We start from the raw sequence: 72,089 nt of genomic DNA on the forward strand, positions 1-72,089 counted from the left end.
AATCACGTGGGAATGACATGTCAATCCCATGGGAATCACGTGGGAATAAGGTGGGAATCACGTGGGAATCACATGGGAATCACGTGGGATTCTCGTGGGAATCACTTGTAAATCACGTGTCAATCATGTGAGAATCAAGTGGGAATCACATGGGAATCACGTGGGAGTCACTTGGGAATCACATGGGAATCACGTGGTAATCACGTGGGAATCAGGTTGGAATCACGTGTAAATAACGTTGGAATCATGTGGGAATCTCGTGTCAATCACGATGGAATTACGTGTGAATCACGTGACAATCATTTGGGAATCACCTGAGAATCACGTGTTAATCACGTAGGAATCACATGGGAATCACGTGGGAATGACCTGTCAATAACGTGGGAATCACGTGGGAATCACGTGGGAATCACGTGTCAATCATGTGGGAATCACGTTTCAATCACGTGGGAATCACGTGTCAATCATGTGGGAATCACTTGCGAATCACGTTGGAATCATGTGTCAATCACTTGGGAATCACGTGGGAATCACGTGGGAAGCACGTGGGAATCACGTGTCAATCATGTGGGAATCACGTTTCAATCACGTGGGAATCACGTGTCAATCATGTGGGAATCACTTGCGAATCACGTTGGAATCATGTGTCAATCACTTGGGAATCACGTGTCAATCACGTGGGAATCATGTGGGAATCACGTGTCAATCACGTGAGCATCAGGTGGGCATCACATGGGAATCATTTGGGAATCACGTGGGAATCACGGGGGAATCAGGTGGCAATCACATGTCAATCACGTGGGAATCACGTGGCAATCACGTGGCAATGACATGTCAATCCCATGGGAATCACGTGGAAATAAGGTGGGAATCACGTGGGATTCACATGGGAATCACGTGGGATTCTCGTGGGAATCACGTGTAAATCACGTGTCAATCATGTGAGAATCAAGTGGGAATCACGTGGAAATCACGTGTCAATTACGTGGGAATCAGGTGTCAATCACGTTGGAATCACGTGGGAATCATATGAGAATCACGAGTCAATCACGTGGGAATCACGTGGGAATCACGTGTCAATCACATGGGAATCACTTGGGAATCACGTTGGAATCATGTGTCAGTCACTTGGGAATCACGTGGGAATCACGTGATAATCACGTGGGAATCACGTGTCAATCAAGTGGGAATTACGTGAGAATCACGTGGGAATAACGTGTCAATCATGTGGGAATCACGTGGGAATCATGCGTCAATCACGTGGGAATCACGTGGGAATCAAGTGGGAATCACGTGGGTATCACGTGTCAATCATGTGGGAGTCATGCCGGAGTCACGTGTCAATCACGATGGAATCACGTGGTAATCAAGTGGTGATCATGCGTCTATCATGTGGGAATCACGTGTCAATCACGAGGGAATCACGTGGGAATCACGTGTTAATCACCTGGGAATCACTTGGGAATCACGTATCAATCACGTGGGAATATCGTTCAAATCACATTTAATCACGTGGAAATTACATGGGAATCTCGTGTCAATCAAGTTGGAATCACGTGGGAATGACGTGTTAATCACGTTGGCATCACGTGGGAATCATTTGGGAATCACGTGTCATTCACGTTGGAATCATATGGGAATCACGTGGGAGTCACGTGGGAATCACGTGTCAATCACGTGGGAATCACGTGGGAATAACGTGGGAATCACGTGTCAATCCCATAGGAATCACGTGGGAATCATGTGGGAATCACGTGTCAATCACGTGGGAATTACGTGGGAATCACGAGGGAATCACGTGTCAATCACGTGGGAATCACGTGGGAATAATGTGGGAATCACGTGTCAATCCCATAGGAATCACGTGGGAATCATGTGGGAATCACGTGTCAATCACGTAGGAATCACGTGTAAATCACGTGGGAATCACGTGGGAATCACGTGGGAATCACGTGTCAATCACGTGGGAATCACGTGGGAATCACGTGACAATCATTTGGGAATCACCTGGGAATCACGTGTTAATCACGTGGGAATCACGTGGGAATCACGTATGAATCACGTGGGAATCACGTGGGAATGACGTGTCAATCACGTGGGAATCACGTGGGAATAACGTGTCAATCCCATAGGAATCACGTGGGAATCACGTGGGAATCACGTGTCAATCACGTAGGAATCACGTGTAAATCACGTGGGAATCACGAGTGAATCACGTGTCAATCACGTGGGAATCACATGGGAATCATGCGCCAATCACGTGGGAATCACGTGGGAGTCACGTGGGAATCACGTGGGGATCACGTGACAATCACGTGGGAGTCATGTGGGAATCACGTGTCAATCATGATAGAATCACCTGGGAATCAAGTGGAAATCATGCGTCAACCATGTGGGAATCACATGGGAATCACGTGCTAATCACGTGGGAATCACGCTTGAATCACGTGTCAATATCGTGGGAATCATTTGGGAATCGAGTGTCAATCACGATGGAATTACGTGTGAATCACGTGGGAATCACGTGTCAATCACGTGATAATCACGTGGGAATCACGTGGGATTCACGTGGGAATCACGTGCCAATCACGTGTCAATCACGTGAGATTCAAGTGGGAATCACGTGGAAATCTCGTGTCAATCACGTGGGAATCACAAGGGCATCATATGTCAATCACGTTGGAATCACGTGGTAATCATATGGGAATCACGTGTCAATCACGTGGGAATCACATGTCAATTACGTGGGAATCACGTTAGAGTCACGTGGGAATCACGTGGGAGTCACGTGTCAATCACGTGGGAATCACGTGGGAATCATGTGTCAATCCCGTATGAATCACGTGGGAATCACGTGGGAATCACGTGGGAATCACGTGGGAATCATGCGTCAATCACGTGGGAATCACATGGGAGTCACATGGGAATAACGTGGGAATCACGTGGTAATCACGTAGGAATCATGTGGGAATAACGTGTCAATCACGTGGGAATCATGTGGGAATCACATGTCAATCACGAGGGAATCACGTAGTAATCACGTGTCAATCACGTGGGCATCACATGGGTATCACACGGGAATCATTTGGGAATCACGTGTCAATCACGTTGGAATCACGTGGGAATCACTTTTGAATCACGTGGGAATCATGTGTCAATCACGTGGGAAACACGTTTCATTCCCGTGGGAATCAGGTGGGAATCAGGTGGGAATCAGGTGGGAATCAGGTGGGAATCAGGTGGGAATCACGTGGGAATCACGTGGGAATCACGTGTCAATCATGTGGGAATCACTTGGGTATCACGTGGGTATCGCGTGTCAATCACGTTGGAATCATGTGGGAATCTCGTGGGAATCACGTGTCAATCACGATGGAATCACGTGGGAATCAAGTGGTAATCATGCGTCAATCACGTGGGAATCACGTGGGAGTCCCGTGGGAATCACATGGGAATCACGTGGTAATCACGTGGGAATCAGGTTGGAATCACGTGTAAATAACGTGGGAATCATGTGGGAATCACGTGTCAATCACGATGGAATTACGAGTGAATCACGTGGGAATCACGTGACAATCATTTGGGAATCACCTGGGAATCACGTGTTAATCACGTGGGAATCACATGGGAATCAAGTGGGAATGATGTGTCAATCACGTGGGAATCACGTGGGAATCACGTGGGAATCACGTGTCAATCACGTGGGAATCACGTTTCAATCACGTGGGAATCACGTGTCAATCATGAGGGAATCACTTGGGAATCACGTTGGAATCATGTGTCAATCACGTGGGAATCACGTGGGAAGCACGTTGGAATCACGTGTCAATCACTTGGGAATCACATGGGAATCACGTGATAATCACGTGGGAATCACGTGTCAATCACGTGGGAATCACGTGAGAATCACGTGGGAATCACATGGGAATCACGTGTCAATCACTTGGGAATCACGTATGAATCACGTGGGAATCACGTGTCAATCCCGTATGAATCACGTGGGAATCACGTGGGAATCACGTGTGAATCAAGTGGTAATCATGCGTCAATCACGTGGGAATTACGTGGGAGTCCCGTGGGAATCACATGGGAATCACGTGGTAATCATGTGGGAATCAGTTTGGAATCACGTGTAAATAACGTGGGAATCATGTGGGAATCACGTGTCAATCACGATGGAATTACGTGTGAATCACGTGGGAATCACGTGACAATCATTTGGGAATCACCTGGGAATCACGTGATAATCACGTGGGAATCACATGGGAATCACGTGGGAATGACGTGTCAATCACGTGGGAATCACGTGGGAATCACATGGGAATCACGTGTCAATCACGTGGGAATCACGTTTCAATCACGTGGGAATCACATGTCAATCATGAGGGAATCACTTGGGAATCACGTTGGAATCATGTGTCAATCTCGTGGGAATCACCTGAGAATCACGTGGGAATCACATGGGAATCACGTGTCAATCACTTGGGAATCACGTGGGAATCACGTGGAAATCATGCGTCAATCACGTGGGAAACACGTGGGAGTCACGTGGGAATCAAGTGGGAATCAAGTGGGTATCACGTGACAATCACGTGTGAGTCATGTGGGAATCACGTGTCAATCATGATGGAATCACGTGGGAATCAAGTGGTGATCATGCGTCAATCACGTGGGAATCACGTGGGAGTCAGGAGGGAATCACATGGAAATCACGTGGTAATCATGTGGGAATCACGTTGGAATCACGTGTCAATATCGTGTGAATCATGTGGGAATCACGTGTCAATCACGATGGAATTACGTTTGAATCACGTTGGAATCACGTGTCAATCACGTGGGAATCATGTGGGAATCACGTGTCAATCACGTGAGCATCATGTGGGCATCACGTGGGAATCATTTGGGAATCACGTGGGAATCACGGGGGAATCACGTGGGAATCACATGTCAATCACGTGGGAATCACGTGGCAATCACGTGGGAATGACATGTCAATCCCGTGGGAATCATGTGGGAATAAGTTGGGAATCACGTGTCAATCACGTGGGAATCACATGGGAATCACGTGGGATTCTCGTGGGAATCACGTGTAAATCACGTGTCAATCATGTGAGAATCAAGTGGGAATCACGTGGAAATCACGTGTCAATTACGTGGGAATCAGGTGTCAATCACGTTGGAATCACGTGGGAATCATATGAGAATCACGAGTCAATCACGTGGGAATCACGTGGGAATCACGTGTCAATCATTTGGGAATCACCTTGGAATCACGTGTTATTCACGTGGGAATCACGTGGGAATCATGTAGGAATCACGTGGGAATCACGCGGGAATGACATGTCAATCACGTGGGAATCACGTGGGAATAACGTGGGAATCACTTGTCAATCACGTGGGAATCACGTGGGAATCAAGTGGGAATATCGTGTCAATCACATGGGAATCACGTGTCATTCACGTGGGAGTCATGTGGGAATCACGTGTCAATCATGATGGAATCACGTGGGAATCAAGGGGTAATCATGCGTCAATCACGTGGGAATCACGTGGGAGTCACGTGGGAATCACATGGGAATCACGTGCTAATCACGTGGGAATCACGCTGGACTCAGGTGTCAATATCATGGGAATCATGTGGGAATCGAGTGTCAATTACGATGGAATTACTTGTGAATCACGTGGGAATCACGTGTCAATCACGTGTGAATCATGTGGGAATCACGTGTCAATCACTTGGGCATTACGTGGGCATCACATGGAATCATTTGGGAATCACGTGGGAATGACGTGTCAATCACGTGGGAATCACGTGGGAATCACATGGGAATCACGTGTCAATCACGTGGGAATCACGTTTCAATCACGTGGGAATCACATGTCAATCATGAGGGAATCACTTGGGAATCACGTTGGAATCATGTGTCAATCTCGTGGGAATCACGTGAGAATCACGTGGGAATCACATGGGAATCACGTGTCAATCACTTGGGAATCACGTGGGAATCACGTGGAAATCATGCGTCAATCACGTGGGAAACACGTGGGAGTCACGTGGGAATCAAGTGGGAATCAAGTGGGTATCACGTGACAATCACGTGTGAGTCATGTGGGAATTACGTGTCAATCATGATGGAATCACGTGGGAATCAAGTGGTGATCATGCGTCAATCACGTGGGAATCACGTGGGAGTCACGAGGGAATCACATGGAAATCACGTGGTAATCATGTGGAAATCACGTTGGAATCACGTGTCAATCATGTGGGAATCACTTGCGTATCACGTGGGAATCGCGTGTCAATCACGTGGGAATCACGTGGGAATCTCGTGGGAATCACGTTTCAATTACGATGGAATCACGTGGGAATCAAGTGGTAATCATGCGTCAATCACGTGGGAATCACGTGGGAGTCACGTGGGAATCACATGGGAATCACGTGGTAATCACGTGGGAATCAGGTTGGAATCACGTGTCAATAACGTGGGAATCATGTGGGAATCTCGTGTCAATCACGATGGAATTACGTGTGAATCACGTGGGAATCACGTGACAATCATTTGGGAATCACCTGAGAATCACGTGTTAATCACGTAGGAATCACATGGCAATCATGTGGGAATGACCTGTCAATAACGTGGGAATCACGTGGGAATCACGTGGGAATGACGTGTCAATCACGTGGGAATCACGTTTCAATCACGTGGGAATCACGTGTCAATCATGTGGGAATCACTTGCGAATCACGTTGGAATCATGTGTCAATCACTTGGGAATCACGTGGGAATCACGTGGGAAGCACGTGGGAATCACGTGTCAATCATTTCGGAATCACATGGGAATCACGTGATAATCACGTGGGAATCACGTGTCAATCACGTGGGAATCACGTGAGAATCACGTGGGAATCACGTGGGAATCATTTGGGAATCACGTGGGAATCACGTGGGAATCACGTGGCAATCATGCGTCAATCACGTGGGAAACACGTGGGAGTCACGTGGGAATCACGTGGGAATCATGTGGGAATCACGTGGGTATCACTTGTCAATCACGTGGGAGTCATGTGGGAGTCACGTGTCAATCATGATGGAATCACGTGGGAATCAAGTGGTGATCATGCGTCAATCACGTGGGAATCACTTGGGAGTCACGTGGGAATCACATGGAAATCACGTGGTAATCATGTGGGAATCACGTTGGAATCACGTGTCAATATCGTGTGAATCATGTGGGAATCACGTGTCAATCACGATGGAATTACGTTTGAATCACATGGCAATCACGTGTCAATCACGTGGGAATCATGTGGGAATCACATGTCAATCACGTGAGCATCATGTGGGCATCACGTGGGAATCATTTGGGAATCACGTGGGAATCACGGGGGAATCACGTGGCAATGACATGTCAATCACGTGGGAATCACGTGGCAATCACGTGGGAATGACATGTCAATCCCATGGGAATCACGTGGGAATAAGGTGGGAATCACGTGGGAATCACTTGGGAATCACGTGGGATTCTCGTGGGAATCACGTGTAAATCACGTGTCAATCATGTGAGAATCAAGTGGGAATCACGTGGAAATCACGTGTCAATTACGTGGGAATCAGGTGTCAATCACGTTGGAATCACGTGGGAATCATATGAGAATCACGAGTCAATCACGTGGGAATCACGTGGGAATCACGTGTCAATCACGTGGGAATCACTTGGGAATCACGTTGGAATCATGTGTCAATCACTTGGGAATAACGTGGGAATCACGTGATAATCACGTGGGAATCACGTGTCAATCAAGTGGGAATTACGTGAGAATCACGTGGGAATAACGTGTCAATCATGTGGGAATCACGTGGGAATCATGCGTCAATCAGGTGGGAATCATGTGGGAGTCACGTGGGAATCACGTGGTAATCAAGAGGGAATCACGTGGGTATCACGTGTCAATCATGTGGGAGTCATGTGGGAGTCACGTGGGAATCACGTGGGAATCAAGTGGGAATCACGTGGGAATCACGTGTCAATCACGTAGGAATCACGTGTTAATCACGTGGGAATCACGTGGGAATCACGTGTCAATCACGTGAGAATCATGTGGGAATCACGTGCGAATCACGTGACAATCATTTGGGAATCACCTGGGAATCACGTGTTATTCATGTGGGAATCACGTGGGAATCATGTAGGAATCACGTGGGAATCACGTGGGAATGACATGTCAATCACGTGGGAATCACGTGGGAATAACGTGGGAATCACTTGTCAATCACGTGGGAATCACGTGGGAATCAAGTGGGAATATCGTGTCAATCACATGGGAATCACGTGTCATTCACGTGGGAGTCATGTGGGAATCACGTGTCAATCATGATGGAATCACGTGGGAATCAAGGGGTAATCATGCGTCAATCACGTGGGAATCACGTGGGAGTCACGTGGGAATCACATGGGAATCACGTGCTAATCACGTGGGAATCACGCTGGAATCACGTGTCAATATCATGGGAATCATGTGGGAATCGAGTGTCAATTACGATGGAATTACTTGTGAATCACGTGGGAATCACGTGTCAATCACGTGTGAATCATGTGGGAATCACGTGTCAATCACGTGGGCATTACGTGGGCATCACATGGAATCATTTGGGAATCACGTGGGAATCACGTGGGAATCACGCTGGAATCACGTGTCAATATCGCGGGAATCATGTGGGAATCGAGTGTCAATTACGATGGAATTACTTGTGAATCACGTGGGAATGACATATCAATCACGTTGGAATCACGTGGGAATCACGTGTCAATCACGTGTCAGTGATGTGAGAATCAAGTGGGAATCACGTGGAAATCACGTGTCAATCACGTGGGAATGACGTTTCAATCCCGTGGGAATCAGGTGTGAATCACGTGGGAATTACGTGAGAATCACGTGTCAATCACGTGGGAATCACGTGTCAATCATGTGGGAATCACTTGCGTATCACGTGGCAATCACGTGTCAATCACGTGGGAATCACGTGGGAATCTCGTGGGAAACACGTGTCAATCACGATGGAATCACGTGGGAATCACGTGGGAATCACGTGTCAATCACGTGGGAATCATGTGGGAATCACGTGTCAATCACGTGAGCATCATGTGGGCATCACGTGGGAATCATTTGGGAATCACGTGGGAATCACGGGGGAATCACGTGGCAATCACATGTCAATCACGTGGGAATCACGTGGCAATCACGTGGGAATGACATGTCAATCCCATGGGAATCACGTGGGAATAAGGTGGGAATCACGTGGGAATCACATGGGAATCACGTGGGATTCTCGTGGGAATCACTTGTAAATCACGTGTCAATCATGTGAGAATCAAGTGGGAATCACATGGGAATCACGTGGGAGTCACTTGGGAATCACATGGGAATCACGTGGTAATCACGTGGGAATCAGGTTGGAATCACGTGTAAATAACGTTGGAATCATGTGGGAATCTCGTGTCAATCACGATGGAATTACGTGTGAATCACGTGGGAATCACGTGACAATCATTTGGGAATCACCTGAGAATCACGTGTTAATCACGTAGGAATCACATGGGAATCACGTGGGAATGACCTGTCAATAACGTGGGAATCACGTGGGAATCACGTGGGAATCACGTGTCAATCATGTGGGAATCACGTTTCAATCACGTGGGAATCACGTGTCAATCATGTGGGAATCACTTGCGAATCACGTTGGAATCATGTGTCAATCACTTGGGAATCACGTGGGAATCACGTGGGAAGCACGTGGGAATCACGTGTCAATCATGTGGGAATCACGTTTCAATCACGTGGGAATCACGTGTCAATCATGTGGGAATCACTTGCGAATCACGTTGGAATCATGTGTCAATCACTTGGGAATCACGTGTCAATCACGTGGGAATCATGTGGGAATCACGTGTCAATCACGTGAGCATCAGGTGGGCATCACATGGGAATCATTTGGGAATCACGTGGGAATCACGGGGGAAACAGGTGGCAATCACATGTCAATCACGTGGGAATCACGTGGCAATCACGTGGCAATGACATGTCAATCCCATGGGAATCACGTGGAAATAAGGTGGGAATCACGTGGGATTCACATGGGAATCACGTGGGATTCTCGTGGGAATCACGTGTAAATCACGTGTCAATCATGTGAGAATCAAGTGGGAATCACGTGGAAATCACGTGTCAATTACGTGGGAATCAGGTGTCAATCACGTTGGAATCACGTGGGAATCATATGAGAATCACGAGTCAATCACGTGGGAATCACGTGGGAATCACGTGTCAATCACATGGGAATCACTTGGGAATCACGTTGGAATCATGTGTCAGTCACTTGGGAATCACGTGGGAATCACGTGATAATCACGTGGGAATCACGTGTCAATCAAGTGGGAATTACGTGAGAATCACGTGGGAATAACGTGTCAATCATGTGGGAATCACGTGGGAATCATGCGTCAATCACGTGGGCATCATGTGGGAGTCACGTGGGAATCACGTGGGAATCAAGTGGGAATCACGTGGGTATCACGTGTCAATCATGTGGGAGTCATGTGGGAGTCACGTGTCAATCACGATGGAATCACGTGGTAATCAAGTGGTGATCATGCGTCTATCATGTGGGAATCACGTGTCAATCACGAGGGAATCACGTGGGAATCACGTGTTAATCACGTGGGAATCACTTGGGAATCACGTATCAATCACGTGGGAATATCGTTCAAATCACATTTAATCACGTGGAAATTACATGGGAATCTCGTGTCAATCAAGTTGGAATCACGTGGGAATGACGTGTTAATCACGTTGGTATCACGTGGGAATCATTTGGGAATCACGTGTCATTCACGTTGGAATCATATGGGAATCACGTGGGAGTCACGTGGGAATCACGTGTCAATCACGTGGGAATCACGTGGGAATAACGTGGGAATCACGTGTCAATCCCATAGGAATCACGTGGGAATCATGTGGGAATCACGTGTCAATCACGTGGGAATTACGTGGGAATCACGTGGGAATCACGTGTCAATCACGTGGGAATCACGTGGGAATAATGTGGGAATCACGTGTCAATCCCATAGGAATCACGTGGGAATCATGTGGGAATCACGTGTCAATCACGTAGGAATCACGTGTAAATCACGTGGGAATCACGTGGGAATCACGTGTCAATTACGTGGGAATCACGTGGGAATCACGTGACAATCATTTGGGAATCACCTGGGAATCACGTGTTAATCACGTGGGAATCACGTGGGAATCACGTATGAATCACGTGGGAATCACGTGGGAATGACGTGTCAATCACGTGGGAATAACATGTCAATCCCATAGGAATCACGTGGGAATCACGTGGGAATCACGTGTCAATCACGTAGGAATCACGTGTAAATCACGTGGGAATCACGAGTGAATCACGTGTCAATCACGTGGGAATCACATGGGAATCATGCGCCAATCACGTGGGAATCACGTGGGAGTCACGTGGGAATCACGTGGGGATCACGTGACAATCACGTGGGAGTCATGTGGGAATCACGTGTCAATCATGATAGAATCACCTGGGAATCAAGTGGAAATCATGCGTCAACCATGTGGGAATCACATGGGAATCACGTGCTAATCACGTGGGAATCACGCTTGAATCACGTGTCAATATCGTGGGAATCATTTGGGAATCGAGTGTCAATCACGATGGAATTACGTGTGAATCACGTGGGAATCACGTGTCAATCACGTGATAATCACGTGGGAATCACGTGGGATTCACGTGGGAATCACGTGCCAATCACGTGTCAATCACGTGAGATTCAAGTGGGAATCACGTGGAAATCTCGTGTCAATCACGTGGGAATCACAAGGGCATCATATGTCAATCACGTTGGAATCACGTGGTAATCATATGGGAATCACGTGTCAATCACGTGGGAATCACATGTCAATTACGTGGGAATCACGTTAGAGTCACGTGGGAATCACGTGGGAGTCACGTGTCAATCACGTGGGAATCACGTGGGAATCATGTGTCAATCCCGTATGAATCACGTGGGAATCACGTGGGAATCACGTGGGAATCACGTGGGAATCATGCGTCAATCACGTGGGAATCACATGGGAGTCACATGGGAATAACGTGGGAATCACGTGGTAATCACGTAGGAATCATGTGGGAATAACGTGTCAATCACGTGGGAATCATGTGGGAATCACATGTCAATCACGAGGGAATCACGTAGTAATCACGTGTCAATCACGTGGGCATCACATGGGTATCACACGGGAATCATTTGGGAATCACGTGTCAATCACGTTGGAATCACGTGGGAATCACTTTTGAATCACGTGGGAATCATGTGTCAATCACGTGGGAAACACGTTTCATTCCCGTGGGAATCAGGTGGGAATCAGGTGGGAATCAGGTGGGAATCAGGTGGGAATCAGGTGGGAATCACGTGGGAATCACGTGGGAATCACGTGTCAATCATGTGGGAATCACTTGGGTATCACGTGGGTATCGCGTGTCAATCACGTTGGAATCATGTGGGAATCTCGTGGGAATCACGTGTCAATCACGATGGAATCACGTGGGAATCAAGTGGTAATCATGCGTCAATCACGTGGGAATCACGTGGGAGTCCCGTGGGAATCACATGGGAATCACGTGGTAATCACGTGGGAATCAGGTTGGAATCACGTGTAAATAACGTGGGAATCATGTGGGAATCACGTGTCAATCACGATGGAATTACGAGTGAATCACGTGGGAATCACGTGACAATCATTTGGGAATCACCTGGGAATCACGTGTTAATCACGTGGGAATCACATGGGAATCAAGTGGGAATGATGTGTCAATCACGTGGGAATCACGTGGGAATCACGTGGGAATCACGTGTCAATCACGTGGGAATCACGTTTCAATCACGTGGGAATCACGTGTCAATCATGAGGGAATCACTTGGGAATCACGTTGGAATCATGTGTCAATCACGTGGGAATCACGTGGGAAGCACGTTGGAATCACGTGTCAATCACTTGGGAATCACATGGGAATCACGTGATAATCACGTGGGAATCACGTGTCAATCACGTGGGAATCACGTGAGAATCACGTGGGAATCACATGGGAATCACGTGTCAATCACTTGGGAATCACGTATGAATCACGTGGGAATCACGTGTCAATCCCGTATGAATCACGTGGGAATCACGTGGGAATCACGTGGGAATCAAGTGGTAATCATGCGTCAATCACGTGGGAATTACGTGGGAGTCCCGTGGGAATCACATGGGAATCACGTGGTAATCACGTGGGAATCAGTTTGGAAACACGTGTAAATAACGTGGGAATCATGTGGGAAACACGTGTCAATCACGATGGAATTACGTGTGAATCACGTGGGAATCACGTGACAATCATTTGGGAATCACCTGGGAATCACGTGATAATCACGTGGGAATCACATGGGAATCACGTGGGAATGACGTGTCAATCACGTGGGAATCACGTGGGAATCACATGGGAATCACGTGTCAATCACGTGGGAATCACGTTTCAATCACGTGGGAATCACATGTCAATCATGAGGGAATCACTTGGGAATCACGTTGGAATCATGTGTCAATCTCGTGGGAATCACGTGAGAATCATGTGGGAATCACATGGGAATCACGTGTCAATCACTTGGGAATCACGTGGGAATCACGTGGAAATCATGCGTCAATCACGTGGGAAACACGTGGGAGTCACGTGGGAATCAAGTGGGAATCAAGTGGGTATCACGTGACAATCACGTGTGAGTCATGTGGGAATCACGTGTCAATCATGATGGAATCACGTGGGAATCAAGTGGTGATCATGCGTCAATCACGTGGGAATCACGTGGGAGTCAGGAGGGAATCACATGGAAATCACGTGGTAATCATGTGGGAATCACGTTGGAATCACGTGTCAATATCGTGTGAATCATGTGGGAATCACGTGTCAATCACGATGGAATTACGTTTGAATCACGTTGGAATCACGTGTCAATCACGTGGGAATCATGTGGGAATCACGTGTCAATCACGTGAGCATCATGTGGGCATCACGTGGGAATCATTTGGGAATCACGTGGGAATCACGGGGGAATCACGTGGGAATCACATGTCAATCACGTGGGAATCACGTGGCAATCACGTGGGAATGACATGTCAATCCCGTGGGAATCATGTGGGAATAAGTTGGGAATCACGTGTCAATCACGTGGGAATCACATGGGAATCACGTGGGATTCTCGTGGGAATCACGTGTAAATCACGTGTCAATCATGTGAGAATCAAGTGGGAATCATGTGGAAATCACGTGTCAATTACGTGGGAATCAGGTGTCAATCACGTTGGAATCACGTGGGAATCATATGAGAATCACGAGTCAATCACGTGGGAATCACGTGGGAATCACGTGTCAATCACGTGGGAATCACTTGGGAATCACGTTGGAATCATGTGTCAATCACTTGGGAATAACGTGGGAATCACGTGATAATCACGTGGGAATCACGTGTCAATCAAGTGGGAATTACGTGAGAATCACGTGGGAATAACGTGTCAATCATGTGGGAATCACGTGGGAATCATGCGTCAATCACGTGGGAATCATGTGGGAGTCACGTGGGAATCACGTGGGAATCAAATGGGAATCACGTGGGTATCACGTGTCAATCATGTGGGAGTCATGTGGGAGTCACGTGGGAATCACGTGGGAATCAAGTGGTAATCACGTGGGAATCATGCGTCAATCACGTGGGAATCACTTGCGAATCACGTTGGAATCATGTGTCAATCACTTGGGAATCACGTGGGAAGCACGTGGGAATCACGTGTCAATCATTTCGGAATCACATGGGAATCACGTGATAATCACGTGGGAATCACGTGTCAATCACGTGGGAATCACGTGAGAATCACGTGGGAATCACGTGGGAATCACGTTTCAATCACTTGGGAATCACGTGGGAATCACGTGGCAATCATGCGTCAATCACATGGGAAACACGGGGGAGTCACGTGGGAATCACGTGGGAATCATGTGGGAATCACGTGGGTATCACTTGTCAATCACGTGGGAGTCATGTGGGAGTCACGTGTCAATCATGATGGAATCACGTGGGAATCAAGTGGTGATCATGCATCAATCACGTGGGAATCACTTGGGAGTCACGTGGGAATCACATGGAAATCACGTGGTAATCATGTGGGAATCACGTTGGAATCATGTGTCAATATCGTGTGAATCATGTGGGAATCACGTGTCAATCACGATGGAATTACATTTGAATCACATGGGAATCACGTGTCAATCACGTGGGAATCATGTGGGAATCACGTGTCAATCACGTGAGCATCATGTGGGCATCACGTGGTAATCATTTGGGAATCACGTGGGAATCACGGGGGAATCACGTGGCAATCACATGTCAATCACGTGGGAATCACGTGGCAATCACGTGGGAATGACATGTCAATCCCATGGGAATCACGTGGGAATAAGGTGGGAATCACGTGGGAATCACTTGGGAATCACGTGGGATTCTCGTGGGAATCACGTGTAAATCACGTGTCAATCATGTGAGAATCAAGTGGGAATCACGTGGAAATCACGTGTCAATTACGTGGGAATCAGGTGTCAATCACGTTGGAATCACGTGGGAATCATATGAGAATCACGAGTCAATCACGTGGGAATCACGTGGGAATCACGTGTCAATCACGTGGGAATCACTTGGGAATCACGTTGGAATCATGTGTCAATCACTTGGGAATAACGTGGGAATCACGTGATAATCACGTGGGAATCACGTGTCAATCAAGTGGGAATTACGTGAGAATCACGTGGGAATAACGTGTCAATCATGTGGGAATCACGTGGGAATCATGCGTCAATCACGTGGGAATCATGTGGGAGTCACGTGGGAATCACGTGGGAATCAAGTGGGAATCACGTGGGTATCACGTGTCAATCATGTGGGAGTCATGTGGGAGTCACGTGTCAATCACGATGGAATCACGTGGTAATGAAGTGGTGATCATGCGTCTATCATGTGGGAATCACGTGTCAATCACGAGGGAATCACGTGGGAATCACGTGTTAATCACGTGGGAATCACTTGGGAATCACGTATCAATCACGTGGGAATATCGTTCGAATCACATTTAATCACGTGGAAATTACATGGGAATCTCGTGTCAATCAAGTTGGAATCACGTGGGAATGACGTGTCAATCACGTTGGCATCACGTGGGAATCATTAGGGAATCACGTGTCATTCACGTTGGAATCATATGGGAATCATGTGGGAGTCACGTGGGAATCACGTGTCAATCACGTGGGAATCACGTCGGAATAACGTGGGAATCACGTGTCAATCCCATAGGAATCACGTGGGAATCATGTGGGAATCACGTGTCAATCACGTGGGAATTACGTGAGAATCACGTGGGAATCACGTGTCAATCACGTGGGAATCACGTGGGAATAATGTGGGAATCACGTGTCAATCCCATAGGAATCACGTGGGAATCATGTGGGAATCACGTGTCAATCACGTGAGAATCATGTGGGAATCACGTGCGAATCACGTGACAATCATTTGGGTATCACCTGGGAATCACGTGTTATTCACGTGGGAATCACGTGGGAATCACGTAGGAATCATGTGGGAATCACGTGGAATGACATGTCAATCACGTGGGAATCACGTGGGAATAACGTGGGAATCACTTGTCAATCACGTGGGAATCACGTGGGAATCAAGTGGGAATATCGTGTCAATCACATGGGAATCACGTGTCATTCACGTGGGAGTCATGTGGGAATCACGTGTCAATCATGATGGAATCACGTGGGAATCAAGGGGTAATCATGCGTCAATCACGTGGGAATCACGTGGGAGTCACGTGGGAATCACATGGGAATCACGTGCTAATCACGTGGGAATCACGCTGGAATCACGTGTCAATATCATGGGAATCATGTGGGAATCGAGTGTCAATTACGATGGAATTACTTGTGAATCACGTGGGAATCACGTGTCAATCACGTGTGAATCATGTGGGAATCACGTGTCAATCACGTGGGCATTACGTGGGCATCACATGGGAATCATTTGGGAATCACGTGGGAATCACGTGGGAATCACGCTGGAATCACGTGTCAATATCGCGGGAATCATGTGGGAATCGAGTGTCAATTACGATGGAATTACTTGTGAATCACGTGGGAATGACATATCAATCACGTTGGAATCACGTGGGAATCACGTGTCAATCACGTGTCAGTGATGTGAGAATCAAGTGGGAATCACGTGGAAATCACGTGTCAATCACGTGGTAATGACGTTTCAATCCCGTGGGAATCAGGTGGGAATCACGTGGGAATCACGTGAGAATCACGTGTCAATCATGTGGGAATCACTTGCGTATCACGTGGCAATCACGTGTCAATCACGTGGGAATCACGTGGGAATCTCGTGGGAATCACGTGTCAATCACGATGGAATCACGTGGGAATCACGTGGGAATCACGTGTCAATCACGTGGGAATCATGTGGGAATCACGTGTCAATCACGTGAGCATCATGTGGGCATCACGTGGGAATCATTTGGGAATCACGTGGGAATCACGGGGGAATCACGTGGCAATCACATGTCAATCACGTGGGAATCAGGTGGCAATCACGTGGGAATGACATGTCAATCCCATGGGAATCACGTGGGAATAAGGTGGGAATCACGTGGGAATCACATGGGAATCACGTGGGAGTCTCGTGGGAATCACTTTTAAATCACGTGTCAATCATGTGAGAATCAAGTGGGAATCACGTGGAAATCACGTGTCAATTACGTGGGAATCAGGTGTCAATCACGTTGGAATCACGTGGGAATCATATGAGAATCACGAGTCAATCACGTGGGAATCACGTGGGAATCACGTGTCAATCAGGTGGGAATCACTTGGGAATCACGTTGGAATCATGTGTCAATCACTTGGGAATAACGTGGGAATCACGTGATAATCACGTGGGAATCACGTGTCAATCAAGTGGGAATTACATGAGAATCACGTGGGAATAACGTGTCAATCACGTGGGAATCACGTGTCAATCCCGTGGGAATCACATGGGAATCACGTGTAAATCACGTGTCAATCATGTGAGAATCAAGTGGGAATCACATGGAAATCACGTGTCAATTACGTGGGAATCAGGTGTCAATCACGTTGGAATCACGTGGGAATCATATGAGAATCACGTGGAAATCACGTGGGAATCACGTTAGAAATACATGGGAATCCCGTTTCAATCACGTGGGAAACACGTGGGAATCACGTGGGAATCACGTGTCAACCACGTGGGAATCACGTGGGAATCACGTGTCAATCACGTGGGAAGCACGTGGGAATCAAGTGGGAATCATGCTTCAATTTCGTGTGAATCACATGGGAGTCACGTGGGAATAACGTGGGAATCACGTGGTAATCACGTGGGAATCTAGGGGGAATCCCGTTTCAATCACGTGGGAATCACGTGGGAATCACATGGGAATCACGTGTCAGCCACGTGGGAATCACGTGGGAATCACGTGTCAATCACGTTGGAATCACGTGGGAATCACGTGTGTATCATGGGTCAATCACGTGGGAATCACGTGGGAATCAAGTGGGAATCATGCTTCAATCTCGTGTGAATCACATGGGAGTCACGTGGGAATAACGTGGGAATCACGTGTCAATCACATGGGAATCACGTGGGAATCAAGTGTCACTCATGTGGGAATCACTTGGGAATCACATATCAATCAGGTGGGAATCACGTGGGAATCACGTGAGAATCTCGTGTCATTCACGTGAGATTCACGTGTCAATCACGTTGGAATCACGTGGGAATCACGTGTCAATCACATGGGAATCACGTGGGAATATCGTGTCAATCACATGGGAATCAGTGGGAATCACGTGTCAATCACGTGGGAATCAATTGGGAATCACGTGTCAATCACGGGGAATCACGTGGGAATCACGTGAGAATCTCGTGTCATTCACGTGAGATTCACATGTCAATCACGTTGGAATCACGTGGGAATCACGTGTGTATCATAGGTCAATCACGTGGAAACACGTGGGAATCACGTGGGAATCACATGTCAATCACATGGGAATCACGTGGGAATCACGTGTCAATCACGAGGGAATCACTTGGGAATCACATATCAATCACGTGGGAATCACGTGGGAATCACATTTAATCACGTGGAAATCACATGGGAATCTCGTGTCAATCAAGTTGGAATCACGTGGGAATGACGTGTCTATCACGTGGGCATCACGTGCGAATCATATGGGAATCACGTGGGAATCACTTGGGAATAAAGTGTCAATCACGTGGGAATCACGTGGGAATCACGTGGGAATCACGTGTCAATCCCATAGGAATCACGTGGGAATCACGTGTCAATCACGAAGGAATCACGTGTAAACCACCTGGGAATCAGGTGGGAATCACGTGTCAATCACGTGGGAATCATATGGGAGTCACGTGGGAATCACGTGGGAATCACTTGACAATCATTTGGGAATCACCTGGAAATCACCTGTTAATCACGTGGGAATCACGTGGGAATCACGTTTGAATCACGTGGGAATCAGGTGGGAATATCGTATCAACAACGTGGGAATCACGTGTCATTCATGTGGGAATTACTTGGGAATCACGTGTCAATCACGTGGGAATCTCGTGGGAATCTCGTGGGAATCACGTGTCAATCTCGTGGGAATAACGTGGGAATCACGTGTCAATCACTTGGGAATCATGTGGGAATCACGTGGAAAGCACGTGGAAAACACGTGTCAATCACTTGGGAATCACATGTGTATCACGTGATAATCACGTGGGAATCACGTGTAATTCACGTGGCAATCACGTGAGAATTACGTGGGAATCAAGTGGGAATCAAGTGTCAATCACATGGGAATCACGTGGGAATGAAGTGTCACTCATGTGGGAATCACTTGGGAATCACATATCAATCAGGTGGGAATCACGTGGGAATCACGTGAGAATCTCGTGTCATTCACTTGAGATTCACGTGTCAATCACGTTGGAATCACGTGGGAATCACGTGTCAATCACATGGGAATCACGTGGGAATATCGTGTCAATCACATGGGAATCATTGGGAATCACGTGTCAATCACGTGGGAATCAATTGGGAATCACGTGTCAATCACGGGGAATCACGTGGGAATCACGTGAGAATCTCGTGTCATTCACGTGAGATTCACATGTCAATCACGTTGGAATCACGTGGGAATCACGTGTGTATCATGGGTCAATCACGTGGGAATCACGTGGGAATCAAGTGGGAATCATGCTTCAATCTCGTGTGAATCACATGGGAGTCACGTGGGAATAACGTGGGAATCACGTGTCAATCACATGGGAATCACGTGGGAATCAAGTGTCACTCATGTGGGAATCACTTGGGAATCACATATCAATCAGGTGGGAATCACGTGGGAATCACGTGAGAATCTCGTGTCATTCACTTGAGATTCACGTGTCAATCACGTTGGAATCACGTGGGAATCACGTGTCAATCACATGGGAATCACGTGGGAATATCGTGTCAATCACATGGGAATCATTGGGAATCACGTGTCAATCACGTGGGAATCAATTGGGAATCACGTGTCAATCACGGGGAATCACGTGTGAATCACGTGAGAATCTCGTGTCATTCACGTGAGATTCACATGTCAATCACGTTGGAATCACGTGGGAATCACGTGTGTATCATGGGTCAATCACGTGGAAACACGTGGGAATCACGTGGGAATCACATGTCAATCACATGGGAATCACGTGGGAATCACGTGTCAATCACGAGGGAATCACTTGGGAATCACATATCAATCACGTGGGAATCACGTGGGAATCACATTTAATCACGTGGAAATCACATGGGAATCTCGTGTCAATCAAGTTGGAATCACGTGGGAATGACGTGTCTATCACGTGGGCATCACGTGCGAATCATATGGGAATCACGTGGGAATCACTTGGGAATAAAGTGTCAATCACGTGGGAATCACGTGGGAATCACGTGGGAATCACGTGTCAATCCCATAGGAATCACGTGGGAATCACGTGTCAATCACGAAGGAATCACGTGTAAACCACCTGGGAATCAGGTGGGAATCACGTGTCAATCACGTGGGAATCATATGGGAGTCACGTGGGAATCACGTGGGAATCACTTGACAATCATTTGGGAATCACCTGGAACTCTCCTGTTAATCACGTGGGAATCACGTGGGAATCACGTGGGAATCAGGTGGGAATATCGTATCAACAACGTGGGATTCACGTGTCATTCATGTGGGAATTACTTGGGAATCACGTGTCAATCACGTGGGAATCTCGTGGGAATCTCGTGGGAATCACGTGTCAATCACGTGGGAATAACGTGGGAATCACGTGTCAATCACTTGGGAATCATGTGGGAATCACGTGGAAAGCACGTGGAAAACACGTGTCAATCACTTGGGAATCACATGTGTATCACGTGATAATCACGTGGGAATCACGTGTAATTCACGTGGCAATCACGTGAGAATTACGTGGGAATCAAGTGGGAATCAAGTGTCAATCACGTGGGAATCACGTGGGAAAAACTTGGGAATCACGTGTCAATCACGTGGGAATCACGAGGGAATCACGAGGGAATCACGTGGGAATCACGTCGGAATCTCGTGGGAATCACGTGACAATCATTTGGGAATCACGTGGGAATCAGGTGTCAATCACGTGGGAATCACGTGGGAATCACGTCGGAATCACGTGGGAATCACGTGTCAATCACGTGTCAATCACGTGGGAATCACGTGGGAATCACGTGGGAATCCCGAGTCAATCACGTGGGAATCACGTGGGAATCACGTGGGAATCACGTGTCATTCACGTGGGAATCACGTGGGAATCACGAATCAATCTCGAGGGAGTCACGTGGGAATCCCGTGGGAATCCCGTGGAAGTCACGTGGGAAAAACTTGTCAATCACGAGGGAATCACGTGGGAATCACGTGTCAATCATGTGGGAAGCACGTGGGAATCAAGTGGGAATCATGCTTCAATTTCGTGTGAATCACATGGGAGTCACGTGGGAATAACGTGGGAATCACGTGGTAATCACGTGGGAATCAAGGGGGAATCCCGTTTCAATCACGTGGGAATCACGTGGGAATCACATGGGAATCACGTGTCAGCCACGTGGGAATCACGTGGGAATCACGTGTCAATCACGTTGGAATCTCGTGGGAATCACGTGTGTATCATGGGTCAATCACGTGGGAATCACGTGGGAATCAAGTGGGAATCATGCTTCAATCGCGTGTGAATCACAAGGGAATCACTTGGGAATAACGTGGGAATCACGTGGTAATCACGTGGGAATCAAGGGGGAATCACGTGTCAATCACGTGGGAATCATGTGGGAATTACGTGACAATCACGAGTTAATCACGTGGGAATCACGTTAAATCACTTGGGCATCACGTGGGCATCACATGGGAATCATTTAGGGATCAAGTTGGAATCACGTGTGAATCACATTGGAATCATGCGTCAATCACGTGGGAATCACATGGGAGTCACGTGGGATTCACGTGCTAATCACGTGCCAATCATGTGGGAATTATGTGTCAATCACGTGGGAATCACGTAGGAATCACGTGTCATTCATGTGGGAATAACGTGGGAATCACATGGGAATCACGTGGTAATCACATCTCAATCACGTGTGAATCACCAGGGAATCACGTGTCAATCACGTGGGAATCACTTGGGAATCACATGGTAATCACGTGTCATTCACGTGGCAATCACGTGGGCATTACGTGGGAATCATGTGGGAATCAGGTGTCAATCACGTGGGAATCACTTGGGAAACAAGTGGGAATCACGTGTCCATCACTTGGGAATCACGTGTGAGTCACGTGGGAATCACATGGGAATCACGTGTCAATCATGTGGGAATCACGTGGATTCATGCATCAATAATGTGGGAATCACGTGGGAATATCGTGGGAATCACGTGGGAATCACGTGGGAATCTCGTGGGAATCACGAGTCAATCACGTGGGAATAACGTGGAAATCACGTCTAATTCACGTGGATATCAAATGGGAATCTCGTGTCAATCAAGTTGGAATCACGTGGGAATGACGTGTCAATCACGTGGGCATCACGTGGGAATCACGTGTCAATCCCATGGGTATCATGTGGGAATCACGTGGGAATCATATGGGAATCACGTGGGAATAACGTGGGAATCACTTGTCAATCACGTGGGAATCACGTGGGAATCAAGTGGGAATATCGTGTCAATCACATGGGAATCACGTGTCATTCACGTGGGAGTCATGTGGGAATCACGTGTCAATCATGATGGAATCACGTGGGAATCATGGGTAATCATGCGTCAATCACGTGGGAATCACGTGGGAGTCACGTGGGAATCACATGGGAATCACGTGCTAATCACGTGGGAATCACGCTGGAATCACGTGTCAATATCGTGGGAATCATGTGGGAATCGAGTGTCAATTACGATGGAATTACTTGTGAATCACGTGGGAATCACGTGTCAATCACGTGTGAATCATGTGGGAATCACGTGTCAATCACGTGGGCATTACGTGGGCATCACATGGGAATCATTTGGGAATCACGTGGGAATCACGTGGGAATCACGCTGGAATCACGTGTAAATATCGCGGGAATCATGTGGGAATCGAGTGTCAATTACGATGGAATTACTTGTGAATCACGTGGGAATGACATATCAATCACGTTGGAATCACGTGGGAATAACGTGTCAATCACGTGTCAGTGATGTGAGAATCAAGTGGGAATCACGTGGGAATCACGTGTCAATCACGTGTCAGTGATGTGAGAATCAAGTGGGAATCACGTGGAAATCACGTGTCAATCACGTGGGAATCACGTTTCAATCCCGTGGGAATCAGGTGGGAATCACGTGGGAATCACGTGGGAATCACGTGTCAATCACGTGGGAATCACGTGTCAATCATGTGGGAATCACTTGCGTATCACGTGGCAATCACGTGTCAATCACGTGGGAATCACGTGGGAATCTCGTGGGAATCACGTGTCAATCACGATGGAATCACGTGGGAATCACGTGGGAATCACGTGTCAATCACGTGGGAATAATGTGGGAATCACGTGTCAATCACGTGAGCATCATGTGGGCATCACGTGGGAATCATTTGGGAATCACGTGGGAATCACAGGGGAATCACGTGGCAATCACATGTCAATCACGTGGGAATCACGAGGCAATCACGTGGGAATGACATGTCAATCCCATGGGAATCACGTGGGAATAACGTGGTAATCACGTAGGAATCACGTGGGAATAACGTGTCAATCACGTGGGAAACATGTGGGAATCACGTGTCAATCAATAGGGAATCACGTAGTAATCACGTGTCAATCACGTGGGCATCACATGGGTATCACACGGGAATCATTTGGGAATCAAGTGTCAATCACGTTGGAATCACGTGGGAATCACTTTTGAATCACGTGGGAATCACGTGTCAATCACTTGGGAAACACGTTTCAATCCCGTGGGAATCAGGTGGGAATCACGTGGGAATCACGTGGGAATCACGTGTCAATGACGTGGGAATCACGTGTCAATCATGTGGGAATCACTTGCGTATCACGTGGGAATCGCGTGTCAATCACGTGGGAATCACGTGGGAATCACGGGGGAATCACGTGGCAATCATTTCGGAATCACATGGGAATCACGTGATAATCACGTGGGAGTCACGTGTCAATCACTTGGGAATCTCGTGGGAATCACGGGGGAATCACGTGGCAATCACATGTCAATCACGTGGGAATCACGTGGCAATCACGTGGGAATGACATGTCAATCCCATGGGAATCACGTGGGAATAAGGTGGGAATCACGTGGGAATCACATGGGAATCACGTGGGATTCTCATGGGAATCACGTGTAAATCACGTGTCAATCATGTGAGAATCAAGTGGGAATCACGTGGAAATCACGTGTCAATTACGTGGGAATCAGGTGTCAATCACGTTGGAATCACGTGGGAATCATATGAGAATCACGAGTCAATCACGTGGGAATCACGTGGGAATCACGTGTCAATCACGTGGGAATCACTTGGGAATCACGTTGGAATCATGTGTCAATCACTTGGGAATAACGTGGGAATCACGTGATAATCACGTGGGAATCACGTGTCAATCAAGTGGGAATTACGTGAGAATCACGTGGGAATAACGTGTCAATCATGTGGGAATCACGTGGGAATCATGCGTCAATCACGTGGGAATCATGTGGGAGTCACGTGGGAATCACGTGGGAATCAAGTAGGAATCACGTGGGTATCACGTGTCAATCATGTGGGAGTCATGTGGGAGTCACGTGGGAATCACGTGGGAATCAAGTGGGAATCACGTGGGAATCATGCGTCAATCACGTGGGAATCATGTGGGAGTCACGTGGGAATCACGGGGGAATCAAGTGGGAATCACGTAGGAATCACGTGTCAATCACGTAGGAATCACGTGTTAATCACGTGGGAATCACGTGGGAATCACGTGTCAATCACGTGAGAATCATGAGGGAATCACGTGCGAATCACGTGACAATCATTTTGGAATCACCTGGGAATCACGTGTTATTCACGTGGGAATCACGTGGGAATCACGTAGGAATCACGTGGGAATCACGTGGGAATGACATGTCAATCACGTGGGAATCACGTGGGAATAACGTGGGAATCACTTGTCAATCACGTGGGAATCACGTGGGAATCAAGTGGGAATATCGTGTCAATCACATGGGAATCACGTGTCATTCACGTGGGAGTCATGTGGGAATCACGTGTCAATCATGATGGAATCACGTGGGAATCAAGGGGTAATCATGCGTCAATCACGTGGGAATCACGTGGGAGTCACGTGGGAATCACATGGGAATCACGTGCTAATCACGTGGGAATCACGCTGGAATCACGTGTCAATATCGTGGGAATCATGTGGGAATCGAGTGTCAATTATGATGGAATTACTTGTGAATCACGTGGGAATCACGTGTCAATCACGTGTGAATCATGTGGGAATCACGTGTCAATCACGTGGGCATTACGTGGGCATCACATGGGAATCATTTGGGAATCACGTGGGAATCACGTGGGAATCACGCTGGAATCACGTGTCAATATCGCGGGAATCATGTGGGAATCGAGTGTCAATTACGATGGAATTACTTGTGAATCACGTGGGAATGACATATCAATCACGTTGGAATCACGTGGGAATCACGTGTCAATCACGTGTCAGTGATGTGAGAATCAAGTGGGAATCACGTGGAAATCACGTGTCAATCACGTGGGAATCACGTTTCAATCCCGTGGGAATCAGGTGGGAATCACGTGGGAATCACGTGGGAATCACGTGTCAATCACGTGGGAATCACGTGTCAATCATGTGGGAATCACTTGCGTATCACGTGGCAATCACGTGTCAATCACGTGGGAATCATGTGGGAATTACGTGACAATGACGAGTTAATCACGTGGGAATCACGTTAAATCACGTGGGCATCACGTGGGCATCACATGGGAATCACGTGGGATTCACGTGGCAATCACGTGTCAATCACGTGTCAATCATGTAAGAATCAAGTGGGAATCACGTGGAAATCACGTGTCAATCACGTGCGAATCACGTGTCAATCACGTGGGAATCACATGGGAATCACGTGGGAATGACGTGTCAATCACGTGGGAAGCACGTGGGAATCACGTTTCAATCACTTGGGAATCACGTGATAATCACATGGGAATCACGTGTCAATCACTTGGGAATCACGTGGGAATCACGTGGAAATCATGCGTCAATCACGTGGGAATCACGTGGGAGTCACGTAGCAATCACGTGGGAATCAAGGGGGAATCACATGGGAATTACGTGGGAATCACGTGTCAATCACGTGGGATTCACGTGGGAGTCACGTAGCAATCACGTGGGAATCAAGTGGGAATCACGTGGGAATTACGTGGGAATCACGTGTCAATCACCTGGGAATCACGTGTTAATCCCATAGGAATCACGTGGGAATCACGTGGGTATCACGTGTCAATCACGTAGGAATCACGTGTAAATCACGTGGTAATCACGTGGGTATCACGTGTCAATCACGTGAGAATCAAGTGGGAATCATGCGTCAATCACGTGGGAATCACGTGGGAGTCACGTGGGAATCACGTGGGAATCACGTGTCAATCATGTGGGAGTCACGTGGGAATCACGTGTCAATCACGTGGGAATCACGTCGGAATCTCGTGCCCATCACGTGGGAATCACGTGGGAATCACGTGGAAATCACGTGGGAATCACGTGGGAATCACGTGTCAATCACGTGGGAATCACATGGGAATCACGTGACAATCATTTGGGAATCACGTGGCAATCAGGTGTCAATCACGTGGGAATCACGTGGGAATCACGTCAGAATCACGTGGGAATCACGTGTCAATCACGTGTCAATCACGTGGGAATCACGTGGGAATCACGTGTCATTCACGTGGGAATCACGTGGGAATCACGAATCAATCTCGAGGGAGTCACGTGGGAATCACGTGGGAATCCCGTGGAAATCACGTGGGAAAAACTTGTCAATCACGAGGGAATCACGTGGGAATCACGTGTCAATCACGTGGGAAGCACGTGGGAATCAAGTGGGAATCATGCTTCAATTTCGTGTGAATCACATGGGAGTCACGTGGGAATAACGTGGGAATCACGTGGTAATCACGTGGGAATCAAGGGGGAATCCCGTTTCAATCACGTGGGAATCACGTGGGAATCACATGGGAATCACGTGTCAGCCACGTGGGAATCACGTGGGAATCACGTGTCAATCACGTTGGAATCACGTGGGAATCACGTGTGTATCATTGGTCAATCACGTGGGAATCACGTGGGAATCAAGTGGGAATCATGCTTCAATCGCGTGTGAATCACAAGGGAATCACTTGGGAATAACGTGGGAATCACGTGTCAATCACGTGGGAATCATGTGGGAATTACGTGACAATCACGAGTTAATCACGTGGGAATCACGTTAAATCACTTGGGCATCACGTGGGCATCACATGGGAATCATTTAGGGATCAAGTTGGAATCACGTGTGAATCACATTGGAATCATGCGTCAATCACGTGGGAATCACATGGGAGTCACGTGACAATCATTTGGGAATCACGTGTTATTCACGTGGGAATCACGTGGGAATCACGTAGGAATCACGTGGGAATCACGTGGGAATGACATGTCAATCACGTGGGAATCACATGGGAATAACGTGGGAATCACTTGTCAATCACGTGGGAATCACGTGGGAATCAAGTGGGAATATCGTGTCAATCACATGGGAATCACGTGTCATTCACGTGGGAGTCATGTGGGAATCACGTGTCAATCATGATGGAATCACGTGGGAATCAAGGGGTAATCATGCGTCAATCACGTGGGAATCACGTGGGAGTCACGTGGGAATCACATGGGAATCACGTGCTAATCACGTGGGAATCACGCTGGAATCACGTGTCAATATCGTGGGAATCATGTGGGAATCGAGTGTCAATTACGATGGAATTACTTGTGAATCACGTGGGAATCACGTGTCAATCACGTGTGAATCATGTGGGAATCACGTGTCAATCACGTGGGCATTACGTGGGCATCACATGGGAATCATTTGGGAATCACGTGGGAATCACGTGGGAATCACGCTGGAATCACGTGTAAATATCCCGGGAATCATGTGGGAATCGAGTGTCAATTACGATGGAATTACTTGTGAATCACGTGGGAATGACATATCAATCACGTTGGAATCACGTGGGAATCACGTGTCAATCACGTGTCAGTGATGTGAGAATCAAGTGGGAATCACGTGGGAATCACGTGTCAATCACGTGTCAGTGATGTGAGAATCAAGTGGGAATCACGTGGAAATCACGTGTCAATCACGTGGGAATCACGTTTCAATCCCGTGGGAATCAGGTGGGAATCACGTGGGAATCACGTGGGAATCACGTGTCAATCACGTGGGAATCACGTGTCAATCATGTGGGAATCACTTGCGTATCACGTGGCAATCACGTGTCAATCACGTGGGAATCACGTGGGAATCTCGTGGGAATCACGTGTCAATCACGATGGAATCACGTGGGAATCACGTGGGAATCACGTGTCAATCACGTGGGAATAATGTGGGAATCACGTGTCAATCACGTGAGCATCATGTGGGCATCACGTGGGAATCATTTGGGAATCACGTGGGAATCACAGGGGAATCACGTGGCAATCACATGTCAATCACGTGGGAATCACGTGGCAATCACGTGGGAATGACATGTCAATCCCATGGGAATCACGTGGGAATAACGTGGTAATCACGTAGGAATCACGTGGGAATAACGTGTCAATCACGTGGGAATCATGTGGTAATCACGTGTCAATCAATAGGGAATCACGTAGTAATCACGTGTCAATCACGTGGGCATCACATGGGTATCAACGGGAATCATTTGGGAATCACGTGTCAATCACGTTGGAATCACGTGGGAATCACTTTTGAATCACGTGGGAATCACGTGTCAATCACGTGGGAAACACGTTTCAATCCCGTGGGAATCAGGTGGGAATCACGTGGGAATCACGTGGGAATCACGTGTCAATGACGTGGGAATCACGTGTCAATCATGTGGGAATCACTTGCGTATCACGTGGGAATCGCGTGTCAATCACGTGGGAATCACGTGGGAATCACGGGGGAATCACGTGGCAATCATTTCGGAATCACATGGGAATCACGTGATAATCACGTGGGAGTCACGTGTCAATCACTTGGGAATCACGTGGGAATCACGGGGGAATCACGTGGCAATCACATGTCAATCACGTGGGAATCACGTGGCAATCATGTGGGAATGACATGTCAATCCCATGGGAATCACGTGGGAATAAGGTGGGAATCACGTGGGAATCACATGGGAATCACGTGGGATTCTCATGGGAATCACGTGTAAATCACGTGTCAATCATGTGAGAATCAAGTGGGAATCACGTGGAAATCACGTGTCAATTACGTGGGAATCAGGTGTCAATCACGTTGGAATCACGTGGGTATCATATGAGAATCACGAGTCAATCACGTGGGAATCACGTGGGAATCACGTGTCAATCACGTGGGAATCACTTGGGAATCACGTTGGAATCATGTGTCAATCACTTGGGAATAACGTGGGAATCACGTGATAATCACGTGGGAATCACGTGTCAATCAAGTGGGAATTACGTGAGAATCACGTGGGAATAACGTGTCAATCATTTGGGAATCACGTGGGAATCATGCGTCAATCACGTGGGAATCATGTGGGAGTCAGGTGGGAATCACGTGGGAATCAAGTAGGAATCACGTGGGTATCACGTGTCAATCATGTGGGAGTCATGTGGGAGTCACGTGGGAATCACGTGGGAATCAAGTGGGAATCACGTGGGAATCATGCGTCAATCACGTGGGAATCATGTGGGAGTCACGTGGGAATCACGGGGGAATCAAGTGGGAATCACGTAGGAATCACGTGTCAATCACGTAGGAATCACGTGTGAATCACGTGGGAATCACGTGGGAATCACGTGTCAATCACGTGAGAATCATGAGGAAATCACGTGCGAATCACGTGACAATCATTTGGGAATCACCTGGGAATCACGTGTTATTCACGTGGGAATCACGTGGGAATCACGTAGGAATCACGTGGGAATCACGTGGGAATGACATGTCAATCACGTGGGAATCACGTGGGAATAACGTGGGAATCACTTGTCAATCACGTGGGAATCACGTGGGAATCAAGTGGGAATATCGTGTCAATCACATGGGAATCACGTGTCATTCACGTTGGAGTCATGTGGGAATCACGTGTCAATCATGATGGAATCACGTGGGAATCAAGGGGTAATCATGCGTCAATCACGTGGGAATCACGTGGGAGTCACGTGGGAATCACATGGGAATCACGTGCTAATCACGTGGGAATCACGCTGGAATCACGTGTCAATATCGTGGGAATCATGTGGGAATCGAGTGTCAATTACGATGGAATTACTTGTGAATCACGTGGGAATCACGTGTCAATCACGTGTGAATCATGTGGGAATCACGTGTCAATCACGTGGGCATTACGTGGGCATCACATGGGAATCATTTGGGAATCACGTGGGAATCACGTGGGAATCACGCTGGAATCACGTGTCAATATCGCGGGAATCATGTGGGAATCGAGTGTCAATTACGATGGAATTACTTGTGAATCACGTGGGAATGACATATCAATCACGTTGGAATCACGTGGGAATCACGTGTCAATCACGTGTCAGTGATGTGAGAATCAAGTGGGAATCACGTGGAAATCACGTGTCAATCACGTGGGAATCACGTTTCAATCCCGTGGGAATCAGGTGGGAATCAGGTGGGAATCACGTGGGAATCACGTGTCAATCACGTGGGAATCACGTGTCAATCATGTGGGAATCACTTGCGTATCACGTGGCAATCACGTGTCAATCACGTGGGAATCACGTGGGAATCTCGTGGGAATCACGTGTCAATCACGATGGAATCACGTGGGAATCACGTGGGAATCACGTGTCAATCACGTGGGAATCATGTGGGAATCACGTGTCAATCACGTGAGCATCATGTGGGCATCACGTGGGAATCATTTGGGAATCACGTGGGAATCACGGGGGAATCACGTGGCAATCACATGTCAATCACGTGGGAATCACGTGGCAATCACGTGGGAATGACATGTCAATCCCATGGGAATCACGTGGGAATAAGGTGGGAATCACGTGGGAATCACACGGGAATCACGTGGGATTCTCGTGGGAATCACTTGTAAATCACGTGTCAATCATGTGAGAATCAAGTGGGAATCACGTGGAAATCACGTGTCAATTACGTGGGAATCAGGTGTCAATCACGTTGGAATCACGTGGGAATCATATGAGAATCACGAGTCAATCACGTGGGAATCACGTGGGAATCACGTGTCAATCACGTGGGAATCACTTGGGAATCACGTTGGAATCATGTGTCAATCACTTGGGAATAACGTGGGAATCACGTGATAATCACGTGGGAATCACGTGTCAATCAAGTGGGAATTACGTGAGAATCACGTGGGAATAACATGTCAATCATGTGGGAATCACGTGGGAAACATGCGTCAATCACGTGGGAATCATGTGGGAGTCACGTGGGAATCACGTGGGAATCAAGTGGGAATCACGTGGGTATCACGTGTCAATCATGTGGGAGTCATGTGGGAGTCACGTGTCAATCACGATGGAATCACGTGGTAATCGAGTGGTGATCATGCGTCTATCACGTGGGAATCACGTGTCAATCACGTGGGAATCATGTGGGAATCACGTGGGAATCACGTGGGAATCACGTGACAATCATTTGGGAATCACCTGGGAATCACGTGTTAATCACATGGGAATCACGTGGGAATCACGTATGAATCACGTGGAAATCACGTGGGAATGACGTGTCAATCACGTAGGAATCACGTGGGAATCACGTGGGAATCACGTGTCAATCCCATAGGAATCACGTGGGAATCACGTGGGAATCACGTGTCAATCACTTAGGAATCACGTGTAAATCACGTGGGAATCACGTGTGAATCACGTGTCAATCACGTGGGAATCTCGTGGGAATCATGCGCCAATCACGTGGGAATCACGTGGGAGTCACGTGAGAATCACGTGGGAATCACGTGGGAATCACGTGGGGATCACGTGACAATCACGTGGGAGTCATGTGGGAATCACGTGTCAATCATAATGGAATCATGTGGGAATCAAGTGGTAATCATGCGTCAACCACGTGGGAATCACATGGGAATCACGTGCTAATCACGTGGGAATCACGCTGGAATCACGTGTCAATATCGTGGGAATCATGTGGGAATCGAGTGTCAATCACGATGGAATTACGTGTGAATCACGTGGGAATCACGTGTCAATCACGTGGGAATCACATGGGCATCATGTGTCAATCACGTTGGAATCACGTGGTAATCATATGGGAATCACGTGTCAATCACGTGGGAATCACGTGGGAATCATATGTCAATTACGTAGGAATCACGTTAGAGTCACGTGGGAATCACGTGGGAGTCACGTGTCAATCACGTGGGAATCACGTGGGAATCACGTGTCAATCCCGTATGAATCACGTGTGAATCAGGTGGGAATCGAGTGTCAATCACGATGGAATTACGTGTGAATCACGTGGGAATCACATTGGAGTCACGTGGGAAAAACGTGGGTATAACGTGGTAATCACGTAGGAATCACGTGGGAATTACGTGTCAATCACGTGGGAATCTTGTGAGAATCACGTGTCAATCACTAGGGAATCACGTAGTAATCACGTGTCAATCACGTGGGCATCACATGGGTATCACACGGGAATCATTTGGGAATCACGTGTCAATCACGTTGGAATCACGTGGGAATCACTTTTGAATCACGTGGGAATCACGTTTCAATCACGTGGGAAACACGTTTAAATCCCGTGGGAATCAGGTGGGAATCACGTGGGAATCACGTGTCAATCACGTGGGAATCACGTGTCAATCATGTGGGAATCACTTGCGTATCACGTGGGAATCGCGTGTCAATCACGTGGGAATCACGTGGGAATCTCGTGGGAATCACGTGTCAATTACGATGGAATCACGTGGGAATCAAGTGGTAATCATGCGTCAATCACGTGGGAATCACGTGGGAGTCACGTGGGAATCACATGGGAATCACGTGGTAATCACGTGGGAATCAGGTTGGAATCACGTGTCAATAACGTGGGAATGATGTGGGAATCTCGTGTCAATCACGATGGAATTACGTGTGAATCACGTGGGAATCACGTGACAATCATTTGGGAATCACCTGAGAATCACGTGTTAATCACGTAGGAATCACATGGGAATCACGTGGGAATGACCTGTCAATAACGTGGGAATCACGTGGGAATCACGTGTCAATCACGTGGGAATCACTTTTCAATCACGTGGGAATCACGTGTCAATCATGTGGGAATCACTTGCGAATCACGTTGGAATCATGTGTCAATCACTTGGGAATCACGTGGGAATCACGTGGGAAGCTCGTGGGAATCACGTGTCAATCATTTCGGAATCACATGGGAATCACGTGATAATCACGTGGGAATCACGTGTCAATCACGTGGGAATCACGTGAGAATCACGTGGGAATCACGTGGGAATCACGTTTCAATCACTTGGGAATCACGTGGGAATCACGTGGAAATCATGCGTCAATCACGTGGGAAACACGTGGGAGTCACGTGGGAATCACGTGGGAATCAAGTGGGAATCACGTGGGTATCACTTGTCAATCACGTGGGAGTCATGTGGGAGTCACGTGTCAATCATGATGGAATCACGTGGGAATCAAGTGGTGATCATGCGTCAATCACGTGGGAATCACTTGGGAGTCACGTGGGAATCACATGGAAATCACGTGGTAATCATGTGGGAATCACGTTGGAATCACGTGTCAATATCGTGTGAATCATGTGGGAATCACGTGTCAATCACGATGGAATTACATTTGAATCACATGGGAATCACGTGTCAATCACGTGGGAATCATGTGGGAATCACGTGTCAATCACGTGAGCATCAGGTGGGCATCACGTGGGAATCATTTGGGAATCACGTGGGAATCACGGGGGAATCACGTGGCAATCACATGTCAATCACGTGGGAATCACGTGGCAATCACGTGGGAATGACATGTCAATCCCATGGGAATCACGTGGGAATCACGTGGGAATCACGTGTCAATCACGTGGGAATCACGTGGGAATCACGTGACAATCATTTGGGAATCACCTGGGAATCACGTGTTAATCACATGGGAATCACGTATGAATCACGTGGGAATCACGTGGGAATGACGTGTCAATCACGTGGGAATCACGTGGGAATCACGTGTCAATCCCATAGGAATCACGTGGGAATCACGTGGGAATCACGTGTCAATCACGTAGGAATCACCTGTAAATCACGTGGGAATCACGAGTGAATCACGTGTCAATCACGTGGGAATCACGTGGGAATCATGCGCCAATCACGTGGGAATCACGTGGGAGTCACGTGGGAATCACGTGGGGATCACGTGACAATCACGTGGGAGCCATGTGGGAATCACGTGTCAATCATGATAGAATCACCTGGGAATCAAGTGGAAATCATGCGTCAACCATGTGGGAATCACATGGGAATCACGTGCTAATCACGTGGGAATCACGCTTGAATCACGTGTCAATATCGTGGGAATCATTTGGGAATCGAGTGTCAATCACGATGGAATTACGTGTGAATCACGTGGGAATCACGTGTCAATCACGTGATAATCACGTGGGAATCACGTGGGATTCACGTGGGAATCACGTGCCAATCACGTGTCAATCACGTGAGAATCAAGTGGGAATCACGTGGAAATCACGTGTCAATCACGTGGGAATCACAAGGGCATCATATGTCAATCACGTTGGAATCACGTGGTAATCATATGGGAATAACGTGTCAATCACGTGGGAATCATGTGGGAATCACATGTCAATCACGAGGGAATCACGTAGTAATCACGTGTCAATCACGTGGGCATCACATGGGTATCACACGGGAATCATTTGGGAATCATGTGTCAATCACGTTGGAATCACGTGGGAATCACTTTTGAATCACGTGGGAATCATGTGTCAATCACGTGGGAAACACGTTTCATTCCCGTGGGAATCAGGTGGGAATCAGGTGGGAATCAGGTGGGAATCAGGTGGGAATCAGGTGGGAATCACGTGTCAATCACGATGGAATTACGTGTGAATCACGTGGGAATCACGTGACAATCATTTGGGAATCACCTGGGAATCACGTGATAATCACGTGGGAATCAGATGGGAATCACGTGGGAATGACGTGTCAATCACGTGGGAATCACGTGGGAATCACATGGGAATCACGTGTCAATCACGTGGGAATCACGTTTCAATCACGTGGGAATCACATGTCAATCATGAGGGAATCACTTGGGAATCACGTTGGAATCATGTGTCAATCTCGTGGGAATCACGTGAGAATCACGTGGGAATCACATGGGAATCACGTGTCAATCACTTGGGAATCACGTGGGAATCACGTGGAAATCATGCGTCAATCACGTGGGAAACACGTGGGAGTCACGTGGGAATCAAGTGGGAATCAAGTGGGTATCACGTGACAATCACGTGTGAGTCATGTGGGAATTACGTGTCAATCATGATGGAATCACGTGGGAATCAAGTGGTGATCATGCGTCAATCACGTGGGAATCACGTGGGAGTCACGAGGGAATCACATGGAAATCACGTGGTAATCATGTGGGAATCACGTTGGAATCACGTGTCAATCATGTGGGAATCACTTGCGTATCACGTGGGAATCGCGTGTCAATCACGTGGGAATCACGTGGGAATCTCGTGGGAATCACGTTTCAATTACGATGGAATCACGTGGGAATCAAGTGGTAATCATGCGTCAATCACGTGGGAATCACGTGGGAGTCACGTGGGAATCACATGGGAATCACGTGGTAATCACGTGGGAATCAGGTTGGAATCACGTGTCAATAACGTGGGAATCATGTGGGAATCTCGTGTCAATCACGATGGAATTACGTGTGAATCACGTGGGAATCACGTGACAATCATTTGGGAATCACCTGAGAATCACGTGTTAATCACGTAGGAATCACATGGCAATCATGTGGGAATGACCTGTCAATAACGTGGGAATCACGTGGGAATCACGTGGGAATCACGTGTCAATCATGTGGGAATCACTTGCGAATCACGTTGGAATCATGTGTCAATCACTTGGGAATCACGTGGGAATCACGTGGGAAGCACGTGGGAATCACGTGTCAATCATTTCGGAATCACATGGGAATCACGTGATAATCACGTGGGAATCACGTGTCAATCACGTGGGAATCACGTGAGAATCACGTGGGAATCACGTGGGAATCACGTTTCAATCACTTGGGAATCACGTGGGAATCACGTGGCAATCATTCGTCAATCACGTGGGAAACACGTGGGAGTCACGTGGGAATCACGTGGGAATCATGTGGGAATCACGTGGGTATCACTTGTCAATCACGTGGGAGTCATGTGGGAGTCACGTGTCAATCATGATGGAATCACGTGGGAATCAAGTGGTGATCATGCGTCAATCACGTGGGAATCACTTGGGAGTCACGTGGGAATCACATGGAAATCACGTGGTAATCATGTGGGAATCACGTTGGAATCACGTGTCAATATCGTGTGAATCATGTGGGAATCACGTGTCAATCACGATGGAATTACATTTGAATCACATGGGAATCACGTGTCAATCACGTGGGAATCATGTGGGAATCACATGTCAATCACGTGAGCATCATGTGGGCATCACGTGGGAATCATTTGGGAATCACGTGGGAATCACGGGGGAATCACGTGGCAATCACATGTCAATCACGTGGGAATCACGTGGCAATCACGTGGGAATGACATGTCAATCCCATGGGAATCACGTGGGAATAAGGTGGGAATCACGTGGGAATCACTTGGGAATCACGTGGGATTCTCGTGGGAATCACGTGTAAATCACGTGTCAATCATGTGAGAATCAAGTGGGAATCACGTGGAAATCACGTGTCAATTACGTGGGAATCAGGTGTCAATCACGTTGGAATCACGTGGGAATCATATGAGAATCACGAGTCAATCACGTGGGAATCACGTGGGAATCACGTGTCAATCACGTGGGAATCACTTGGGAATCACGTTGGAATCATGTGTCAATCACTTGGGAATAACGTGGGAATCAGGTGATAATCACGTGGGAATCACGTGTCAATCAAGTGGGAATTACGTGAGAATCACGTGGGAATAACGTGTCAATCATGTGGGAATCACGTGGGAATCATGCGTCAATCACGTGGGAATCATGTGGGAGTCACGTGGCAATCACGTGGTAATCAAGTGGGAATCACGTGGGTATCACGTGTCAATCATGTGGGAGTCATGTGGGAGTCACGTGGGAATCACGTGGGAATCAAGTGGGAATCACATGGTAATCATGCGTCAATCACGTGGGAAACATGTGGGAGTCACGTGGGAATCACGTGGGAATCAAGTGGGAATCACGTGGGAATCACGTGTCAATCACGTAGGAATCATGTGTTAATCACGTGGGAATCACGTGGGAATCACGTGTCAATCACGTGAGAATCATGTGGGAATCACGTGCGAATCACGTGACAATCATTTGGGAATCACCTGGGAATCACGTGTTATTCACGTGGGAATCACGTGGGAATCATGTAGGAATCACGTGGGAATCACGTGGGAATGACATGTCAATCACGTGGGAATCACGTGGGAATAACGTGGGAATCACTTGTCAATCACGTGGGAATCACGTGGGAATCAAGTGGGAATATCGTGTCAATCACATGGGAATCACGTGTCATTCACGTGGGAGTCATGTGGGAATCACGTGTCAATCATGATGGAATCACGTGGGAATCAAGGGGTAATCATGCGTCAATCACGTGGGAATCACGTGGGAGTCACGTGGGAATCACATGGGAATCACGTGCTAATCACGTGGGAATCACGCTGGAATCAGGTGTCAATATCATGGGAATCATGTGGGAATCGAGTGTCAATTACGATGGAATTACTTGTGAATCACGTGGGAATCACGTGTCAATCACGTGTGAATCATGTGGGAATCACGTGTCAATCACTTGGGCATTACGTGGGCATCACATGGAATCATTTGGGAATCACGTGGGAATGACGTGTCAATCACGTGGGAATCACGTGGGAATCACATGGGAATCACGTGTCAATCACGTGGGAATCACGTTTCAATCACGTGGGAATCACATGTCAATCATGAGGGAATCACTTGGGAATCACGTTGGAATCATGTGTCAATCTCGTGGGAATCACGTGAGAATCACGTGGGAATCACATGGGAATCACGTGTCAATCACTTGGGAATCACGTGGGAATCACGTGGAAATCATGCGTCAATCACGTGGGAAACACGTGGGAGTCACGTGGGAATCAAGTGGGAATCAAGTGGGTATCACGTGACAATCACGTGCGAGTCATGTGGGAGTTACGTGTCAATCATGATGGAATCACGTGGGAATCAAGTGGTGATCATGCGTCAATCACGTGGGAATCACGTGGGAGTCACGAGGGAATCACATGGAAATCACGTGGTAATCATGTGGGAATCACGTTGGAATCACGTGTCAATCATGTGGGAATCACTTGCGTATCACGTGGGAATCGCGTGTCAATCACGTGGGAATCACGTGGGAATCTCGTGGGAATCACGTTTCAATTACGATGGAATCACGTGGGAATCAAGTGGTAATCATGCGTCAATCACGTGGGAATCATGTGGGAGTCACGTGGGAATCACATGGGAATCACGTGGTAATCACGTGGGAATCAGGTTGGAATCACGTGTCAATAACGTGGGAATCATGTGGGAATCTCGTGTCAATCACGATGGAATTACGTGTGAATCACGTGGGAATCACGTGACAATCATTTGGGAATCACCTGAGAATCACGTGTTAATCACGTAGGAATCACATGGCAATCATGTGGGAATGACCTGTCAATAACGTGGGAATCACGTGGGAATCACGTGGGAATCACGTGTCAATCACGTGGGAATCACGTTTCAATCACGTGGGAATCACGTGTCAATCATGTGGGAATCACTTGCGAATCACGTTGGAATCATGTGTCAATCACTTGGGAATCACGTGGGAATCACGTGGGAAGCACGTGGGAATCACGTGTCAATCATTTCGGAATCACATGGGAATCACGTGATAATCACGTGGGAATCACGTGTCAATCACGTGGGAATCACGTGAGAATCACGTGGGAATCACGTGGGAATCACGTTTCAATCACTTGGGAATCACGTGGGAATCACGTGGCAATCATGCGTCAATCACGTGGGAAACACGTGGGAGTCACGTGGGAATCACGTGGGAATCATGTGGGAATCACGTGGGTATCACTTGTCAATCACGTGGGAGTCATGTGGGAGTCACGTGTCAATCATGATGGAATCACGTGGGAATCAAGTGGTGATCATGCGTCAATCACGTGGGAATCACTTGGGAGTCACGTGGGAATCACATGGAAATCACGTGGTAATCATGTGGGAATCACGTTGGAATCACGTGTCAATATCGTGTGAATCATGTGGGAATCACGTGTCAATCACGATGGAATTACATTTGAATCACATGGGAATCACGTGTCAATCACGTGGGAATCATGTGGGAATCACATGTCAATCACGTGAGCATCATGTGGGCATCACGTGGGAATCATTTGGGAATCACATGGGAATCACGGGGGAATCACGTGGCAATCACATGTCAATCACGTGGGAATCACGTGGCAATCACGTGGGAATGACATGTCAATCCCATGGGAATCACGTGGGAATAAGGTGGGAATCACGTGGGAATCACTTGGGAATCACGTGGGATTCTCGTGGGAATCACGTGTAAATCACGTGTCAATCATGTGAGAATCAAGTGGGAATCACGTGGAAATCACGTGTCAATTACGTGGGAATCAGGTGTCAATCACGTTGGAATCACGTGGGAATCATATGAGAATCACGAGTCAATCACGTGGGAATCACGTGGGAATCACGTGTCAATCACGTGGGAATCACTTGGGAATCACGTTGGAATCATGTGTCAATCACTTGGGAATAACGTGGGAATCACGTGATAATCACGTGGGAATCACGTGTCAATCAAGTGGGAATTACGTGAGAATCACGTGGGAATAACGTGTCAATCATGTGGGAATCACGTGGGAATCATGCGTCAATCACGTGGGAATCATGTGGGAGTCACGTGGGAATCACGTGGTAATCAAGTGGGAATCACGTGGGTATCACGTGTCAATCATGTGGGAGTCATGTGGGAGTCACGTGGGAATCACGTGGGAATCAAGTGGGAATCACATGGTAATCATGCGTCAATCACGTGGGAAACATGTGGGAGTCACGTGGGAATCACGTGGGAATCAAGTGGGAATCACGTGGGAATCACGTGTCAATCACGTAGGAATCACGTGTTAATCACGTGGGAATCACGTGGGAATCACGTGTCAATCACGTGAGAATCATGTGGGAATCACGTGCGAATCACGTGACAATCATTTGGGAATCACCTGGGAATCACGTGTTATTCACGTGGGAATCACGTGGGAATCATGTAGGAATCACGTGGGAATCACGTGGGAATGACATGTCAATCACGTGGGAATCACGTGGGAATAACGTGGGAATCACTTGTCAATCACGTGGGAATCACGTGGGAATCAAGTGGGAATATCGTGTCAATCACATGGGAATCACGTGTCATTCACGTGGGAGTCATGTGGGAATCACGTGTCAATCATGATGGAATCACGTGGGAATCAAGGGGTAATCATGCGTCAATCACGTGGGAATCACGTGGGAGTCACGTGGGAATCACATGGGAATCACGTGCTAATCACGTGGGAATCACGCTGGAATCACGTGTCAATATCATGGGAATCATGTGGGAATCGAGTGTCAATTACGATGGAATTACTTGTGAATCACGTGGGAATCACGTGTCAATCACGTGTGAATCATGTGGGAATCACGTGTCAATCACTTGGGCATTACGTGGGCATCACATGGAATCATTTGGGAATCACGTGGGAATCACGTGGGAATCACGCTGGAATCACGTGTCAATATCGCGGGAATCATGTGGGAATCGAGTGTCAATTACAATGGAATTACTTGTGAATCACGTGGGAATGACATATCAATCACGTTGGAATCACGTGGGAATCACGTGTCAATCACGTGTCAGTGATGTGAGAATCAAGTGGGAATCACGTGGAAATCACGTGTCAATCACGTGGGAATGACGTTTCAATCCCGTGGGAATCAGGTGGGAATCACGTGGGAATTACGTGAGAATCACGTGTCAATCACGTGGGAATCACGTGTCAATCATGTGGGAATCACTTGCGTATCACGTGGCAATCACGTGTCAATCACGTGGGAATCACGTGGGAATCTCGTGGGAATCACGTGTCAATCACGATGGAATCACGTGGGAATCTCGTGGGAATCACGTGCCAATCACGTGGGAATCATGTGGGAATCACGTGTCAATCACGTGAGCATCATGTGGGCATCACGTGGGAATCATTTGGGAATCACGTGGGAATCACGGGGGAATCACGTGGCAATCACATGTCAATCACGTGGGAATCACGTGGCAATCACGTGGGAATGACATGTCAATCCCATGGGAATCACGTGGGAATAAGGTGGGAATCACGTGGGAATCACATGGGAATCACGTGGGATTCTCGTGGGAATCACTTGTAAATCACGTGTCAATCATGTGAGAATCAAGTGGGAATCACATGGGAATCACGTGGGAGTCACTTGGGAATCACATGGGAATCACGTGGTAATCACGTGGGAATCAGGTTGGAATCACGTGTAAATAACGTTGGAATCATGTGGGAATCTCGTGTCAATCACGATGGAATTACGTGTGAATCACGTGGGAATCACGTGACAATCATTTGGGAATCACCTGAGAATCACGTGTTAATCACGTAGGAATCACATGGGAATCACGTGGGAATGACCTGTCAATAACGTGGGAATCACGTGGGAATCACGTGGGAATCACGTGTCAATCATGTGGGAATCACGTTTCAATCACGTGGGAATCACGTGTCAATCATGTGGGAATCACTTGCGAATCACGTTGGAATCATGTGTCAATCACTTGGGAATCACGTGGGAATCACGTGGGAAGCACGTGGGAATCACGTGTCAATCATTTCGGAATCACATGGGAATCATGTGATAATCACGTGGGAATCACGTGTCAATCACGTGGGAATCACGTGAGAATCACGTGGGAATCACGTGGGAATCACGTTTCAATCACTTGGGAATCACGTGGGAATCACGTGGAAATTATGCGTCAATCACGTGGGAAACACGTGGGAGTCACGTGGGAATCACGTGGGAATCAAGTGGGAATCACGTGGGTATCACTTGTCAATCAAGTGGGAGTCATGTGGGAGTCACGTGTCAATCATGATGGAATCACGTGGGAATCAAGTGGTGATCATGCGTCAATCACGTGGGAATCACTTGGGAGTCACGTGGGAATCACATGGAAATCACGTGGTAATCATGTGGGAATCACGTTGGAATCACGTGTCAATATCGTGTGAATCATGTGGGAATCACGTGTCAATCACGATGGAATTACATTTGAATCACATGGGAATCACGTGTCAATCACGTGGGAATCATGTGGGAATCACGTGTCAATCACGTGAGCATCAGGTGGGCATCACATGGGAATCATTTGGGAATCACGTGGGAATCACGGGGGAAACAGGTGGCAATCACATGTCAATCACGTGGGAATCACGTGGCAATCACGTGGCAATGACATGTCAATCCCATGGGAATCACGTGGAAATAAGGTGGGAATCACGTGGGATTCACATGGGAATCACGTGGGATTCTCGTGGGAATCACGTGTAAATCACGTGTCAATCATGTGAGAATCAAGTGGGAATCACGTGGAAATCACGTGTCAATTACGTGGGAATCAGGTGTCAATCACGTTGGAATCACGTGGGAATCATATGAGAATCACGAGTCAATCACGTGGGAATCACGTGGGAATCACGTGTCAATCACATGGGAATCACTTGGGAATCACGTTGGAATCATGTGTCAGTCACTTGGGAATCACGTGGGAATCACGTGATAATCACGTGGGAATCACGTGTCAATCAAGTGGGAATTACGTGAGAATCACGTGGGAATAACGTGTCAATCATGTGGGAATCACGTGGGAATCATGCGTCAATCACGTGGGAATCATGTGGGAGTCACGTGGGAATCACGTGGGAATCAAGTGGGAATCACGTGGGTATCACGTGTCAATCATGTGGGAGTCATGTGGGAGTCACGTGTCAATCACGATGGAATCACGTGGTAATCAAGTGGTGATCATGCGTCTATCATGTGGGAATCACGTGTCAATCACGAGGGAATCACGTGGGAATCACGTGTTAATCACGTGGGAATCACTTGGGAATCACGTATCAATCACGTGGGAATATCGTTCAAATCACATTTAATCACGTGGAAATTACATGGGAATCTCGTGTCAATCAAGTTGGAATCACGTGGGAATGACGTGTTAATCACGTTGGCATCACGTGGGAATCATTTGGGAATCACGTGTCATTCACGTTGGAATCATATGGGAATCACGTGGGAGTCACGTGGGAATCACGTGTCAATCACGTGGGAATCACGTGGGAATAACGTGGGAATCACGTGTCAATCCCATAGGAATCACGTGGGAATCATGTGGGAATCACGTGTGAATCACGTGGGAATCACGTGGGAATCACGTGGGAATCACGTGTCAATCACGTGGGAATCACGTGGGAATCACGTGACAATCATTTGGGAATCACCTGGGAATCACGTGTTAATCACGTGGGAATCACGTGGGAATCACGTATGAATCACGTGGGAATCACGTGGGAATGACGTGTCAATCACGTGGGAATCACGTGGGAATAACGTGTCAATCCCATAGGAATCACGTGGGAATCACGAGTGAATCACGTGTCAATCACGTGGGAATCACATGGGAATCATGCGCCAATCACGTGGGAATCACGTGGGAGTCACGTGGGAATCACGTGGGGATCACGTGACAATCACGTGGGAGTCATGTGGGAATCACGTGTCAATCATGATAGAATCACCTGGGAATCAAGTGGAAATCATGCGTCAACCATGTGGGAATCACTTGGGAATCACGTGCTAATCACGTGGGAATCACGCTTGAATCACGTGTCAATATCGTGGGAATCATTTGGGAATCGAGTGTCAATCACGATGGAATTACGTGTGAATCACGTGGGAATCACGTGTCAATCACGTGATAATCACGTGGGAATCACGTGGGATTCACGTGGGAATCACGTGCCAATCACGTGTCAATCACGTGAGATTCAAGTGGGAATCACGTGGAAATCTCGTGTCAATCACGTGGGAATCACAAGGGCATCATATGTCAATCACGTTGGAATCACGTGGTAATCATATGGGAATCACGTGTCAATCACGTGGGAATCACATGTCAATTACGTGGGAATCACGTTAGAGTCACGTGGGAATCACGTGGGAGTCACGTGTCAATCACGTGGGAATCACGTGGGAATCATGTGTCAATCCCGTATGAATCACGTGGGAATCATGTGGGAATCACGTGGGAATCACGTGGGAATCATGCGTCAATCACGTGGGAATCACATGGGAGTCACATGGGAATAACGTGGGAATCACGTGGTAATCACGTAGGAATCATGTGGGAATAACGTGTCAATCACGTGGGAATCATGTGGGAATCACATGTCAATCACGAGGGAATCACGTAGTAATCACGTGTCAATCACGGTGGCATCACATGGGTATCACACGGGAATCATTTGGGAATCACGTGTCAATCACGTTGGAATCACGTGGGAATCACTTTTGAATCACGTGGGAATCATGTGTCAATCACGTGGGAAACACGTTTCATTCCCGTGGGAATCAGGTGGGAATCAGGTGGGAATCAGGTGGGAATCAGGTGGGAATCAGGTGGGAATCACGTGGGAATCACGTGGGAATCACGTGTCAATCATGTGGGAATCACTTGGGTATCACGTGGGTATCGCGTGTCAATCACGTTGGAATCATGTGGGAATCTCGTGGGAATCACGTGTCAATCACGATGGAATCACGTGGGAATCAAGTGGTAATCATGCGTCAATCACGTGGGAATCACGTGGGAGTCCCGTGGGAATCACATGGGAATCACGTGGTAATCACGTGGGAATCAGGTTGGAATCACGTGTAAATAACGTGGGAATCATGTGGGAATCACGTGTCAATCACGATGGAATTACGAGTGAATCACGTGGGAATCACGTGACAATCATTTGGGAATCACCTGGGAATCACGTGTTAATCACGTGGGAATCACATGGGAATCAAGTGGGAATGATGTGTCAATCACGTGGGAATCACGTGGGAATCACGTGGGAATCACGTGTCAATCACGTGGGAATCACGTTTCAATCACGTGGGAATCACGTGTCAATCATGAGGGAATCACTTGGGAATCACGTTGGAATCATGTGTCAATCACGTGGGAATCACGTGGGAATCACGTGGGAAGCACGTTGGAATCACGTGTCAATCACTTGGGAATCACATGGGAATCACGTGATAATCACGTGGGAATCACGTGTCAATCACGTGGGAATCACGTGAGAATCACGTGGGAATCACATGGGAATCACGTGTCAATCACTTGGGAATCACGTATGAATCACGTGGGAATCACGTGTCAATCCCGTATGAATCACGTGGGAATCACGTGGGAATCACGTGGGAATCAAGTGGTAATCATGCGTCAATCACGTGGGAATTACGTGGGAGTCCCGTGGGAATCACATGGGAATCACGTGGTAATCACGTGGGAATCAGTTTGGAATCACGTGTAAATAACGTGGGAATCATGTGGGAATCACGTGTCAATCACGATGGAATTACGTGTGAATCACGTGGGAATCACGTGACAATCATTTGGGAATCACCTGGGAATCACGTGATAATCACGTGGGAATCACATGGGAATCACGTGGGAATGACGTGTCAATCACGTGGGAATCACGTGGGAATCACATGGGAATCACGTGTCAATCACGTGGGAATCACGTTTCAATCACGTGGGAATCACATGTCAATCATGAGGGAATCACTTGGGAATCACGTTGGAATCATGTGTCAATCTCGTGGGAATCACGTGAGAATCACGTGGGATTCACATGGGAATCACGTGTCAATCACTTGGGAATCACGTGGGAATCACGTGGAAATCATGCGTCAATCACGTGGGAAACACGTGGGAGTCACGTGGGAATCAAGTGGGAATCAAGTGGGTATCACGTGACAATCACGTGTGAGTCATGTGGGAATCACGTGTCAATCATGATGGAATCACGTGGGAATCAAGTGGTGATCATGCGTCAATCACGTGGGAATCACGTGGGAGTCAGGAGGGAATCACATGGAAATCACGTGGTAATCATGTGGGAATCACGTTGGAATCACGTGTCAATATCGTGTGAATCATGTGGGAATCACGTGTCAATCACGATGGAATTACGTTTGAATCACGTTGGAATCACGTGTCAATCACGTGGGAATCATGTGGGAATCACGTGTCAATCACGTGAGCATCATGTGGGCATCACGTGGGAATCATTTGGGAATCACGTGGGAATCACGGGGGAATCACGTGGGAATCACATGTCAATCACGTGGGAATCACGTGGCAATCACGTGGGAATGACATGTCAATCCCGTGGGAATCATGTGGGAATAAGTTGGGAATCACGTGTCAATCACGTGGGAATCACATGGGAATCACGTGGGATTCTCGTGGGAATCACGTGTAAATCACGTGTCAATCATGTGAGAATCAAGTGGGAATCACGTGGAAATCACGTGTCAATTACGTGGGAATCAGGTGTCAATCACGTTGGAATCACGTGGGAATCATATGAGAATCACGAGTCAATCACGTGGGAATCACGTGGGAATCACGTGTCAATCACGTGGGAATCACTTGGGAATCACGTTGGAATCATGTGTCAATCACTTGGGAATAACGTGGGAATCACGTGATAATCACGTGGGAATCACGTGTCAATCAAGTGGGAATTACGTGAGAATCACGTGGGAATAACGTGTCAATCATGTGGGAATCACGTGGGTATCATGCGTCAATCACGTGGGAATCATGTGGGAGTCACGTGGGAATCACGTGGGAATCAAATGGGAATCACGTGGGTATCACGTGTCAATCATGTGGGAGTCATGTGGGAGTCACGTGGGAATCACGTGGGAATCAAGTGGGAATCACGTGGGAATCATGCGTCAATCACGTGGGAATCACTTGCGAATCACGTTGGAATCATGTGTCAATCACTTGGGAATCACGTGGGAATCACGTGGAAGCACGTGGGAATCACGTGTCAATCATTTCGGAATCACATGGGAATAACGTGATAATCACGTGGGAATCACGTGTCAATCACGTGGGAATCACGTGAGAATCACGTGGGAATCACGTGGGAATCACGTTTCAATCACTTGGGAATCACGTGGGAATCACGTGGCAATCATGCGTCAATCACATGGGAAACACGTGGGAGTCACGTGGGAATCACGTGGGAATCATGTGGGAATCACGGGGGTATCACTTGTCAATCACGTGGGAGTCATGTGGGAGTCACGTGTCAATCATGATGGAATCACGTGGGAATCAAGTGGTGATCATGCATCAATCACGTGGGAATCACTTGGGAGTCACGTGGGAATCACATGGAAATCACGTGGTAATCATGTGGGAATCACGTTGGAATCATGTGTCAATATCGTGTGAATCATGTGGGAATCACGTGTCAATCACGATGGAATTACATTTGAATCACATGGGAATCACGTGTCAATCACGTGGGAATCATGTGGGAATCACATGTCAATCACGTGAGCATCATGTGGGCATCACGTGGTAATCATTTGGGAATCACGTGGGAATCACGGGGGAATCACGTGGCAATCACATGTCAATCACGTGGGAATCACGTGGCAATCACGTGGGAATGACATGTCAATCCCATGGGAATCACGTGGGAATAAGGTGGGAATCACGTGGGAATCACTTGGGAATCACGTGGGATTCTCGTGGGAATCACGTGTAAATCACGTGTCAATCATGTGAGAATCAAGTGGGAATCACGTGGAAATCACGTGTCAATTACGTGGGAATCAGGTGTCAATCACGTTGGAATCACGTGGGAATCATATGAGAATCACGAGTCAATCACGTGGGAATCACGTGGGAATCACGTGTCAATCACGTGGGAATCACTTGGGAATCACGTTGGAATCATGTGTCAATCACTTGGGAATAACGTGGGAATCACGTGATAATCACGTGGGAATCACGTGTCAATCAAGTGGGAATTACGTGAGAATCACGTGGGAATAACGTGTCAATCATGTGGGAATCACGTGGGAATCATGCGTCAATCACGTGGGAATCATGTGGGAGTCACGTGGGAATCACGTGGGAATCAAGTGGGAATCACGTGGGTATCACGTGTCAATCATGTGGGAGTCATGTGGGAGTCACGTGTCAATCACGATGGAATCACGTGGTAATCAAGTGGTGATCATGCGTCTATCATGTGGGAATCACGTGTCAATCACGAGGGAATCACGTGGGAATCACGTGTTAATCACGTGGGAATCACTTGGGAATCACGTATCAATCACGTGGGAATATCGTTCGAATCACATTTAATCACGTGGAAATTACATGGGAATCTCGTGTCAATCAAGTTGGAATCACGTGGGAATGACGTGTCAATCACGTTGGCATCACGTGGGAATCATTAGGGAATCACGTGTCATTCACGTTGGAATCATATGGGAATCACGTGGGAGTCACGTGGGAATCACGTGTCAATCACGTGGGAATCACGTGGGAATAACGTGGGAATCACGTGTCAATCCCATAGGAATCACGTGGGAATCATGTGGGAATCACGTGTCAATCACGTGGGAATTACGTGAGAATCACGTGGGAATCACGTGTCAATCACGTGGGAATCACGTGGGAATAATGTGGGAATCACGTGTCAATCCCATAGGAATCACGTGGGAATCATGTGGGAATCACGTGTCAATCACGTGAGAATCATGTGGGAATCACGTGCGAATCACGTGACAATCATTTGGGAATCACCTGGGAATCACGTGTTATTCACGTGGGAATCACGTGGGAATCACGTAGGAATCATGTGGGAATCACGTGGAATGACATGTCAATCACGTGGGAATCCCGTGGGAATAACGTGGGAATCACTTGTCAATCACGTGGGAATCACGTGGGAATCAAGTGGGAATATCGTGTCAATCACATGGGAATCACGTGTCATTCACGTGGGAGTCATGTGGGAAACACGTGTCAATCATGATGGAATCACGTGGGAATCAAGGGGTAATCATGCGTCAATCACGTGGGAATCACGTGGGAGTCACGTGGGAATCACATGGGAATCACGTGCTAATCACGTGGGAATCACGCTGGAATCACGTGTCAATATCATGGGAATCATGTGGGAATCGAGTGTCAATTACGATGGAATTACTTGTGAATCACGTGGGAATCACGTGTCAATCACGTGTGAATCATGTGGGAATCACGTGTCAATCACGTGGGCATTACGTGGGCATCACATGGGAATCATTTGGGAATCACGTGGGAATCACGTGGGAATCACGCTGGAATCACGTGTCAATATCGCGGGAATCATGTGGGAATCGAGTGTCAATTACGATGGAATTACTTGTGAATCACGTGGGAATGACATATCAATCACGTTGGAATCACGTGGGAATCACGTGTCAATCACGTGTCAGTGATGTGAGAATCAAGTGGGAATCACGTGGAAATCACGTGTCAATCACGTGGTAATGACGTTTCAATCCCGTGGGAATCAGGTGGGAATCACGTGGGAATCACGTGAGAATCACGTGTCAATCATGTGGGAATCACTTGCGTATCACGTGGCAATCACGTGTCAATCACGTGGGAATCACGTGGGAATCTCGTGGGAATCACGTGTCAATCACGATGGAATCACGTGGGAATCACGTGGGAATCACGTGTCAATCACGTGGGAATCATGTGGGAATCACGTGTCAATCACGTGAGCATCATGTGGGCATCACGTGGGAATCATTTGGGAATCACGTGGGAATCACGGGGGAATCACGTGGCAATCACATGTTAATCACGTGGGAATCAGGTGGCAATCACGTGGGAATGACATGTCAATCCCATGGGAATCACGTGGGAATAAGGTGGGAATCACGTGGGAATCACATGGGAATCACGTGGGAGTCTCGTGGGAATCACTTGTAAATCACGTGTCAATCATGTGAGAATCAAGTGGGAATCACATGGAAATCACGTGTCAATTACGTGGGAATCAGGTGTCAATCACGTTGGAATCACGTGGGAATCATATGAGAATCACGAGTCAATCACGTGGGAATCACGTGGGAATCACGTGTCAATCATGTGGGAATCACTTGGGTATCACGTGGGTATCGCGTGTCAATCACGTTGGAATCATGTGGGAATCTCGTGGGAATCACGTGTCAATCACGATGGAATCACGTGGGAATCAAGTGGTAATCATGCGTCAATCACGTGGGAATCACGTGGGAGTCCCGTGGGAATCACATGGGAATCACGTGGTAATCACGTGGGAATCAGGTTGGAATCACGTGTAAATAACGTGGGAATCATGTGGGAATCACGTGTCAATCACGATGGAATTACGAGTGAATCACGTGGGAATCACGTGACAATCATTTGGGAATCACCTGGGAATCACGTGTTAATCACGTGGGAATCACATGGGAATCAAGTGGGAATGATGTGTCAATCACGTGGGAATCACGTGGGAATCACGTGGGAATCACGTGTCAATCACGTGGGAATCACGTTTCAATCACGTGGGAATCACGTGTCAATCATGAGGGAATCACTTGGGAATCACGTTGGAATCATGTGTCAATCACGTGGGAATCACGTGGGAATCACGTGGGAAGCACGTTGGAATCACGTGTCAATCACTTGGGAATCACATGGGAATCACGTGATAATCACGTGGGAATCACGTGTCAATCACGTGGGAATCACGTGAGAATCACGTGGGAATCACATGGGAATCACGTGTCAATCACTTGGGAATCACGTATGAATCACGTGGGAATCACGTGTCAATCCCGTATGAATCACGTGGGAATCACGTGGGAATCACGTGGGAATCAAGTGGTAATCATGCGTCAATCACGTGGGAATTACGTGGGAGTCCCGTGGGAATCACATGGGAATCACGTGGTAATCACGTGGGAATCAGTTTGGAATCACGTGTAAATAACGTGGGAATCATGTGGGAATCACGTGTCAATCACGATGGAATTACGTGTGAATCACGTGGGAATCACGTGACAATCATTTGGGAATCACCTGGGAATCACGTGATAATCACGTGGGAATCACATGGGAATCACGTGGGAATGACGTGTCAATCACGTGGGAATCACGTGGGAATCACATGGGAATCACGTGTCAATCACGTGGGAATCACGTTTCAATCACGTGGGAATCACATGTCAATCATGAGGGAATCACTTGGGAATCACGTTGGAATCATGTGTCAATCTCGTGGGAATCACGTGAGAATCACGTGGGATTCACATGGGAATCACGTGTCAATCACTTGGGAATCACGTGGGAATCACGTGGAAATCATGCGTCAATCACGTGGGAAACACGTGGGAGTCACGTGGGAATCAAGTGGGAATCAAGTGGGTATCACATGACAATCACGTGTGAGTCATGTGGGAATCACGTGTCAATCATGATGGAATCACGTGGGAATCAAGTGGTGATCATGCGTCAATCACGTGGGAATCACGTGGGAGTCAGGAGGGAATCACATGGAAATCACGTGGTAATCATGTGGGAATCACGTTGGAATCACGTGTCAATATCGTGTGAATCATGTGGGAATCACGTGTCAATCACGATGGAATTACGTTTGAATCACGTTGGAATCACGTGTCAATCACGTGGGAATCATGTGGGAATCACGTGTCAATCACGTGAGCATCATGTGGGCATCACGTGGGAATCATTTGGGAATCACGTGGGAATCACGGGGGAATCACGTGGGAATCACATGTCAATCACGTGGGAATCACGTGGCAATCACGTGGGAATGACATGTCAATCCCGTGGGAATCATGTGGGAATAAGTTGGGAATCACGTGTCAATCACGTGGGAATCACATGGGAATCACGTGGGATTCTCGTGGGAATCACGTGTAAATCACGTGTCAATCATGTGAGAATCAAGTGGGAATCACGTGGAAATCACGTGTCAATTACGTGGGAATCAGGTGTCAATCACGTTGGAATCACGTGGGAATCATATGAGAATCACGAGTCAATCACGTGGGAATCACGTGGGAATCACGTGTCAATCACGTGGGAATCACTTGGGAATCACGTTGGAATCATGTGTCAATCACTTGGGAATAACGTGGGAATCACGTGATAATCACGTGGGAATCACGTGTCAATCAAGTGGGAATTACGTGAGAATCACGTGGGAATAACGTGTCAATCATGTGGGAATCACGTGGGTATCATGCGTCAATCACGTGGGAATCATGTGGGAGTCACGTGGGAATCACGTGGGAATCAAATGGGAATCACGTGGGTATCACGTGTCAATCATGTGGGAGTCATGTGGGAGTCACGTGGGAATCACGTGGGAATCAAGTGGGAATCACGTGGGAATCATGCGTCAATCACGTGGGAATCACTTGCGAATCACGTTGGAATCATGTGTCAATCACTTGGGAATCACGTGGGAATCACGTGGGAAGCACGTGGGAATCACGTGTCAATCATTTCGGAATCACATGGGAATAACGTGATAATCACGTGGGAATCACGTGTCAATCACGTGGGAATCACGTGAGAATCACGTGGGAATCACGTGGGAATCACGTTTCAATCACTTGGGAATCACGTGGGAATCACGTGGCAATCATGCGTCAATCACATGGGAAACACGTGGGAGTCACGTGGGAATCACGTGGGAATCATGTGGGAATCACGGGGGTATCACTTGTCAATCACGTGGGAGTCATGTGGGAGTCACGTGTCAATCATGATGGAATCACGTGGGAATCAAGTGGTGATCATGCATCAATCACGTGGGAATCACTTGGGAGTCACGTGGGAATCACATGGAAATCACGTGGTAATCATGTGGGAATCACGTTGGAATCATGTGTCAATATCGTGTGAATCATGTGGGAATCACGTGTCAATCACGATGGAATTACATTTGAATCACATGGGAATCACGTGTCAATCACGTGGGAATCATGTGGGAATCACATGTCAATCACGTGAGCATCATGTGGGCATCACGTGGTAATCATTTGGGAATCACGTGGGAATCACGGGGGAATCACGTGGCAATCACATGTCAATCACGTGGGAATCACGTGGCAATCACGTGGGAATGACATGTCAATCCCATGGGAATCACGTGGGAATAAGGTGGGAATCACGTGGGAATCACTTGGGAATCACGTGGGATTCTCGTGGGAATCACGTGTAAATCACGTGTCAATCATGTGAGAATCAAGTGGGAATCACGTGGAAATCACGTGTCAATTACGTGGGAATCAGGTGTCAATCACGTTGGAATCACGTGGGAATCATATGAGAATCACGAGTCAATCACGTGGGAATCACGTGGGAATCACGTGTCAATCACGTGGGAATCACTTGGGAATCACGTTGGAATCATGTGTCAATCACTTGGGAATAACGTGGGAATCACGTGATAATCACGTGGGAATCACGTGTCAATCAAGTGGGAATTACGTGAGAATCACGTGGGAATAACGTGTCAATCATGTGGGAATCACGTGGGAATCATGCGTCAATCACGTGGGAATCATGTGGGAGTCACGTGGGAATCACGTGGGAATCAAGTGGGAATCACGTGGGTATCACGTGTCAATCATGTGGGAGTCATGTGGGAGTCACGTGTCAATCACGATGGAATCACGTGGTAATCAAGTGGTGATCATGCGTCTATCATGTGGGAATCACGTGTCAATCACGAGGGAATCACGTGGGAATCACGTGTTAATCACGTGGGAATCACTTGGGAATCACGTATCAATCACGTGGGAATATCGTTCGAATCACATTTAATCACGTGGAAATTACATGGGAATCTCGTGTCAATCAAGTTGGAATCACGTGGGAATGACGTGTCAATCACGTTGGCATCACGTGGGAATCATTAGGGAATCACGTGTCATTCACGTTGGAATCATATGGGAATCACGTGGGAGTCACGTGGGAATCACGTGTCAATCACGTGGGAATCACGTGGGAATAACGTGGGAATCACGTGTCAATCCCATAGGAATCACGTGGGAATCATGTGGGAATCACGTGTCAATCACGTGGGAATTACGTGAGAATCACGTGGGAATCACGTGTCAATCACGTGGGAATCACGTGGGAATAATGTGGGAATCACGTGTCAATCCCATAGGAATCACGTGGGAATCATGTGGGAATCACGTGTCAATCACGTGAGAATCATGTGGGAATCACGTGCGAATCACGTGACAATCATTTGGGAATCACCTGGGAATCACGTGTTATTCACGTGGGAATCACGTGGGAATCACGTAGGAATCATGTGGGAATCACGTGGAATGACATGTCAATCACGTGGGAATCCCGTGGGAATAACGTGGGAATCACTTGTCAATCACGTGGGAATCACGTGGGAATCAAGTGGAAATATCGTGTCAATCACATGGGAATCACGTGTCATTCACGTGGGAGTCATGTGGGAATCACGTGTCAATCATGATGGAATCACGTGGGAATCAAGGGGTAATCATGCGTCAATCACGTGGGAATCACGTGGGAGTCACGTGGGAATCACATGGGAATCACGTGCTAATCACGTGGGAATCACGCTGGAATCACGTGTCAATATCATGGGAATCATGTGGGAATCGAGTGTCAATTACGATGGAATTACTTGTGAATCACGTGGGAATCACGTGTCAATCACGTGTGAATCATGTGGGAATCACGTGTCAATCACGTGGGCATTACGTGGGCATCACATGGGAATCATTTGGGAATCACGTGGGAATCACGTGGGAATCACGCTGGAATCACGTGTCAATATCGCGGGAATCATGTGGGAATCGAGTGTCAATTACGATGGAATTACTTGTGAATCACGTGGGAATGACATATCAATCACGTTGGAATCACGTGGGAATCACGTGTCAATCACGTGTCAGTGATGTGAGAATCAAGTGGGAATCACGTGGAAATCACGTGTCAATCACGTGGTAATGACGTTTCAATCCCGTGGGAATCAGGTGGGAATCACGTGGGAATCACGTGAGAATCACGTGTCAATCATGTGGGAATCACTTGCGTATCACGTGGCAATCACGTGTCAATCACGTGGGAATCACGTGGGAATCTCGTGGGAATCACGTGTCAATCACGATGGAATCACGTGGGAATCACGTGGGAATCACGTGTCAATCACGTGGGAATCATGTGGGAATCACGTGTCAATCACGTGAGCATCATGTGGGCATCACGTGGGAATCATTTGGGAATCACGTGGGAATCACGGGGGAATCACGTGGCAATCACATGTTAATCACGTGGGAATCAGGTGGCAATCACGTGGGAATGACATGTCAATCCCATGGGAATCACGTGGGAATAAGGTGGGAATCACGTGGGAATCACATGGGAATCACGTGGGAGTCTCGTGGGAATCACTTGTAAATCACGTGTCAATCATGTGAGAATCAAGTGGGAATCACATGGAAATCACGTGTCAATTACGTGGGAATCAGGTGTCAATCACGTTGGAATCACGTGGGAATCATATGAGAATCACGAGTCAATCACGTGGGAATCACGTGGGAATCACGTGTCAATCAGGTGGGAATCACTTGGGAATCACGTTGGAATCATGTGTCAATCACTTGGGAATAACGTGGGAATCACGTGATAATCACGTGGGAATCACGTGTCAATCAAGTGGGAATTACATGAGAATCACGTGGGAATAACGTGTCAATCACGTGGGAATCACGTGTCAATCACGTGGGAATCACATGGGAATCACGTGTAAATCACGTGTCAATCATGTGAGAATCAAGTGGGAATCACATGGAAATCACGTGTCAATTACGTGGGAATCAGGTGTCAATCACGTTGGAATCACGTGGGAATCATATGAGAATCACGAGTTAATCACGTGGAAATCACGTGGGAATCACGTTAGAAATACATGGGAATCCCGTTTCAATCACGTGGGAAACACGTGGGAATCACGTGGGAATCACGTGTCAACCACGTGGGAATCACGTGGGAATCACGTGTCAATCACGTGGGAAGCACGTGGGAATCAAGTGGGAATCATGCTTCAATTTCGTGTGAATCACATGGGAGTCACGTGGGAATAACGTGGGAATCACGTGGTAATCACGTGGGAATCTAGGGGGAATCCCGTTTCAATCACGTGGGAATCACGTGGGAATCACATGGGAATCACGTGTCAGCCACGTGGGAATAACGTGGGAATCACGTGTCAATCACGTTGGAATCACGTGGGAATCACGTGTGTATCATGGGTCAATCACGTGGGAATCACGTGGGAATCAAGTGGGAATCATGCTTCAATCTCGTGTGAATCACATGGGAGTCACGTGGGAATAACGTGGGAATCACGTGTCAATCACATGGGAATCACGTGGGAATCAAGTGTCACTCATGTGGGAATCACTTGGGAATCACATATCAATCAGGTGGGAATCACGTGGGAATCACGTGAGAATCTCGTGTCATTCACGTGAGATTCACGTGTCAATCACGTTGGAATCACGTGGGAATCACGTGTCAATCACATGGGAATCACGTGAGAATATCGTGTCAATCACATGGGAATCAGTGGGAATCACGTGTCAATCACGTGGGAATCAATTGGGAATCACGTGTCAATCACGGGGAATCACGTGGGAATCACGTGAGAATCTCGTGTCATTCACGTGAGATTCACATGTCAATCACGTTGGAATCACGTGGGAATCACGTGTGTATCATGGGTCAATCACGTGGAAACACGTGGGAATCACGTGGGAATCACATGTCAATCACATGGGAATCACGTGGGAATCACGTGTCAATCACGAGGGAATCACTTGGGAATCACATATCAATCACGTCGGAATCACGTGGGAATCACATTTAATCACGTGGAAATCACATGGGAATCTCGTGTCAATCAAGTTGGAATCACGTGGGAATGACGTGTCTATCACGTGGGCATCACGTGCGAATCATATGGGAATCACGTGGGAATCCCTTGGGAATAAAGTGTCAATCACGTGGGAATCACGTGGGAATCACGTGGGAATCACGTGTCAATCCCATAGGAATCACGTGGGAATCACGTGTCAATCACGAAGGAATCACGTGTAAACCACCTGGGAATCAGGTGGGAATCACGTGTCAATCACGTGGGAATCATATGGGAGTCACGTGGGAATCACGTGGGAATCACTTGACAATCATTTGGGAATCACCTGGAAATCACCTGTTAATCACGTGGGAATCACGTGGGAATCACGTTTGAATCACGTGGGAATCAGGTGGGAATATCGTATCAACAACGTGGGAATCACGTGTCATTCATGTGGGAATTACTTGGGAATCACGTGTCAATCACGTGGGAATCTCGTGGGAATCTCGTGGGAATCACGTGTCAATCACGTGGGAATAACGTGGGAATCACGTGTCAATCACTTGGGAATCATGTGGGAATCACGTGGAAAGCACGTGGAAAACACGTGTCAATCACTTGGGAATCACATGTGTATCACGTGATAATCACGTGGGAATCACGTGTAATTCACGTGGCAATCACGTGAGAATTACGTGGGAATCAAGTGGGAATCAAGTGTCAATCACATGGGAATCACGTGGGAATCAAGTGTCACTCATGTGGGAATCACTTGGGAATCACATATCAATCAGGTGGGAATCACGTGGGAATCACGTGAGAATCTCGTGTCATTCACTTGAGATTCATGTGTCAATCACGTTGGAATCACGTGGGAATCACGTGTCAATCACATGGGAATCACGTGGGAATATCGTGTCAATCACATGGGAATCATTGGGAATCACGTGTCAATCACGTGGGAATCAATTGGGAATCACGTGTCAATCACGGGGAATCACGTGGGAATCACGTGAGAATCTCGTTTCATTCACGTGAGATTCACATGTCAATCACGTTGGAATCACGTGGGAATCACGTGTGTATCATGGGTCAATCACGTGGAAACACGTGGGAATCACGTGGGAATCACATGTCAATCACATGGGAATCACGTGGGAATCACGTGTCAATCACGAGGGAATCACTTGGGAATCACATATCAATCACGTGGGAATCACGTGGGAATCACATTTAATCACGTGGAAATCACATGGGAATCTCGTGTCAATCAAGTTGGAATCACGTGGGAATGACGTGTCTATCACGTGGGCATCACGTGCGAATCATATGGGAATCACGTGGGAATCACTTGGGAATAAAGTGTCAATCACGTGGGAATCACGTGGGAATCACGTGGGAATCACGTGTCAATCCCATAGGAATCACGTGGGAATCACGTGTCAATCACGAAGGAATCACGTGTAAACCACCTGGGAATCAGGTGGGAATCACGTGTCAATCACGTGGGAATCATATGGGAGTCACGTGGGAATCACGTGGGAATCACTTGACAATCATTTGGGAATCACCTGGAACTCTCCTGTTAATCACGTGGGAATCACGTGGGAATCACGTGGGAATCAGGTGGGAATATCGTATCAACAACGTGGGATTCACGTGTCATTCATGTGGGAATTACTTGGGAATCACGTGTCAATCACGTGGGAATCTCGTGGGAATCTCGTGGGAATCACGTGTCAATCACGTGGGAATAACGTGGGAATCACGTGTCAATCACTTGGGAATCATGTGGGAATCACGTGGAAAGCACGTGGAAAACACGTGTCAATCACTTGGGAATCACATGTGTATCACGTGATAATCACGTGGGAATCACGTGTAATTCACGTGGCAATCACGTGAGAATTACGTGGGAATCAAGTGGGAATCAAGTGTCAATCACGTGGGAATCACGTGGGAAAAACTTGGGAATCACGTGTCAATCACGTGGGAATCACGAGGGAATCACGAGGGAATCACGTGGGAATCACGTCGGAATCTCGTGGGAATCACGTGACAATCATTTGGGAATCACGTGGGAATCAGGTGTCAATCACGTGGGAATCACGTGGGAATCACGTCGGAATCACGTGGGAATCACGTGTCAATCACGTGTCAATCACGTGGGAATCACGTGGGAATCACGTGGGAATCCCGAGTCAATCACGTGGGAATCACGTGGGAATCACGTGGGAATCACGTGTCATTCACGTGGGAATCACGTGGGAATCACGAATCAATCTCGAGGGAGTCACGTGGGAATCCCGTGGGAATCCCGTGGAAGTCACGTGGGAAAAACTTGTCAATCACGAGGGAATCACGTGGGAATCACGTGTCAATCACGTGGGAAGCACGTGGGAATCAAGTGGGAATCATGCTTCAATTTCGTGTGAATCACATGGGAGTCACGTGGGAATAACGTGGGAATCACGTGGTAATCACGTGGGAATCAAGGGGGAATCCCGTTTCAATCACGTGGGAATCACGTGGGAATCACATGGGAATCACGTGTCAGCCACGTGGGAATCACGTGGGAATCACGTGTCAATCACGTTGGAATCACGTGGGAATCACGTGTGTATCATGGGTCAATCACGTGGGAATCACGTGGGAATCAAGTGGGAATCATGCTTCAATCGCGTGTGAATCACAAGGGAATCACTTGGGAATAACGTGGGAATCACGTGGTAATCACGTGGGAATCAAGGGGGAATCACGTGTCAATCACGTGGGAATCATGTGGGAATTACGTGACAATCACGAGTTAATCACGTGGGAATCACGTTAAATCACTTGGGCATCACGTGGGCATCACATGGGAATCATTTAGGGATCAAGTTGGAATCACGTGTGAATCACATTGGAATCATGCGTCAATCACGTGGGAATCACATGGGAGTCACGTGGGATTCACGTGCTAATCACGTGCCAATCATGTGGGAATTATGTGTCAATCACGTGGGAATCACGTAGGAATCACGTGTCATTCATGTGGGAATAACGTGGGAATCACATGGGAATCACGTGGTAATCACATCTCAATCACGTGTGAATCACCAGGGAATCACGTGTCAATCACGTGGGAATCACTTGGGAATCACATGGTAATCACGTGTCATTCACGTGGCAATCACGTGGGCATTACGTGGGAATCATGTGGGAATCAGGTGTCAATCACGTGGGAATCACTTGGGAAACAAGTGGGAATCACGTGTCAATCACTTGGGAATCACGTGTGAGTCACGTGGGAATCACATGGGAATCACGTGTCAATCATGTGGGAATCACGTGGATTCATGCATCAATAATGTGGGAATCACGTGGGAATATCGTGGGAATCACGTGGGAATCACGTGGGAATCACGTGGGAATCACGAGTCAATCACGTGGGAATAACGTGGAAATCACGTCTAATTCACGTGGATATCAAATGGGAATCTCGTGTCAATCAAGTTGGAATCACGTGGGAATGACGTGTCAATCACGTGGGCATCACGTGGGAATCACGTGTCAATCCCATGGGTATCATGTGGGAATCACGTGGGAATCATATGGGAATCACGTGTCAATCACGTAGGAATCACGTGTCAATCACGTGGGAATCACGTGTAATTCACGTGGCAATCACGTGAGAATTACGTGGGAATCAAGTGGGAATCAAGTGTCAATCATGTGGGAATCACGTGGGAAAAACTTGGGAATCACGTGTCAATCACGTGGGAATCACGAGGGAATCACGTGTCAATCACGTGGGAATCATGTGGGAATTACGTGACAATCACGAGTGAATCACGTGGGAATCACGTTAAATCACGTGGGCATCACGTGGGCATCACATGGGAATCATTTAGGAATCACGTGGGAATCACGTGTGAATCACGTTGGAATCATGCGTCAATCACGGGCGAATCACGTGGGAATCTCGAGGGAATCACGTGTCAATCACGTGGGAATCATGTGGGAATTACGTGACAATCACGAGTTAATCACGTGGGAATCACGTTAAATCACGTGGGCATCACGTGGGCATCACATGGGAATCATTTAGGAATCACGTGGGAATCACGTGTGAATCACGTTGGAATCATGCGTCAATCACGGGCGAATCACGTGGGAATCACGAGGGAATCACGTATCAATCTCGTGGGAATCATGTGGGAATTACGTGACAATCACGAGTTAATCACGTGGGAATCACGTGGGAATCATGTGGGAATTACGTGGGAATCACGTGTCAATCATGTGGGAGTCACGTGGGAATCACGTGTCAATCACGTGGGAATCAGGTCGGAATCTCGTGCCCATCACGTGGGAATCATGTGGGAATCACGTGGGAATCACGTGGGAATCACATGGGAATCACGTGGGAATCACGTGTCAATCACGTGGGAATCACGTGGGAATCACGTGACAATCATTTGGGAATCACGTGGGAATCAGGTGTCAATCACGTGGGAATCACGTGGGAATCACGTCGGAATCACGTGGGAATCACGTGTCAATCACGTGTCAATCACGTGGGAATCACGTGGAAATCACGTGGGAATCACGTGTCATTCACGTGGGAATCACGTGGGAATCACGAATCAATCTCGAGGGAGTCACGTGGGAATCACGTGGGAATCCCGTGGAAATCACGTGGGAAAAACTTGTCAATCACGAGGGAATCACGTGGGAATCACGTGTCAATCACGTGGGAAGCACGTGGGAATCAAGTGGGAATCATGCTTCAATTTCTTGTGAATCACATGGGAGTCACGTGGGAATAACGTGGGAATCACGTGGTAATCACGTGGGAATCAAGGGGGAATCCCGTTTCAATCACGTGGGAATCACATGGGAATCACGTGTCAGCCACGTGGGAATCACGTGGGAATCACGTGTCAATCACGTTGCAATCACGTGGGAATCACGTGTGTATCATGGGTCAATCACGTGGGAATCACGTGGGAATCAAGTGGGAATATCGTGTCAATCACATGGGAATCACGTGTCATTCACGTGGGAGTCATGTGGGAATCACGTGTCAATCATGATGGAATCACGTGGGAATCAAGGGGTAATCATGCGTCAATCACGTGGGAATCACGTGGGAGTCACGTGGGAATCACATGGGAATCACGTGCTAATCACGTGGGAATCACGCTGGAATCACGTGTCAATATCGTGGGAATCATGTGGGAATCGAGTGTCAATTACGATGGAATTACTTGTGAATCACGTGGGAATCACGTGTCAATCACGTGTGAATCATGTGGGAATCACGTGTCAATCACGTGGGCATTACGTGGGCATCACATGGGAATCATTTGGGAATCACGTGGGAATCACGTGGGAATCACGCTGGAATCACGTGTAAATATCGCGGGAATCATGTGGGAATCGAGTGTCAATTACGATGGAATTACTTGTGAATCACGTGGGAATGACATATCAATCACGTTGGAATCACGTGGGAATCACGTGTCAATCACGTGTCAGTGATGTGAGAATCAAGTGGGAATCACGTGGGAATCACGTGTCAATCACGTGTCAGTGATGTGAGAATCAAGTGGGAATCACGTGGAAATCACGTGTCAATCACGTGGGAATCACGTTTCAATCCCGTGGGAATCAGGTGGGAATCACGTGGGAATCACGTGGGAATCACGTGTCAATCACGTGGGAATCACGTGTCAATCATGTGGGAATCACTTGCGTATCACGTGGCAATCACGTGGCAATCACGTGGGAATCACGTGGGAATCTCGTGGGAATCACGTGTCAATCACGATGGAATCACGTGGTAATCAAGTGGTGATCATGCGTCTATCACGTGGGAATCACGTGTCAATCACGTGGGAATCATGTGGGAATCACGTGGGAATCACGTGGGAATCACGTGACAATCATTTGGGAATCACCTGGGAATCACGTGTTAATCACATGGGAATCACGTGGGAATCACGTATGAATCACGTGGAAATCACGTGTGAATGACGTGTCAATCATGTGGGAATCACATGGGAATCACGTGGGAATCACGTGTCAATCCCATAGGAATCACGTGGGAATCACGTGGGAATCACGTGTCAATCACGTAGGAATCACGTGTAAATCACGTGGGAATCACGTGTGAATCACGTGTCATTCACGTGGGAATCACGTGGGAATCATGCGCCAATCACGTGGGTATCACGTGGGAGTCACGTGAGAATCACGTGGGAATCACGTGGGAATCACGTGGGGATCACGTGACAATCACGTGGGAGTCATGTGGGAATCACGTGTCAATCATAATGGAATCATGTGGGAATCAAGTGGTAATCATGCGTCAACCACGTGGGAATCACATGGGAATCACGTGCTAATCACGTGGGAATCACGCTGGAATCACGTGTCAATATCGTGTGAATCACGTGGGAATCACGTGTCAATCACGTGGGAATCACATGGGCATCATGTGTCAATCACGTTGGAATCACGTGGTAATCATATGGGAATCACGTGTCAATCACGTGGGAATCACGTGGGAATCATATGTCAATTACGTGGGAATCACGTTAGAGTCACGTGGGAATCACGTGGGAGTCACGTGTCAATCCCGTATGAATCACGTGTGAATCAGGTGGGAATCGAGTGTCAATCACGATGGAATTACGTGTGAATCATGTGGGATTCACATGGGAGTCACGTGGGAATAACGTGGGAATCACGTGGTAATCACGTAGGAATCACGTGGGAATAACGTGTCAATCACGTGGGAATCATGTGGGAATCACGTGTCAATCAATAGGGAATCACGTAGTAATCACGTGTCAATCACGTGGGCATCACATGGGTATCACACGGGAATCATTTGGGAATCACGTGTCAATCACGTTGGAATCACGTGGGAATCACTTTTGAATCACGTGGGAATCACGTGTCAATCACGTGGGAAACACGTTTCAATCCCGTGGGAATCAGGTGGGAATCACGTGGGAATCACGTGGGAATCACGTGTCAATGACGTGGGAATCACGTGTCAATCATGTGGGAATCACTTGCGTATCACGTGGGAATCGCATGTCAATCACGTGGGAATCACGTGGGAATCTCGTGGGAATCACGTGTCAATTACGATGGAATCACGTGGGAATCAAGTGGTAATCATGCGTCAATCACGTGGGAATCACGTGGGAGTCACGTGGGAATCACATGGGAATCACGTGGTAATCACGTGGGAATCAGGTTGGAATCACGTGTCAATAACGTGGGAATCATGTGGGAATCTCGTGTCAATCACGATGGAATTACGTGTGAATCACGTGGGAATCACGTGACAATCATTTGGGAATCACCTGAGAATCACTTGTTAATCACGTAGGAATCACATGGGAATCACGTGGGAATGACCTGTCAATAACGTGGGAATCACGTGGGAATCACGTGTCAATCACGTGGGAATCACGTTTCAATCACGTGGGAATCAAGTGTCAATCATGTGGGAATCACTTGCGTATCACGTTGGAATCATGTGTCAATCACTTGGGAATCACGTGGGAATCACGTGGGAAGCACGTGGGAATCACGTGTCAATCATTTCGGAATCACATGGGAATCACGTGATAATCACGTGGAAATCACGTGTCAATCACGTGGGAATCACGTGAGAATCACGTGGGAATCACGTGGGAATCACGTTTCAATCACTTGGGAATCACCTGGGAATCACGTGGAAATCATGCGTCAATCACGTGGGAAACACGTGGGAGTCACGTGGGAATCACGTGGGAATCAAGTGGGAATCACGTGGGCATCACTTGTCAATCACGTGGGAGTCATGTGGGAGTCACGTGTCAATCATGATGGAATCACGTGGGAATCAAGTGGTGATCATGCGTCAATCACGTGGGAATCACTTGGGAGTCACGTGGGAATCACATGGAAATCACGTGGTAATCATGTGGGAATCACGTTGGAATCACGTGTCAATATCGTGTGAATCATGTGGGAATCACGTGTCAATCACGATGGAATTACATTTGAATCACATGGGAATCACGTGTCAATCACGTGGGAATCATGTGGGAATCACGTGTCAATCACGTGAGCATCATGTGGGCATCACGTGGGAATCATTTGGGAATCACGTGGGAATCACGGGGGAATCACGTGTCAATCATTTCGGAATCACATGGGAATCACGTGATAATCACGTGGGAGTCACGTGTCAATCACTTGGGAATCACGTGGGAATCACGTGGGAATCACGTTTCAATCACTTGGGAATCACGTGGGAATCACGTGGAAATCATGCGTCAATCACGTGGGAAACACGTGGGAGTCACGTGGGAATCACGTGGGAATCAAGTGGGAATCACGTGGGTATCACTTGTCAATCACGTGGGAGTCATGTGGGAGTCACGTGTCAATCATGATGGAATCACGTGGGAATCAAGTGGTGATCATGCGTCAATCACGTGGGAATCACTTGGGAGTCACGGGGGAATCACATGGAAATCACGTGGTAATCATGTGGGAATCACGTTGGAATCACGTGTCAATATCGTGTGAATCATGTGGGAATCACGTGTCAATCACGATGGAATTACATTTGAATCACATGGGAATCACGTGTCAATCACGTGGGAATCATGTGGGAATCACGTGTCAATCACGTGAGCATCAGGTGGGCATCACGTGGGAATCATTTGGGAATCACGTGGGAATCACGGGGGAATCACGTGGCAATCACATGTCAATCACGTGGGAATCACGTGGCAATCACGTGGGAATGACATGTCAATCCCATGGGAATCACGTGGGAATAAGGTGGGAATCACGTGGGAATCACATGGGAATCACGTGGGATTCTCGTGGGAATCACGTGTAAATCACGTGTCAATCATGTGAGAATCAAGTGGGAATCACGTGGAAATCACGTGTCAATTACGTGGGAATCAGGTGTCAATCACGTTGGAATCACGTGGGAATCATATGAGAATCACGAGTCAATCACGTGGGAATCACGTGGGAATCACGTGTCAACCACGTGGGAATCACTTGGGAATCACGTTGGAATCATGTGTCAATCACTTGGGAATCATGTGGGAGTCACGTGGGAATCACGTGGGAATCAAGTGGAAATCACGTGGGTATCACGTGTCAATCATGTGGGAGTCATGTGGGAGTCACGTGGGAATCACGTGGGAATCAAGTGGGAATCACGTGGGAATCATGCGTCAATCACGTGGGAATCATGTGGGAGTCACGTGGGAATCACGTGGGAATCAAGTGGGAATCACGTGGGAATCACGTGTCAATCACGTAGGAATCACGTGTTAATCACGTGGGAATCACGTGGGAATCACGTGTCAATCACGTGAGAATCATGTGGGAGTCACTTGCGAATCACGTGACAATCATTTGGTAATCACCTGGGAATCACGTGTTATTCACGTGGGAATCACGTGGGAATCACGTAGGAATCACGTGGGAATCACGTGGGAATGACATGTCAATCACGTGGGAATCACGTGGGAATGACATGTCAATCACGTGGGAATCACGTGGGAATAACGTGGGAATCACTTGTCAATCACGTGGGAATCACGTGGGAATCAAGTGGGAATATCGTGTCAATCACATGGGAATCACGTGTCATTCACGTGGGAGTCATGTGGGAATCACGTGTCAATCATGATGGAATCACGTGGGAATCAAGGGGTAATCATGCGTCAATCACGTGGGAATCACGTGGGAGTCACGTGGTAATCACATGGGAATCACGTGCTAATCACGTGGGAATCACGCTGGAATCACGTGTCAATATCGTGGGAATCATGTGGGAATCGAGTGTCAATTACGATGGAATTACTTGTGAATCACGTGGGAATCACGTGTCAATCACGTGTGAATCATGTGGGAATCACGTGTCAATCACGTGGGCATTACGTGGGCATCACATGGGAATCATTTGGGAATCACGTGGGAATCACGTGGGAATCACGCTGGAATCACGTGTAAATATCGCGGGAATCATGTGGGAATCGAGTGTCAATTACGATGGAATTACTTGTGAATCACGTGGGAATGACATATCAATCACGTTGGAATCACGTGGGAATCACGTGTCAATCACGTGTCAGTGATGTGAGAATCAAGTGGGAATCACGTGGAAATCACGTGTCAATCACGTGTCAGTGATGTGAGAATCAAGTGGGAATCACGTGGAAATCACGTGTCAATCACGTGGGAATCACGTTTCAATCCCGTGGGAATCAGGTGGGAATCACGTGGGAATCACGTGTCAATCACGTGGGAATCACGTGTCAATCATGTGGGAATCACTTGCGTATCACGTGGCAATCACGTGTCAATCACGTGGGAATCACGTGGGAATCTCGTGGGAATCACGTGTCAATCACGATGGAATCACGTGGGAATCACGTGGGAATCACGTGTCAATCACGTGGGAATCATGTGGGAATCACGTGTCAATCACGTGAGCATCATGTGGGCATCACGTGGGAATCATTTGGGAATCACGTGGGAATCACGGGGGAATCACGTGGCAATCACATGTCAATCACGTGGGAATCACGTGGCAATCAAGTGGGAATGACATGTCAATCCCATGGGAATCACGTGGGAATAAGGTGGGAATCACGTGGGAATCACATGGGAATCACTTGGGATTCTCGTGGGAATCACGTGTAAATCACGTGTCAATCATGTGAGAATCAAGTGGGAATCACGTGGAAATCACGTGTCAATTACGTGGGAATCAGGTGTCAATCACGTTGGAATCACGTGGGAATCATATGAGAATCACGAGTCAATCACGTGGGAATCACGTGGGAATCACGTGTCAATCACGTGGGAATCACTTGGGAATCACGTTGGAATCATGTGTCAATCACTTGGGAATAACGTGGGAATCACGTGATAATCACGTGGGAATCACGTGTCAATCAAGTGGGAATTACATGAGAATCACGTGGGAATAACGTGTCAATCATGTGGGAATCACGTGGGAATCATGCGTCAATCACGTGGGAATCATGTGGGAGTCACGTGGGAATCACGTGGGAATCAAGTGGGAATCACGTGGGTATCACGTGTCAATCATGTGGGAGTCATGTGGGAGTCACGTGTCAATCACGATGGAATCACGTGGTAATCAAGTGGTGATCATGCGTCTATCACGTGGGAATCACGTGTCAATCACGTGGGAATCATGTGGGAATCACGTGGGAATCACGTGGGAATCACGTGACAATCATTTGGGAATCACCTGGGAATCACGTGTTAATCACATGGGAATCACGTGGGAATCACGTATGAATCACGTGGAAATCACGTGTGAATGACGTGTCAATCACGTGGGAATCACGTGGGAATCACGTGGGAATCACGTGTCAATCCCATAGGAATCACGTGGGAATCACGTGGGAATCACGTGTCAATCACGTAGGAATCACGTGTAAATCACGTGGGAATCACGTGGGAATCACGTGTCATTCACGTGGGAATCACGTGGGAATCATGCGCCAATCACGTGGGTATCACGTGGGAGTCACGTGAGAATCACGTGGGAATCACGTGGGAATCACGTGGGGATCACGTGACAATCACGTGTCAATCATAATGGAATCATGTGGGAATCAAGTGGTAATCATGCATCAACCACGTGGGAATCACATGGGAATCACGTGCTAATCACGTGGGAATCACGCTGGAATCACGTGTCAATATCGTGTGAATCACGTGGGAATCACGTGTCAATCACGTGGGAATCACATGGGCATCATGTGTCAATCACGTTGGAATCACGTGGTAATCATATGGGAATCACGTGTCAATCACGTGGGAATCACGTGGGAATCATATGTCAATTACGTGGGAATCACGTTAGAGTCACGTGGGAATCACGTGGGTATCACGTGTCAATCATGTGGGAGTCATGTGGGAGTCACGTGGGAATCACGTGGGAATCAAGTGGGAATCACGTGGGAATCATGCGTCAATCACGTGGGAATCATGTGGGAGTCACGTGGGAATCACGGGGGAATCAAGTGGGAATCACGTAGGAATCACGTGTCAATCACGTAGGAATCACGTGTTAATCACGTGGGAATCACGTGGGAATCACGTGTCAATCACGTGAGAATCATGTGGGAATCACGTGCGAATCACGTGACAATCATTTGGGAATCACCTGGGAATCACGTGTTATTCACGTGGGAATCACGTGGGAATCACGTAGGAATCACGTGGGAATCACGTGGGAATGACATGTCAATCACGTGGGAATCACGTGGGAATAACGTGGGAATCACTTGTCAATCACGTGGGAATCACGTGGGAATCAAGTGGGAATATCGTGTCAATCACATGGGAATCACGTGTCATTCACGTGGGAGTCATGTGGGAATCACGTGTCAATCATGATGGAATCACGTGGGAATCAAGGGGTAATCATGCGTCAATCACGTGGGAATCACGTGGGAGTCACGTGGGAATCACATGGGAATCACGTGCTAATCACGTGGGAATCACGCTGGAATCACGTGTCAATATCGTGGGAATCATGTGGGAATCGAGTGTCAATTACGATGGAATTACTTGTGAATCACGTGGGAATCACGTGTCAATCACGTGTGAATCATGTGGGAATCACGTGTCAATCACGTGGGCATTACGTGGGCATCACATGGGAATCATTTGGGAATCACGTGGGAATCACGTGGGAATCACGCTGGAATCACGTGTCAATATCGCGGGAATCATGTGGGAATCGAGTGTCAATTACGATGGAATTACTTGTGAATCACGTGGGAATGACATATCAATCACGTTGGAATCACGTGGGAATCACATGTCAATCACGTGTCAGTGATGTGAGAATCAAGTGGGAATCACGTGGAAATCACGTGTCAATCACGTGGGAATCACGTTTCAATCCCGTGGGAATCAGGTGGGAATCACGTGGGAATCACGTGGGAATCACGTGTCAATCACGTGGGAATCACGTGTCAATCATGTGGGAATCACTTGCGTATCACGTGGCAATCACGTGTCAATCACGTGGGAATCACGTGGGAATCTCGTGGGAATCACGTGTCAATCACGATGGAATCACGTGGGAATCACGTGGGAATCACGTGTCAATCACGTGGGAATCATGTGGGAATCACGTGTCAATCACGTGAGCATCATGTGGGCATCACGTGGGAATCATTTGGGAATCACGTGGGAATCACGGGGGAATCACGTGGCAATCACATGTCAATCACGTGGGAATCACGTGGCAATCACGTGGGAATGACATGTCAATCCCATGGGAATCACGTGGGAATAAGGTGGGAATCACGTGGGAATCACACGGGAATCACGTGGGATTCTCGTGGGAATCACTTGTAAATCACGTGTCAATCATGTGAGAATCAAGTGGGAATCACGTGGAAATCACGTGTCAATTACGTGGGAATCAGGTGTCAATCACGTTGGAATCACGTGGGAATCATATGAGAATCACGAGTCAATCACGTGGGAATCACGTGGGAATTACGTGTCAATC

Source organism: Muntiacus reevesi, chromosome 14 (assembly GCF_963930625.1).
Source record: "Muntiacus reevesi chromosome 14, mMunRee1.1, whole genome shotgun sequence".
Lineage (NCBI taxonomy): Eukaryota > Metazoa > Chordata > Mammalia > Artiodactyla > Cervidae > Muntiacus > Muntiacus reevesi.